The sequence below is a fragment of the Dermacentor variabilis genome, chromosome 11 (assembly GCF_050947875.1).
Source record: "Dermacentor variabilis isolate Ectoservices chromosome 11, ASM5094787v1, whole genome shotgun sequence".
Classification (NCBI taxonomy): domain Eukaryota; kingdom Metazoa; phylum Arthropoda; class Arachnida; order Ixodida; family Ixodidae; genus Dermacentor; species Dermacentor variabilis.
In genome coordinates, this window is record NC_134578.1 from 69,100,527 (window position 1) to 69,172,615 (window position 72,089).

General features: G+C 45.1%; 1 protein-coding gene across 1 annotated transcript; it reads left to right on the forward strand.

Moving 5' to 3' along the window:
• Positions 1–26,590: 26,590 nt before the first annotated feature.
• LOC142564357 (clotting factor B-like) lies at positions 26,591–58,980 on the forward strand. The gene is made up of 5 exons (XM_075675338.1): positions 26,591–26,706; positions 30,576–30,714; positions 39,664–39,778; positions 42,005–42,153; positions 58,689–58,980. The coding sequence occupies exons 1-5, from the start codon at positions 26,594–26,596 to the stop codon at positions 58,866–58,868; spliced, it is 696 nt and encodes a 231-aa protein (XP_075531453.1). The 5' UTR covers positions 26,591–26,593; the 3' UTR covers positions 58,869–58,980.
• The last annotated feature ends 13,109 nt before the right edge of the window (positions 58,981–72,089 follow it).

Consider the following 72,089-nt stretch of genomic DNA (forward strand, 5'->3'; position numbering starts at 1 on the left):
ATGACTAAGAACACATGCACCCTTGTGACTGCGGTTAGTTTTAGAGGCTGTCCGTTCAGCAGACTGCAAAATCGAGTCGATAAATGACAACCCGGCTTTCAGAAACTTAGCTTCCTCGTGCACGTCATCAGCCCTGATGGTGGTTGTCTAGGCCCTGAAAAGACAGCAGCTATTGCGAATTTCTGGACTATTAAAGACAAGGTCAGTACAATTCTTTTTGGGATCGTGCTTGCAACAAACATAATTTGCTGAAGCGTTTACTGTGCGGGCACAGTTTTCGTTTCTTAAGCGCCTTCGGTGCTTCTTCAGCCGTATGAATGCTTCCCAACATAAGAACTAGTGGATTGCACGTATTGATGAAACAGAGGTTCTCGCAGTTGCTTATATCGACCCCTCTGGTGAACATTCGTTTATTCGTTTATGACACCACCACCTCACGTAGGGGGAACTCTGTACGAACTCTTTCGGGTGACGAGAAACAATTCCTCCATGTAACGGGTGAACCTGTTGCTGGCCGGAGTAGATCTTTTGCCCCTTCCTTCAATAGATCTCGAGCAAGCCCAATTCCTTCTGATGTGGCCGATAGAACGCATGAGAACGAAGGAGTTTTGGTGTGAAGAAGCGCAATTGACTATGAGATCAGGACGCTGGCCATAGTACTAGCGATTGTGCGAGACAACGGCTACATGACGACCTTCGTATGACGAGGCTTGAGTGGCGACGACGGTATCACGATAACGACGCGATGATTATTGCGTAATGACGATGGTGTGACGATGAATCCAAGAATTAATTGCCATGATATGACGACGCTGGAGTGATGAAGACGGTATGATGAAGGCGGGATCGTATCAGGATACACATTAAAGGGAGCGTCGACTTAGTCATGACTGTCATAGGTTGTTGTCTTTAGAATGGAAGCTATCGAGGGGAATGCACTGCAGTCAGTTAAGCTAAAATGCAATGTATATTAAATATATGTCGAAGGTTTGTTGGCAAAAAAATAATTAGGCCAAAAGTGACAAAGATATTGAAGAAAAAAACTATCCGACTTGCAACTGCGTGCCTCAGAAATAAAAATGGCTTCACAATAATGTAAACTGCACGTAATATTCGATATAAAGCGGTAAATTGGTGTAGTATACACCCCTATGAACATAGAACATATAAGAGAGTGTAATTTTTTCAAAGCTCTACTAAGCACTTCCCTCCAACTGTAAACTAAAATAGCAACTTGGTTTGCCTTAGATTTTCTAACGTATGGAAATTAGAGTACCGTGATATCTAATTTTTTTGGCAACATAGCTACACAGTAGCAAGCTTCGCAGTTGTACTAATGCTCTGCAATTTATCTAAAACCATATCTAAAGTACGGTGTTTGGTCGGTGGACCAAAAACCATACTTCCTCCTGTCACTCCAATTTAGCTTCCCCTCTAAAATGCAGCAAATTTCACTGAAATTCTTGCAGTCGCTGTTTCATAACCGCATTTATGCATTTTACATGTTTATGAATAGGTGGCCTTGGTTTTGGACGGGCGCTAAATCTTTCTACTTAGATATTTGCTGCGTAGCGGCATTCGTATTGTGAAAAGACACGCATAGGGATCCCACAGCTTCATTTTGTATTGGCTGGTCGTTGACGACATCTTTTTTTGTGATTTATCCTAACCATGCGCTATACTGTAGACTCCGCGAGTACGTCATTGAAATAACATTTTCAAAAAACAACGTTGGGCGACATTCTAGTTCAGTAATCATACTAATTGGATGAATGTCTAATGTTCTGTGCCAGCATAGGGTCAAATAGGCTAGAGAGTTTTTATGTATGTTAAGTTTCACACGCAGCTCTCAGTAATTGCCTTCATTAAACGTGCCTGTAGTATGTTATGCTATTGCTCTAGTAATTGTTCTGCATAACATGTGTATGCGAACTTCGTAAAGTGTATACTTATATGTCCTATACGCACCAGAAATGATTCAGAAATTTATAAGATAGACCTATATAAGAACTCGAATGCACGTGACAACACAAAAACACTTTCCGCGCAAGAAAATTTCAAGCCGCATTCGATCACTGCATTCACGTTTATTTAGGTTTTCCGAAGCCATTAGGCATGAAAACACGTATTGCTAAAATTCTTACCAATTTCTTACACGTGTACTATCACGTTCATCTTGCGTGATTTGCCAGTCTTTCTGCATCAAGCTTCGGATCCCGGGCACGAAGTGTGACACGCGGGTGAATCCAGACGGGTGTTGCTGATTAGTGCATCCGCCCCTCTTGGTGGTGAAAGACGCCACAACGACTTGCAGGTATCTTTGACGATTTCTTTGCCATATGGTCAATGACCCACCCGAATCACCCTGCGGAGATGATGAAATGTTAGTGGGAGCTCACTTCGCGCGTAGTTAGTTCCATTCATCTACGGCAAGCTTAAGTGTGCAAGGGGGTTCACCCTGATTTGGTTACGCGCTGAAACGTTTTCACGTTGGCTTCTGCATGTACACATCTCTAAGATACTGTGTGTTTTGTATTTTAGGATTTAGTATTTTTTTCTGTAGGAAGAGTGCAATGCAATGACGGTGTTGTTGACGCTAGAATAGATAGGTGAGCCGAATTTCAGCGTCATTCTGCTTGGTCGCCAACTGACAGGCACACAGTCCGCATTTTGCTTTCAATGCAGATTGCTTCAATAAGACAAATTTCCAGTTGAAGAAAATGAATGAATAGTGTCACCTGCCTATGAAATATTATGTCCTGAGAATACACATTTTGTAGACATGAAGCAGAAAACTCCAAAGGGTGCGTTTTCTTCCTGTCTCACTTTGCCCTACCTTAGACTTATTAAGCTCTTCCCATACAATCATGATCCTTTATAGAATAACACTGCACGAAAAGTAATAGTAAAATGTTTTAATGTTTAGATAGTTTTCAAGACAGGATTACGAGTACTAATGTCTTGGTCTATATTCATCGAAACTCAAGCATGGATAGCAAACAGAACATCAGCTTTCTCGCTAGTTATAGCTTCTTCAGAGAAACCTACATGCGCCACAAGAAGAGTGTAGATAATTCATATGTATCATTGGAAAAATCTGGGTAATACAGCATGCACTAAATGAAGTAGTACAGTAAATATCAAATTATGCTTGGTGAAGGCCCTTCTCTAAAAAACAAATACTAGCAATAGTAAATGTGATAAAATAATATTTCTTGACGCACAAGCTGAGCACCTTTAATGCAGTGAAATATTTCGTTAAAAAATTTGAACGCGAGGTTTTATTACAGGTACAAGCATGTTTGGAGCAAAAAAAAAACAAGTTTTGATTTTCATCACAAGGGCAGCCTTGCGGAATTAGGACCCGTTTAGTGATTCTTCAATCTGGCAACCTTGCAAGCACTTTAGAAAAGTTGGTTAGTTAGGTCACCTGCACATGTCACATGAACGTGATAATGGAATCAAATGATACCTCTGCAAGCTGAGAACTTGTATCAATTGCAATCCACTATGGCTATAATAAACAGTATATTTAGCCATAAGCCCTCAGCGCGATGGACTGCGTGCTAAGTTACTATTAGCGTCCGCGCGGCATATCCTAGATATTCCTACCAGCCTCACACCTTCGTCGTGCACGTCGAGCTAGCGTGCTTTTCAAGATGACGTCTTGCTTGCTGACATTGGATGGGTTTGACGTATCATGGAATTGGTTATCACCTAACCATTATAGGAAAAAATTATGGTCAGCGAAGTATCCAGCTAAAGACGAAGACAGGAGACGTACTTATGGTTTAAGTACGGCTTAAGTAAGCTACAAAATGAGTGAATAATGAAACGGAAAAGAAAAGACAGAAAAAGACAGAATAGTCACATATATTCCACATTTATTCATCGAATCATCTGAAAAACGATATACGTCAGTTTTGTCTTCTTTGCCGTTTACACTTTGCGAACAATTCGTTTTTTTTTGTGAACCCTGCAATAAAGGAGACGAAACTAAATACAAAAGGTGCTTCTCGTTCTTCTCGGATAAGGGTTTAGCCCACACGCTGATGGCGTTTCTCTTGTAGCTGCCATATGAAAATTTCACACATTCGAAATTTGGAAACTTACTCTTCACTGCGAAGCCTTAAATACAAGATATGTAGTAGAGCGTAAGAGCACTGCCACTTCTGCCACGTAAGAGCACTGCCAGAACGACTTGGCCCAGTCACGCTACTTCAGCCAATTGCACGAATGTGTGTACCTAGCGACTGTTCTTGAGCCGGGTAACTGTGCTTAGGTACAGTCTTGAGTAATTGAAACTCGGCTATCTCCGAGGAGCCAAACACAGTCACCTAGTGCCACAAAGCCTGTCACTGAGTTTATATAGCAATGCAACTGAAAGGTGTGCTTAGTCCATACAATTTGCGCGAAAGGACCCTGAAGCCACACGCTGACAACATTGGGGTTGCGCACTGAGCACAGCGAGTATCAAGCCTAGTTAGTCGCCAAATAATAACGGTGATTCTGAATAATAAACTAGTCCACCGCTTGAGCCCTCATTTTGTTGCAAGCCAAAGTATGTAAAAAAACAAAGAAGTTATAAAGTCTGCCCATATAAAGTCATGTTACTTGGTGCAAAATCATTTTATTCCACTGCTAGGTTTACGACATATGTGTAATAATACTGACGATGGTGCCATGACAACTAGAACGAGAGTAGGGCAACAATAGAAACTGCAGCGGCAACGCTACTGGCTGATATGACGATGAAATTCTTAAATGGCAGTTATTCACTATATACAAAATCACTAATCTGGTTTATCCAATCTACTGTGTGCCCTACTTCAAATTTATCTTATTGATTATTGAACTAGCATTGGAGATACCACGTCATCGCAGGTGAAGGTTTGTACATGGTGGTCTCTGTACAACAAGTTGCTAAGAAATCTGCACGTGTAGAAGCTAACGTGACAAAGTTTCAGCACGGCTCTAACTCAGTGCGGGCTCCCAGCACCCATAACACATAGTATCGGAACTCGCACACCTAAACTTGCAAGAACCAACTATGCGCGCAGCAAGTTCCCACTAAAATTTCTTTATCTCGGCAGGGTGACTCGGGCGGGCCATTGACCATCTGGCAAAGAAATCGTCAAAGATACCTGCAAGTCGGTGTGGCGTCTTTCACCACCAAGAGGGGCGGATGCACTAATCAGCAACACCCGTCTGGATTCACCCGTGTGTCACACTTCGCGCCCTGGATCAGAAGCTTGATGCTGGAAGACTGGTGAGTCACGCAAGATGAACGTGGTAGTACGTGTAAGGAAGTGGTGCGAATCTTGTAAATACGTGTCTTGACGACTAATGGACTCGGAAAGTTTAAATAAACGGGACTGCAGTGATCAAATGCGGCTAGAAATTTTCTTGCGCAGAAGGTGTTTTTGGTATTTTAACGTGCATTCAAGGTCTCAAGAGACTCAACCATGCTCTCCTCGCTCACGTCTAATATCCCGATCGCTGTCTAATAAATGCCTGAATCATTTCTTGTGCTCAGAGAAATTATAAGTATTCACTTTGCGAACTTCCCATACAGATGTCATGCAGAACAATTACTAGAGCAATAGCATACCATACTACAGGCACGTTTACTGAAGGCAATTACTGCCAGCTGCATGTGCAACTTAACATACATAAAAACGCTGCAACGTATCTGACCATCATGCTTGCACATAGCGTTAGACATTCAACAAATTCGTATGATTAGTGTACTAGAATGTCGCCAAAAATTGTTTATAAAAGTGTTATTTCAGTGACGTAATCGCGGAATCCGCCGTATACCGCCTGGTTAGGTGAAATTGGAAAAGAGATGAGGTGAACGACCAGTCAATAAAAATGAAGCTGTGGGACCCCTATGCGTGTCTTTTCACAATACAAATGCCGCTACGCGGCAAATTTCTAAGTAGGAAGTTTTAGCCCATGCACTAAACCGACACCGCCTACCGAGAAACATGTGAAATGCAGAATTGTGCTTATAAAACTACGATGGTACCAACTTCAGCGAAATTTCTTGCATTTGAGAGGGAAACTTAAATTGGAGTGACGGCGGTAAGAGGAAGTACGATTTATGGTACACAACATTTTAGATGCAGAAAATTAGTACAATAGAACTGCCAAGTTTGCAGTTGTGTAGCTATGTCGCCAAAGATTAGATATGACAGTACTCTAACTTCCATCAATTAGAAAATCTAAGGCAAACTAAGTTGTTATTTTAATTTACAGCTTGAGCGAAGTGTTTACAGTGCTTACTAGGGCTTTGAAAACATTTCACTCTATTATAACTGCCATGTTCATTGGAGTGTATACCACATCAATTTGACCAGTTTATGTAGAATTTTACGCGCAGTTTACATTATTGTTCAGTAATTTTTATTGCTGAGGTACACAGTTGTAAGTCGAATTGCTTTTTTCTTCAATATTTTCAAAAATTCAAATATTCAAAAATATAGGACAGTATTAGGTAAGTCGACGGTCACTTTGGTGCGTATTCTGTTACGATCCCGCCTTCATCATGCCGTCTTCATAACTCCAGTGTCGTCATATTATGGCAATTCATGAATTCATCGTCATATCCTCGTTATTACACAATAATCATCGTGCCGTCATCGTCATACCTTCGTCGCCACTCAATCGTCGTCATACAAAGGTCGTCATGTAGTCAGTGTCTCGCAGAATCGCTTTTACTACGGCCACCGTCCTGATATCATAGTGAATTGCGCCTCTTCACAGAAAGACTCCTTCGTTCTTGTGCGTTCTATCGGCCACATCAGAAGGAATTGGGCTTGCTGGAGATCTAATGAAGGAAGGGGCAAAAGATCTACTCAGGCTAGCAAAAGGTTCACCCGTTACATGGAGGAATTGTTTCTCGTCACCCGAAAGAGTTCGTGCAGGGCTCCCCCTACGTGAGGTGATGATGTCATAAACGAATAAACGAATGTTCACCAGAAAGGTCGATATACGCAACTGGGAGAACCTCTGTTTCATCAATACGCGCAGTCCACTAGTATTTATGCTGGGAAGCATTCATGCGGCTGAAGAAGCGCCGGAGAAAGCGCTTAAGAAACGAAAATTGTGCCCACACATTTCGATGGCCTATACCTTTCACAAATGGTTCTCATGACATGCATGATCGTCAGTGATGGTTTGTGCCTTATTTTTCCTTGACATAGGAACCCCAGGGAATACGCCTAATAGCGCCTTCTGTAGGCTAGTTTGAACTTTCGTAGTCGGGTGCTTGATAATCTTGTTTGCATAAGAAAAGCACAAGTATTGACCTAGTGCTGCACTGATTCTAGTAACGTAGGTCAATAATAGATGAAACATTTTCTGGTGAATGTGTGGCTGCTGTCAAGGTATCCATGTCTTGTGCTGACATACGTGTAAAATGTCTGGTCGCATAGCGCAAAGTACCAGTAAAGACTTTGTCTTCTTGTGCTCGAAGTTTCTGTTGTAAATGACACTTCTTCGGAGGCAGAACTAGGATAGCCCTCAGGAAAAAAATACGCAGGCCTTCGTTGCCGAGTAAGTTCAGATGACGTATGAGCTGCGGCAATTCTGGACAGGCTCGCGGCTATTCATCGTCTTAGTCGTCGCCACTGGTCCTTGAGGTTTACCAGGAAGCAAAGGAGTTCGTGGTCCCTGAATTGTCTGGTATGGCATATCGACGTTATTTCAGATGTGGTCAAAATTTATGCATGGATAAAATGACGGCGAGGCATTTTTTTTTCTGCTCACTAGTTTAACTCAGCTTCCGCCGGATGTAAGCTCACGAAATGAATCACTTTTTTCGCTGCCATTCCACTGTACATTTGTGCCGAGGCCAATGTTACTGTCATCGGCGTGAATTTCCGTGTCGGCTGTCTCGGCTAAACGGCCAAGGATAAGTTAATCTTGCAGGTGTTTCCTTAAGTCGTCAAAGGCATTCTGTATTTGGCTTTTCCACACGATGGCTGCATCTTTTTTTGTGAGCTTTGCTAAAAGCTCTGCAAGCGTTGAAAATGTTTCAGTAAATTGTGTTTATTACACGCATGATGCCGAAAAAGAGGTCGTACTGACAGTCCAGACATTCGCAACAGCTGATGCCTTTTTGGCGTCTTGACAAACACCATCAGGGCTGATGACATGCTCGAAGTAGCGAACTTTCTGGAAGCCGAATCGCCACTTTAGCGACTCAGTTTGGCAGTGTGCTGAGCGGATAGACTCTAAAACTAACCGCAGTTACAAGGGCGTATGCGTTCTGTTTAGTCATGCTCTTCAGTTTACCACTGTCGACACAAAAGCGAAATGTGTTATCCATCTCCTTAAATTGCACTAAACGAAGGGCCGATGGGCTGTTGGAATTTTTAAGGAGATGGCCAGCGACCATTTACTGTCTCTGATTCCAAATATGATCTCCATATTTCGCGTGGGACCTGATACGGATGCTGCAATACCGGTCTTAAGGCGCCATTAATTTTAATTTTGTGCTTTTCGATGGAACTGGGTGGCACTTAGGAAGAACACGCGAATAAGTAATGAATACCTTTGCCGGCGATATTTATCCATTTCTTTTGAATGAACCGCAATGAATGCATGGGCATGGCGCGTTGCTGGCACAGAAGCTGACACTGTCAATAGGTGGCCCAATTTGGTCGCTACACAAAGCTATCGAAATGGGCAAGAGTTGTTCCTTGTACCATGTGGTGCGATCGATTTCCGATATCTGTAAGTAGGACATCACCATGCCCATTGCGTCGGTGAACAAGACCCCGAGACATACAGATGCGTTTGTTCCAGATGAGTCTTGTGCTGCCATCCCCTATTCCTTGGCGCTGTAATATGGCTTATTCGATACAGAAACAGTTGCACTGCCGCGTTCCGGCCCAATTACTTCATCATCGATAACTTCCAATGCCGCGAGACGTCCCTCATCTGATTCACTGGCACTTATAGCCTACTTCGTCAAGAATGACAGACTGAATCTACGAAAGTAATTTATAGCGCGGTTCGCTTGCAGAGAATATATTCCTAGTGTAAGCCCTCTGGAAAATTCTGACATTAAAATAAAGTCAGGAACGTAAGTGAAGCATATTATTTAAAGCTTTGTGTTGTATCTGCCGAGTGCCTAATAACATGACCGCTTTCTGTGCATACCCATGGCAAATATTGCATCAAAACGTTCTTTAGTTCATTTGCCATTTCGATGCTTTTCGTGCCAAATACATCGCACCGCTTTTGACAAAGGCACACAGTCGAATGCATTAAGGAGTATTCGCAAATCTGACATAATATTTTTTGCCGTACTTGCTTTGGCAATGTCTTGTCGTCCCTCAATAAGCGCGGTGGAGAATCTCCGCAGCTGTGTTTGTCAGCAGCCTCTCGCTTAGCCAGTATTCAAGATGGACGTAGTCAGGGTATTTAGTAAGGCATATGCGACGGTGATTGTGCTGGCGAAGAGTGCCGTGGCTTTGGCACGTGGACAACTACTTTTTCAATCTGCATTGATGACTCACTGTTTTAAGACACACCACGTTTAGGGAAAACTGCCTTCAGCGAGGTTCACGATAGGACACGAGGTATCCAGATGACCCGAATCAACACAGGCAAATTATAACATCCTGCGCACGTGGTCATGACAGAAATAATTTTTCTGGGGAATTTTCCCCGTCGTAGGGCGCTACAGGGTGTACAGAGCTTGAAGAGATAGGCAGGCATCATTGCCACTGGTGCTTCGTACCACAGCTTGCCCAAGCAACTGGGGGCTGCTTGAATGAATCGTATAGGCTGTGGCTCACACTGCGGATCGCGTATGACATGTCTCATTTCGTCCAGGACGACATCTACGAGGGAGGTCGGCTTGAATTAGCTATAACTTACTGCCGGTTGGTCTAAGGAGTCAGTTCTCAAACTTCCGCAGGGTTTAGATGTCGATTCGAAGCGCAAGAAGAGACATTTACATATGTGGAGCTTACACGATGGTTGTATTGCCAAGCCCACTTCTCTAGCGCCATTTAATCAGTCAGCCTCCTTGATTTGATCTATGCGACTGCGCGCGGTGGGGAGGAAACAAAACTCGAGTATATTGTTTGCTTACCCTAACGCTGTCTTATCTTTACTCCTGTTGGGACTAGCGTGATTGAACAGGTGGGACGTGAGCTCGATGTAACGCTGCCATAATCTCGTTTGTGCGCAGGTTGAATGCTTCAGAAGTCGTTACCGCCTTTTATCTTCCACTGGTGTTGCCGTAGGTAGATAATAGTTGTTCTAATTCCTCCTAAAAAGGCATAGAAGATTCGTTGGTTTCTTATCGCGTTCGGCGTCGTCCTTTAACGTGAGACTTTGAGACTCCCTCAAAGTGACCCATGATGTCCTAGGCGTCTTCGAACGAGTCACCAGCGAATGTTATCGGGCCAGCAAGATGGCCTATGGACAATACCGCTGGTGATACTGCGCAAGTCACACTAACCGTTGTTGCATCAATAATAAGAGTTTCCCTTGGCATGAAGGATAGAGGTCCGAAATGAAACGAATTAGAAGAAAAATACCGGCTAGCCCACTGGTGCACTAGTGTCATTTCGAAAGTATTGACTATCCAGTTGTCGGGGAGACGTTGTCTTGGCTTCGTGGGGCTCCGAATTGTATCCAGTGCCTCCAGCAGAATTGTTGCTACCTTGAGAAACAAGGTCAATAAAAACGAAGGTACTTGTTGAGAGGCGAACCTGTGTCCATAACTTACATTCCCTGTTCGACTTTAATAGAATTCGGTGCTATCGAGCCCCTGTTCAACGCTCCTGCCTTTTCGCCAGTCAAGCGGGATGGCCTCGTGAGCGTCTACTGCTGGAAGGTGCACCCGGCTGCTCTTGCCGCAATGAACACTGCTTGTTCTTGCTGAAGCGCACCATGATAAGATGCTCACGGTGTTAAAAGTGAAATACGAAGCGCGCGCTGCTTCAAAGTGGCCAAATCTTCGCGACTGTACAAATTATACCATATATTATACAATTCAATATGATTTCGTTTCCATAGAACAAGATGTACTAGGCTGTGTGTATAAGCAATCTCTAAGCGCAGTTTGACAGAAGCCCACAGCTTCCTGAGTACAATAGCACTGAAAATATAAGATTGCGCGAGATACTTTACTAAGTGTAACAAATATCAATTCGATCTTGAAAAAAGGTAACAAATTATGTAGATTGACACAACTCGCATGCATAGAAGGAAGTACAAGTAACGTGGCGATTGGTCTCTGCACAAATGCAAACGATTTATTGACATCGATAAAAAGAAATTCGAACGTTTCGTTGTGTAGTTCTCAAGATATCAATAACAGTTCTGCTATGTTCATTCAGAAGTGTAGGTAGTGTATTTTAATTATTTCTTTTGATTAATTAGTTTTTGCGCTAACCACCTTCCACATTGTTATATGTCGAGTGCAATATGTCATTACGTTGTGTTGAAACCTGGCAAGGTGGCTAAAAATATGCGATGTTCCTTTACTTCTTCTTTATAGGGTACAGTTAGCTCCTACTGGTATAAGCTTCGTATACGTAGTACATCTTCCTCTGGGGACAGGTCCGGCATACTACGGGCATTCGAAGCGATAAACAATGTTCTTATCGACTTCTTTTTGAAGAAGAAGAAATATGTTATGCATGTTTACAAATGTCGGCAAACTGAACAGTGAGATGCAGTAATAAAGGTGGCATTTGCATAAAGAACTACGAATAGGAGTTCTGCATGTCAGTAATGTGTTACACCGACGTATAATGATAACAACTTAGGTCAAGTTACGGAGGAAAATTATGGACACCACAATTTCAAGTCATGCCTTACGACGATGTTGTTACTCCCAAATTTTAATGCTAATGACCGGCTTTATAGCTGTCGCTTCTTATAAATGCTGAAAAATATCATATACTTGCTTGATTGTTGATCTCTGCACCAGATATTTTGTTTTCGTGAGGTTAATTTTATAATTATTAACGTCAGAACATTTTCACAGTCTAGAGCCTACTAAAATTCTGAGGGTAGGAACAATCGCCTATCTCACCAGAAGCATATATGTATATGTGCATTAATTTGGTTACTTATTCCTTAAAAATCGTGCCTGTAGCATCATCTCGTTTTCCAGCCTTAGGAGTACTTCTGTTTCGGTGAGTTGGTGCGACATATTTCATGTGCATAAAACACAGTAACATGAGGACAACAATCTGTTTATAAAATAAAAGAATGAAAGAAATAGAAAAAAACTGAAGAAGTAGAGAAGAGCACAAGCGCTGAACTAAAAATTTAACAACTTATTCAACAGTGCAGTTCTCCTGGCTTTGTTTCCTTTCATTTGCTCCTTGTTTAATAAATATCTAGTCAAACTGCCGAACAGCACATCTTCTTTCCTTCCTACGTCTTGTATATTGCTCACGAATATACTATACAATTGGTCGTATTGATGCAGCTGTTTAGCTGCTAACGCATCTGTTTATTTCGTCGCGTCAGCACACAGGGGGAATCAAAATAGGGTTGGCCTTCTCCTACCTCAATCTCAAGCCCCTAAAATCATGTAACCTTGAGGTATGTTCACGTATAAAAGTATTGCCATCACTAGCCCCACTCGATCAGCGTGTAAAATATTACCAAAAGAGATAATGAGTGTGCACGAATTTCGATGCTCAAGATTTCGCCATTCGGCCATATCGCGGTATATGTATTCCTTTTTTCGGAACCTTTTTTTGCATATTTGCTTTCGACTGTCTTACAGGAGAACAGCGTTCAGTGCTGTTTGCCGAATGGAAAGGTTTTTCTTCATTGGCCTACTTTGTGGTCTTCAAATCAAACAAGGAGGACATTCATTGCCGACTGTTTCATTCCGGGGTAGCTAGCTTTTGAAATCGAGAATTAAGTCATCGCCTGAGAACCTCAGTATTTGTGTGTGGTACGTGGCCTGTGCGCAACAAACTGCAGAGTTCACGCGTATAGAAAAAATCAACGTTACTGAAGAGCTGGAAGTTTCTTCTGAGTCATGTAAGTTCTTCGACAACGTTACCTGCCTCGACCACCCAACACAAAGCTCTCTTAGCCTTACAGCCACATGTTCTATCTGTAAAGAAGCCACGAAGGTTACCGATATTTTCTTTACAAACACGAAATTGCGAGATTCAGCTGGCGCTCTTTAATAGTGCGAAGCCAAACAGGGGTACTGAATAGCCGTTTCGCTTGAATGATTGCGCGACGTTTCTGTGAACGTCCGCATACATCTATCAAGGTTTGATAAAGGTGACCGCGAGTCGAACGTGCAAAATGTTGACGTAAATTGTGGCTAACTAGATTTTACCTACTAAGCATTTTTTTTATTAATGTAGACCTCCAGATATACTTTCATATCACCTGAGGCACTTGCATTACTGCGAGAGAACGCACTGAGCATACTTTGATATCACCTTCGGGTACTTATAGCGCCTTCTAAGCCACTCGCAATATCGCGAAAGAACCCACTGATGCATTGGAAATATTGACCTCGAAGTTAACAGTCTCCTTAGGAATCGAGACATATTCGCATAGCTGCAGATCTCGCTGCTTTACCAGTGAAGATGCGGACGCCAGCTTTTCTCATCTTTTTCAGCATAGTCACCTCTCAGGTAATCTCGTTAATTTTTCTAAAGTCATATTTGTGACCACTTTAGCGCAACAGCAGTTACGTTCTCGACACTGGGATTTTCATCGCGCGGCCGTCTGTTCTAGCATACTGATGACAAACATTGCGGCCATCGACGTCTTTTTGTCGTCGCCAAGGTGCCTCGATCGTTATTGACGGCTACCACCGCATAATTTTAAACCCTTGTCATAAGAAAGGTCTTACGTAAGTGATGCACCACAAGACTGAAGATAGCTGGAAAGACACATATGGCTGGAAATGTCTTCGTATATTTACACATTGCGATTCCTACATAATGTCGTGAAACACTTTGGGCAGTAGGCGTTCGCGACTAGAATGATAGAGCAGCGAGAGGTAATACAGCCGATCGAGCACCGAAAAAAGCTTTGTCTCTCTCGTCGTCGTTCTCTCCCTCAAAGCCACAGCCCCACTGCTCCTTAGTTTACAGTACAGTTATCTTCGTTGCAGAAAAGGATGCCGTCCCGGCGACTTACGGGCAGGACAACACAGGCGGGTCATAGTACGGCGTTGACGCTGGACATGCACAATTTCACGTCCTCGACGGCGATGATCCAAAGGTAGCTTGAGGTGTTCCACGATATGGTTGACTGGAGACGTTGGGTTTATCACGCGGTATGGGCCCTGGTACTTCGACGCGAGTTTCAGTGGCAGTCCAGGGGTAGGGGCTGGAACCCATAGCCACGCTAGCGAGCCAGGAGCATAGGATACAGGGGCATTGGATGTTTATCGATGGTGCTTCTGGTGTTGCTGGTCTTTTGCCATAAATATAAGGGATAGCTCGCGACACTCTTCGGCCTGTGCAACATCTTCAGATAACGTAGTGGTTTCCATGGTGTCAGGGCGGTACGGAAGGATGATATCCATAACGGAAAAAGGTTCGCGTCCGTACAGGAGAACGCTCGGTCATGGCCATTTGTCTGCGTATGATATGCAGTAGTGGTACGATAAATGATGCGGCATTCTTTGAGGAGAGCCTCGGTGACGTCGGAGAGGAAACCGCGGCCTCTGTCACTAAGTAACTCCCAGGGAGCTCAGAGGCACAGGATGATGTGGTGCAGGAGAAGCCAGGCGACGTCACGTGCAGAAGTGCTGGAAAAGAGGAAGTTTCCGCATAGCGCGCAAGATGGTAGATGGCCACGATTACCCAGCGATTGCCGTCTGATGTGGTTGGCAGAGATCCATAAATGTCGATGCCTACTCGATCAAAAGCACGTGCTGGGCAAGGCAATGGCTGCAATGGGATGGTTGCACGACGAGGGGGATGTTTGCTGCGTTGGCAAACGAGGCAGGAGCGGACATAATGACGGATAAATCGACACATGCCCCGCCAGTAGTAACGCAAGCGTAGACGCGCGTATGTCTTTAGTTCGCCTGCATGCGCACACTGGAGGTCGTCGTGGAACGCTGCACAAATATCCAAAAGCAGACGCCGAGGGATGACAAGCAACCATTTGCGGCCGTCCGGGAGGTAGTTGCGACGGTACACGAGCCCGTCGCGAATGGAAAAATGATGTGCTTAGTGACGGTGAGGAGTAGTGGGTGGGATCACGGAGTGCACTTTCTTTCGACACGACATGGCCGAGGATGACCAGCTGCCGGGCAGCGAAGCGACACTTCTTCAAGTTAAGCTGGAGGCCAGCATCGGCGATGCGCTTGAGGACGCGTTCAAGTCGAAGTAAGTGGGAAGGTGAGTCCGGTGAAAAGATGACGATGTCGTCCAGATCACACAGGCATATCTGCCATTTGAGGCCACGCAAGATGTTGTCCATCATTCTTTAAAACGTAGCAGGCGCGTTACACAGGCCAAATGGCATCACGGTGAATACAAATAAATCGTCAGGTGTGATGAAGGCCGTTTTTGGACGGTCTGACTAGGCCACTGGCACTTGCCAGTACTCAGATTGTAAGTCTAAAGATGAGAAGAATTCGGCGCGTTGGAGGCAGTCTAGCGCGTCTTCAATACGGGATAGTGGATAAACATCGTTGCGGGTGATCTTATTCAGTTACCGGTAGTCCACGCAACACCGAATTGTGCCACCTTTTTTTTTGACCAGCACTACAGGAGAAGCCCAGGGACTGTGCGAAGGTTGTATGACGCTGCGTTGTAGCATGTCTCCAACTTGCTCAGCGATGACTCTACACTCCGTGGCGGATACGCGATACGGCCTCTGGCGTAAAGGCGCATGGTTGCCGGTGTCGATGCGATGGACAACAGTGGAAGTACGGCCTAAGCGAGATTGTTTTAGGGCGAATGACGTGTGAAAACGGTCAAAGAGATCGACGATCTGGGTTTTTTGACTTGGAGTGAGGTAGGGATCAATACGCCTTTACTAATTCAAGCAGGAAATAAATGAGGTCTTGAGGAGTTCGTTGAGATCGCAGTTCTTGCCTCCGAAACTGCGGTCCTTAGTTTTCCTCTCGGATAGCTTCAGGGCGACGGATAAGTGGCGAGAGAGAACGCTGACGGGGAGATGGAGACCGACGGGTACTGAAGGTTCGGGAAGCAGGAGGCGAGGTTTAGAAGGGCTTAGCAGCAGAAAAGGAACGGGTCGGAGAGTCGAAACCGTTGCCTTGCGCCCTCAGAGAATCCAAAGGATACCATCTGCGCCGGCGGCAAAGCCGTGCTACATGCCTAGGTAGGCCGCACGAATAACAGATAGGCCGGTTGTCATGGGTGCGCTATGGATTGAGAACAGCGGGCGGATAGTGATGTAAATATTGGCGAGGTGGGCGCACAGGCTGCTGTGGCGGCCAGTCGCTGTTTGGAGGGGCATACGTTGCAGCCGCTTGCGGAGGTGAGGGAAAGACGCTGGTAACTCTGGGTTGAATAGTTGCAGACGGAGGCCTTGGATTCACGACAACGGCAGCGTACTTAATTTGAACGGGCGTAGGAGGCGGTGGATGAGTAAGTGGTACGGCCTTAGCGACTTGTTCTTGTATCACCTGACGGAGATCGGAAGACAAAGGTGACTCTGACGCTGGACTGTCTGGCAGAAGAGAGACTTGGCGTGCCAATTCTTCTCGTACAAATTGCTTGATTTGGTCGAACATTGCTGAATTGCAAGGAGTAGCACTGACGCCATAACTGAGAGGTGAAACCGTGACGTCTGGAGCGAGAGTGCGGGGGTAGGAAACCGCTGTTAGTGCAGCTCCTCATAGCTCTGGCAAAGCGTGATGAGGTCGTTGACCGTCTGAGGATTCTTTGCCAAGAGAATTTGGAAGGCGTCATCTTCTATGCCTTTCAAGACCTTGTCATCTTCGGTCATATCTGGGTTGATACGCCAGCAAATGTCAACCACATCTTCAATGCAGCTCGTAAAAGTATCGCCATTTTGTTGGGCACGACAGCGAAGCTGTTGATCAGCCCGAAGTTTGCGCACAGCAGGGCAACCGAAGACTTCTTGAAGTGTCGTTCGAAATGCTGTCCAGGCGGAAAAATCAGCCCCATGTTTGCGGAACCATAGATGGGCGACCCCGGAAAGGTAGAATGGTGCGTAACCAAGCTTGTCAGCTTCAGTACATTTGTTGTGGGCACTCACTCGGTTGTACGATGACAGCCAGTCCTCTACGTCATGATCGTCAGTGCTATTGAATATGGGAGGATCCCGTTGGCGTGGCGCACCAGGAGAGACTACCGGAGGCAGTGCCTGAGGTAGATCAGTAGGACTAGTTTCCTCAGGCACGGGAGATGTGACAGGGATCATCCGGCTTCGGAGTTCCAGGTTTGCCATAGGTCCAGCACCTCCACCAAATGTCGTGAAGCACTTTGGGCAGTAGGCGTTCGCAACTAGAATGATACAGCACCGACAGGGCATACAGCTACAAGCATCAGCATACAAGCTTTCTCTCTCTCGTCGTCGTTCTCTCTCTCAAAGCCCCAATATATATATCGCAGGAACTAAGAGGCATGAGGGGGCCTTTTTTATTAATGAACGATGGCGTAGCCACAGTGTTGAAATTATTGCGCGTCTTGAACTTATCGATTAAGACTTGGTCCCCACATCTAACGGTTACTGTCCCTTTTCTGTAATATTTCTATGGGTTTTGCTCGCGCTTGATGCATTTTTTATTGAGCGCCGGGCGGCAGCAATAATGAAGAATGAGGCATACCTTGGTATGATTACAACCCCGTCGGTGAAATCACAGCTCCCATATTTTAAAGAAGTACCCTGAAGAGCTGCATTATTGAGAACATAACCTCAGTTGTTTACAACACTAGTGTTCAGATATCTTTAGGTTCTTATGGCTCTTCAGGAAGCCTCGTATGTCTGTGACGGGGCCGCATTACCGCGTTGTAAAGTCTGAGGAGCTCATTGTTGGGCAGGGTGAAAGAGCCGAAAGCAGTGCGTCTTACGCTGCCGTTTATTACAGCAAGTCGAAGAACTTCCGTGCCAGCCCCGCACAATCGGCGCATCTCGTTGTTATTTGTTTTACGCGTGCTATTTCTTTGCTGTTCTCAACACATGTCTTGCTGTGGTCACTGATACCTGCAAAAAAAAATGTCGCCCCTTGTATACCGGCAAGCGCCCTTTGCTTGTGCGTTTGCCCATTTGACACTTTTTTCAACGGCAATAAATAATCCTCTCTTCTTTTCAGGGTCTGGCTGATGAAATCAACAGCCCAGGTAATCGTTAAATTTTCATCACAATTACAATATATTAGAGAATATAGTCCGCAGCCAGTGTATAGTTGGTGCGGGTCAATTTGTGTTTAAAGTGAAATGTAATGTGCTTTCTTAGATACACCATATTCTCTTTATTGTCAGCGAAACAAACTTTCACAAGCATTTTTATGAATATTGACCACAAGCAATCTGCAATAGTAAAGCAACAATATGTCCAAACGATGTGAGGTGCCGAGTTATTTATTAGTATACTTACTATCGTCGTTACGCTCTAAATCGGAGGCCTGGTCGCATTTCGTATTGCAATTTTGAGCACTGTTCCCCGACATCAGCCACCTTCTTGAAAGCCAGTGGGTTTACTGTGTGCCGCGTCTTGGGTGAAGTGGGTGAATTTCGGTGATCGCGATGCCCATCTCACCTTTCACAATGGCTGGTGCCGCTGAAATAGAACTATAAAATTACAAGCCAGAGGAGCGACTGGGCATCCTCGCAGTGTATTTGCCCTGGGGTCGCTGGTTATGTACCATATGGTATTTTTTACTAGGACCACTGGGTGTGTACCATTGTGTATTTGCACTGGGTGCGTGCAACGGGGTTAATGGTTATGCGCCATTAGGTTTGTGCCCCTCTCTGAGTGCAGCCTCTTTTCTTTTGGGAGGGGTGGTTGGGGGTGGGGGTGTGGAGAGCGCTGTACCTCGTAGTTTTTTATAGGGCCGATGCCGGTGACATTGCAGTCCAGAATTACGTGCCACTGGGCCTACTGGTTGTTTGCACTAGTTTCACGAGGTCTGTCTCACAGGGTATGTGCCATTCGCCCTCTGGGCATGTGCTACAGCGGCCAAGCATGGTACTAACTTTTATGCCACAAGGTGAATGGGTATGTGCACGATTAAAGACTTATTATAGCAATAAGAATGGGCTGGGGTGCATTTGGCAGGCATTCTCAAATCATGAACAGCAGGTTGCCACTATCCCTCAAGAGGAAAGTGCATAACAGCTGTGTCTTACCAGTACTCACCTACGGGGCAGAAACCTGGAGGCTTACGAAAAGGGTTCTGCTGAAATTGAGGACGACGCAACGAGCTATTGGGTGAGGGAACAAACGCGGGTAAATGACAGCTTAGTTGAAATCAAGAAAAAGAAATGGGCATGGGCCGGACGTGTAATGAGGAGGGAAGATAACCGATGGTCATTAAGGGTTACGGACTGGATTCCAAGGGAAGGGAAGCGTAGTAGGGGGCGGCAGAAAGTTAGGTGGGCGGATGACATTAAGACGTTTGCAGGGGCAACATGGCCACAATTAGTACATGACCGGGGTAGTTGGAAAAGTATGGGAGACGCCTTTGCCCTGCAGTGGGCGTAACTAGGCTGATGATGATGATCGCATTTTTCCAGGTTGCGGTGTCACAAGACCTCTCGGCAGGATATACAATGGCAAAAAAATTGGTCGAAGAGACATGCCTTGGATGGTAAGCTTATTCTCGCCCTTTACCGCAATACAGAATAACGCAGTGACCATTCTTTAAATCTATGAACTTACTCGAGCTTAACACTGTTTTATTAGAAGCTGTACCTTTTCTCTTTAGAACATACATATATAGCAGAATAATATAGAAACAGACTCTACTGCATGATTCTTAAATGGGACTTCTTGAGAATAATTACGTTAAACAAAGGAGTATTATTGGTATACTAACGCTTCTAGTAGCTGCAACTGCTTACTACATCATACTAGCTGAGTGTGTGATTACGCCATTTTGAAAAATCTAATACAAAGAACGGTTGCTTGAGAACACAATACCAATATATTACGCATCTCTAGAGGCAACACTGGAAGAAAAATGGAGACGACACAGGTTTCATATCGACGAGGAGCTAGCTCCACAGCTTTAAAGCAGCAAATCTGATAGCCTGTTGCACATAGTTGCAATGTGTTATGGGCATTAACAAGTTGTAAAGAGCAGAAAATCTTCAATGATTTTCGTTTATTAGGCGATTCCAATGAATAATAACGACATATTAGTTTCTACGATAAGGTAAGGGTAGCGCGAAACGATCGCGGCAGAGACAAATCTCGATCTTGCGTATACTTAGGGTTACATATGTAAAAGAATATAATAGCAAGAATTTATGTGGTAAGATCAACAATGAGTAACAGTAAATCCAGCTTTACTTTTCAATTGAACTGAAGCGTGCATTATGTCAAAAATGTATTGATATGAAGAACCAGGTTTTGTATATGCTGTAGAGGTGCTCACTCACATGGATAACTAAGGCACCATGACCATACGCAGTGCGTGATGCGACTCTGTAAGAGAGATACGTAAAACAAAGAGAGGAAATGCAGGGAGGGTAATGAGGCGAACATCCGCTTTGCTACCCTGTGCTAGGGGTAAGGAAAAAGGGGAATACAAAATGGCAACGAGGGAGAAAGGAAGAGAAAGGAAAAGAGACAGGTCAGCTGCGTGCACGGGGCGCACCGAGCGGGCCCACTGCATTTCGACAATCAGTGATTGAGGCCGAGTTTCTCAAAGCTGCAGTAGCGCCCTGGTGGATTTTTTCACCATCCACAGGTGTAGCTAGGGTTCAACCATTTATAGCGTCACATTATACGCCGAGTCCATTTAAAAATTTCATACGAAGCCAGAAAACCCCTTCCATAATACAGGACGAGAATGCGCAGTTTGAGCCGATTGTATGCGCGCTCAATAGCTGCCATCCTGAGTACAGTAAAAAACGAACAATATCCTGCTGTAAAAATAGCGCACCGGCGCAGAACATTCTACGAGCCCGTTTGCTTTCGCTGTTCCCCATGCACTAAACGTAGAAAGGAATCGTCAAACCTAGGCCATAAATGCCTAAGCCTATACTAAATGGCGTATAGCAATCTGTATGGCACGCGAGGTTTAACACCCTACCAGTCAGGATGGACCGTTGCAAAATGGAACCGAAAACGGGATTATGCGCCACAGGTGCAAGCATTATGCATCACCGTGCAGCCGCTACAGTTCCGCTGCCTGTAAATGCATCAACACGTTCGTTGACCACCCAAAGCATCGCGCGAATAAATTAAACGGAACCTCTCTCATCGAGAACTGTCGAAGGCATGCGTTGCATTTTATGGCTGTCGGCACAGTGCGGAATGTGCATATTCAGCAATGTAAATATGTGGTTTTCTCTGCATGTACTCAACACACGTGAATAAATAATGAATATTAATACAGCTTAACATCCACTCACATCACTGCCATGCGTAAGACATACAGAATAACCACCACCACCATTTATAGGTACACTTACCTTGGACAGTTGCCACTCAGGGAGGAACCACTTAATGCTTTCTTTTCCGTCAGAGAATGCTCTGCTAAAGTCTAGCCTGCTAGTGTGGTATGTAAAGAACAGCACCGGATGTTGTAATGAGCACAATTGCGCAACTGGTGTTTGGGTGTTTCTTCAGAACCGGACGTTTCGCACATTGGTGTGTCGGACAATCCAAGACAGAAAGAACACGAGTTCTTAAACGCCACAGAAAGCCATAGGCGGTAGAACATTGTTGCTTCCCTGAGGTAGACGTGAATTGGCACTTCGAGACGCATCAAGGCATAAAGCGCACGTAGGCTACCAATCAGGTAGGCTTGTAAAGCTCTAGGAAACTTGTGTCGTTGCGGAAGCAACCAAACGAAGTTCTCTAGCAGCACTAGTCCTTGCGCAATGGAATTAAATTAGTATGAGCGCGTCCGTGGGCAGACCGAGGTGCCTTGAGAGCGAGATCGCTGCCGGCAATGCCATAATGACCTAGACGCCACTGAGAGATGGCATCATTCCCTTTTTCCTGAGCCTGATGGTTACTGTCTCATATTTCAAATGTATCATCTCCTAATAAGTATTTTCACGTAGAATTAATCTGATGTGCTGAAGAGTGGCTTCTCAGTCACAAAACACGAGCCATTTCTCTGCTTCCTGGGAAAATACATGGCTCACGTTCACACGGAGGGCAGCAAATTCTGCCTCGGCAGATGTCACGATATGTGGGATCTTGAATTTCATCCTGCTCGTTTTGCTGAAATGACGAAAGCGACTGCCGTGCTGGTAGGCGAGGTTGAAGCTTCAGCATAATAATGCAGGCAGTCTCAGTATATTTTATGCAATAAAATAATTGTCATCTGCATGAATGTCACTGACGATTGATTGGCCTTGTTAGTAATAGGCATGGGCGTTCGAGACTGTGAAAGATACCAAATGAGAGACGAAGGAATGGTTTCACTAGAAGTGTATGAGCTGACGGTATCTCTCGTGGTGAGCTCCGGTTCGTCGCGAAAACGCAGTTTGGGCTTGCTGTGCCGGCAGGCAAGTCATGTGATGGCCGGAGTGAATAGGCTGCTGCATGACTTGAAAGCAGATTTTCTCTAGCAATGGCGATTGTTGCTGATGATGCGATACGTCGAAAGAAACTCAGACACTCAGACACGTGCTTAGAGCTTGAAGCTGTGGTCTCTCCAGACTGCGAATGTTGCTCTTACATGTGTTTGATAAAACTGGCAGACTGTAATGTAGGAGTCCGAAGAACAGTGCTGTGTAAAGGTACAACATAGAATGCATGGGTGTGCCCAAAGTTTCCCACATAGCAATTTAAACACCTCAGCACTACCAGCAAGTTTCTCCTTCAAGTAAGTCAGAAGTCAAAGTTGAGTCAAAATCTGTATTGAGGAGAAAAAATGTATCTCAGTTAAGCAAGTCATGTATTCACCGATACCTGCGACCGCTAATTCCTATGGCATCGGATTCGTTTTGAATGGCTTCATGGGCAAAGCTATCGCATGAACCTTTGGCGTCCAGAAAGAGCCCTATTCGTATGAGCTTCAGGCTTTTTTGTACTTGAATGGAAGAAAATTTATGACATGACCAATAATAGAGCCCCTACGTACGCAGAAAGTTCACCCTCGCCTCAGGAAATATGTTGAAGCGTTCGAGGAAGCATTGCAGGTGGGGAAAAATAGTCCCTTTCATCTATTTGCCTACGCTGCTCGACACTGCGATCGGACGATTGGACGATAAGTCGAGCGGGGACTTTCCAGATTATAGAATGAGATCAAGCGACTCAGTTTCCGTCGTTAAGGATCGGCACCGCCGTACCAAGAATGGATGTACTAAGTGTACTAACTGAGCCGCTCACCACGTGCTGTTGGTTTCGGGTGTTTAAGGGCCGCGTATGTGATGCCATTCTGTTCCGGCTATGAACGCCTGCAGGTTGCCAATGCAGCGTCAAGTTCCCCGCGTGAAAAGGCACGTTAAATTCTGGTACGCGTGCTTCAGGGACAACGCTCAGAGCTGTAGTACTCATGGTGACCATACCGCCAGCAATCGTTGCGCAAAAATTTTCCGCCACCTCAAGGTGCGAGCGACGTTCGGGTAGTCCCAATGCAGAGAAGGAATTCCTTTGACGGAGGAAAGAACGCAGAACCCTCACTGTCCTGCATATATGTATGTGACAGTGGTTTCCGAAGATTGGAGCAAATGGTAGAAAGACTTCCAGCGCTGTGTGGCCGTTTATCCGCGTTACACTGATTTTTCCTTTGTATGCGACGTGCAGCCTTTAAATCCAGAATACACTCGATCGCGAATATTTTCTTTCCACCGGCGGGAGAACTGCACGCGGACTTGGTAGTTTTATATTTCATATATTATATTATATTTCTTTATCTTATTTTATAGTTCGACCGCATGAAAATGTTGATGGGTTCCGAAGTGGTATGTTGTATACTGTGCGAAAGGTGTTTGCATACTTCGTCAATATGTTCCTTATTCGTTGACCAATACATTGCACGCAATACAGCATAGGAGTATTCGACAAATCTACTAATCTTTAAATAGGTCAGCATTTGGTTGCTTCCGTGAGTCTTTGTTTTCGTAAACCATTTAACTCTCGAAATGAAGTGTTACGGTAGCAATGTCAAGTAGAGGCAGCTACTATATGCAAGTCCTGGCGAATATTTTAGGCTACATTCTTTTACAAAGTTCAAATCAAGATCGCAGGTCAAGGATGCCAGTTTTTGCCTGTCACGTCTGTCTTGAGGATTCCCCAAAGTTTCTTATGCTCGTTGAAGTCACCTGTCTCTACGCCAGGACCAGTGGTCTTTGTGAGTTTGTCTTTCAAGCTCTTGCAGCCCAAGTAACCAGTTGGATTAGCATATGCACTGATAAGTGGGAAGCAGACGCTGTTCTTTGCATGGAGGTCCATGGGCCGGTTCTCGTCAGGAGGCTCTGCAACATGTGCGACGTGCGTAAAATTTGTGCGAATGCAGATGACAATTATGCTCTGTTGCTCTGCTAACCGTATGTAGACGAGGCAAAGACTTTGAATCCGGACAGTTTGATCGAAGCTTATCTATTTGGATGGCATACGACAGGTGTGGGGAAGGCATTTGCAAGAACGAATTGACGGACCCCATGGCATTTCATTGGAAGATCCTTGCGCTCCTGACTGCCGTGCGAACAAATCGCATTGGAAGAGCCATGATGTTCACTGAAGGCTTGCAAAAACTGGATTAAGGGCATCCCGCAGTTGCATAGCACTTCTGCCTGACAAAGTGTCCAGCCTACTCAGGAGCATGCATAAGCATGGTGTTCATAATGGGCCGAAGCATGGCTGCTACTTGCCCATCGTACATGTGTTCGACTCTACCGAAGGGTTCGTTCCCCTTTAAATCGCTGTCGCTTCGACTATGGCGTTGGCTATCGCTTTAGCTCTAGCTGTAGATATGGCCTGGGCAGTAGCTTTGGCAGCGCAGGTCAGGCTTCAGCACTCATACTCACAGGAGCGTTCGCGTCCTGCGAGTGGACTCCACTGCGAGCTGCCTAGAGGGCAGTGGAGGAAGCGTGGTGTGATGTGGCGTACTCCTCACAAAGTCATCGGCATTCTTTGAATCTCAACCGTGTCGAGCGCGTCGTTTTCTAACGGCAGCAACTGCTTTCCGATAAGATTAAATGTCTCCTGTCATCTGTGGCATTGAACTGACTTTGAGATAAATGGCCGTACGGGGAGTCTAAAGTGACCCACTATGACGTCTCAGGGAAGACGTTCCCATGTGAATGTTACTTTCACACAGTGGGATGTGCCGATGTGAAACACGTGAGTTATCGTGATGCCATCAACCGCCGGCTTCACCGGAATCCGCAACTCTACTATATATATGCAGACGTCCAGGTCGTAGATTACACTAATACAGGAAATGTTCACAGTGTTACCCGAGCGGACCTTCATACCATCAAGTTCTGCATGTGTGCTCAAGGCACTCAGCACAGTCTCTTGCGCAACATCACTACCCAGGGTAATTTTTCAAGGTTTGACTCTCACGTCTGCCACTTGATTTGGTGTCACGACTTCTAGGAGCACCAAGACAGACGGTCTCTTGAGTTGCTTAGGCTTCTCGGTAGAGAGCTTTGGTACAATAACATTCTTACTGATTGCACTAATTTGAGTAGGGAACAGGCGTCGTGCTTGAAGACAAGCAGAGCGTTGTGTTTTTGGCTTCACTTTACGGCTCCGCAGAAGCTCAAAATCATATCCCGAAATACTTGATTTTTTGGCGAGTAGACGCTGGTGTCGTCACTGTCCGCGACGTTATGGAGGCCAGTATGCTTCCAGGGGGCTGCCGCTGCACACCCCGCCGTTATTAACGGATGATCAGGGATGTCTACTTGCATCAGTGCCAGAAAAAAGGCAGAGATCGAGTGATGTAAGCCGACATTAAGAGAAAACAGCGGAGCTGAAGTCGAAAGCATTCTGCAGAATAGACACTTTATATTGTCTACTGTGCGAGATAGCATAGTGTAGCGTAACTAGAGCGGGAAGAGTGAAATAAAAGCGAGTTTTCAGCGTATCTTGATGACATAAGTGGCCTTTTCGTGTGATGGCGTGTATAAGTTCCAAAGCTGCAATGAAATGTTCCAGTTGCCATGAGTACCTACATTACCATTGTATGAAATACATAATCAACATACTCAAGAAGTGCACCTCCGTAAATGAGTAAATAGGAAACCCACTGGATAGCAAACCCCTGCAGAAACGCATCGCGACTGTTACTTATTTGAGGAAAATATTAAATCGTAGATTTCAGTGTTCACCAAATGGCAGTCAGACCAATAGCACGGAAGCAAGAAGGGTCAAAGAGAAACAAACCACCAATCATGATTCGACGTATAATATTTACATTTGTGTTTAGTGGTTCAGCTGATAATTATTTACCAGTCCTTGTTCTGCTTTGCAGCTTCACATCAAGGCAATGTTCATGACTATCCTTAGTCCTAGCAGTTCTAAACTCGAAACGGTCAAGTGTGGTGGAAGCATCTTATCCCCCCGGTTCATACTAACTGCAGCGCAATGCGTCGGTACAGGGTAAGTAGGCCGATGCAGAATTTGGCAGCGCATTACCCAAAAATCTAGGCAATTTGAAAAACACTCCTTTTGTTAACTGAGTGCCAACAGGCAAAGGACGGCCGAGTGGCGCCGATGTTAGCCTCTTTAGGACCAAGGCTTTCTTGGGGCGTTAACACGACTATTCCGACAATTCCTCTCACGTGCGCCGATATCTGAGATTGCATGCTCTAACTACAGACTGAATATAGATCTAGTAGCGATAACCCTGAGTCCACCGCGCAGTACGGTTGCTTCCTGTGGTATCACTACTGGAGGTTTCAGTGGTATTGCTACGGGTGGTAGCCCTTGCAATACCAGCGCCTGGTGGCGGCTCCGACATCCGGTGTTACGATGGAGAATTATGATCTTTATTGAAGGTACGAATAATTACGTGGTGTCAGTTCAACACCAAGTCATACCCATTGTCAGCCAGTAGAAATACTGCTGCGTATATATATATATATATATATATATATATATATATATATATATATATATATATATATATATGAAGGAAAGACTTACTGAAGGTCTCACAGAAACAATGAGAAAAAGGGGGGAAGTGCAATACTGCAGGTATCTGGAAAAATAAATGGTCCCAGCATTAACGTTCTTAAATGTCGTGATGCGCTTTAGATGGGACATCTTATCGGGAATGGAAATTCGGTAGGGCGGTTGGCTTTGGGAGCGCACGGTAAAACCACATATAAGCCATTGCACAGTGATATGGGTTGGGCCGCTTTTCAAGTCAGAGAATCGCAGCGCGAAATTAGTTTTGAAGAAAGACTCAGAAACATACATCGAAATAAATTGGTGGCTAAAGTGCATAAGTATCATTACCTGAAAAACGTGGACGCAGGATGTAGCAAAAGAACGGGAAAGCTGGCAACCAAGTGCAGAGTAATCGAATGCTTAAATAGTCAACCAAGCGTTCTGAAATATGAAGCGAAAGGAACCGATAGAGTGAAATGGATACAAAGTGTGAAAACGAATAGAAGATGGATATTGATGGGAATGAAAAGAAAGGAATCAGAAGGGAATGTCTGCACAAGATGACAAAGGGCAGTGCCTTGCTATTTGCGGCTCGAGCAGGTTACCTAAAGACAAAGTTATACCTGAACAAATATTCAGAACAAGATGAGGCATATGTATTGGTGTGCGAAAATCCAGACACCACTCTGACCCGTATGTAACGCACCATTTCCAGAAGCGCTTGGATTTAAGGTGGATGGAAGCATGCACTGTCACCACTCGAGAGAAGCGAGATACATTTAGAGTATTTGCAAAAAAAAGAAAGAAGCCGGGAATAAATAGATGTGACCGGATCTGTTACAGGCATAGACACTGGTACATGAGAGAGCAGCTTTGAGGAAGAGAAAAAAGCTTCAGATGTCTATAAGAATGCTAGAATGAACAGCATGTATAACGTACCTGGTTAACTCAAGCTGGCTAGACGACAATTTGTCATCTCCCCTTTCATAAAGGGTGCCACTCAGTTATCATCAGCAGCACCCTCATTCTCATCATTGGTACCGATGGTAAGAGGAGCGGTCGCACATTCTTCCCTCGCGACTGCTTGCGTTTTGGGACGGTGCCGTTCCCAAACCGCGCGTCTCGCTGAATACGCAGACGCTGTAGATTGAGACGCTACGCGCCTCGCCGAATAAAGTACATGGTTTAGGCAACCTGTTCTCACCTCCAACTTTGTAACGGAGAATTTCCCTTTCATCGACTTGAACTGTCGGCAGAGCCGCCTACCAAGGAGTCTTGGGGATCATGCCTTGTTCATGGACACTTGGTTATCACGATGAATGTAGCATTAGCCTTAGTGTCGCCTCGACCTCCGTTGCGGAAGTTGCAACTGCAGCGGGACGGTCGCCCTAAAACTGATGGGTATTCAGCAATGAATTTGCCTGTAGATCCGCCTTCTCTGTTCGAACGGCTGTTTTTAATTCACCATTCGTCATTAAAACAAAGATATAATATTACATAAACGTAGCAGTGCGACACAGAGGTTATTCATGCGTGCGTTAATCGAACGCATTCTTGAGCTGAAAAAAGTACTCCTTGCGTAATTAAGGAAAAGAAGCGTCGCTAAGTAATGCCGCAGGAAGCCAAAAACACTAACAATAGGCTAACAAAATGTAGCACCAATCCTTTGTGCGGTACTCATCCTGAACAGTATAGGTGTCAGAAATCTCTCAAGTGCTTTTCGAAAGCAACTACGGCATGGGCTTCCTGTAGAAATCGTAGAGGAGGATGGTGTATACTTTGCGATACATTTCCGTTGATCCAAAATAAGTAAAGAAACAGCAAACGTATGTCAAGGTCATATGTTTTTGTGAGAAACGCAAATGAATTATATAGCAGTTTCGGTAACAAGGTATACAATGCACAGCGTATAAGCCGCTTCTCTATGACAAAAATATATTTATTCTCAAAAAGCTAGTGCTGTGGAATTATACGTGCCAAACCACAATTTGATTATGAGGCATGGCGTAGTGTAGGACTCCGAATTAATTTTGACGACCTGGGGTTATTTAACGTCCACCTAAAACGAAGTACACCAGTATTGTTGCATTTCGCCCCCATCAAAATGTGGCCGCCGGGGCCGGGGTGTGACACCGGGACCACGTACACCGCAGCGCAACAGCAGCAACCACGGCGCGGGTAGATTTATGATTACTGCACTGAAGAAGAATGAGCAGTAGCACCTTCGGTATATTCCCTCTTCTCCGGCACCCTATGCCCCTGACTCACTAGTCTGGCTTTGGGTTCCCGCTACCAGTCCTGGACTTTCACCCAAGCTTGTGTCCAAGTACCTTGGTCCCTACCGTGTCATCAGTCAAACGTCTCCTGTGAACTATATGGTAGAACCCCCTGAGCCGCCTTCCGATAAGCGCCGCCGAGGGCGCGAAATCGTGCACGTTCAGCGACTCAAGCCTTACTTTGACCCACCTGTGCTATCTTGCCCGTAGGTCGCCGAGACGGCTCCTTTCCCCCGGGGAGGCAATTGTACTGAAGAAGAATGAGCAGTAGACGCTGCTTAGAGAAAGACGACGACGACGAGTGCTTGGAAGGCTTGCGCCTGTGTCGCCGAAGCTCTGTGTCCTCTCGCTGCGGTGCTCTGCTATCTGAGCGTTTTAGCAATCGAACTATAACGCCTCTTGACATTACTTATTTTTTAAATGTTTTGGAACCGTCGAAAGGAAAAGATTTGCCACCTATCGTCAGGCAATCACGTCTGGATGTACATTTGAACACCCGCCACGCTCGCTCTTCGTGGGAGCGCCACTAAGCTTGCTGTGTGTCCACAGGGAAGCGCCAGTGAGACGCCCGGTGGCCTACGCGTTATATACGTGACGCATTTCGCCGGCGATAATACAGTGTGTTGCCATATTTTATCAAGGCTAATCGCATTGCCGTCATCATTATTCACCTAATGGGCTGTGGAGGAGTTTTCATGCATACCGCTTCAAGTTTACTATTGAAGAAATACCAATGGAGGCTCTTTTCATACCTCTTCGGTTCTGATATCTATGTTCTTATAGCTATGTTCTTATATCTTAATAATAACAATATAGGAATTAGGCGCCACCGTTACTTGAACATATGCCGCTAGTATCTTGCATTCATAGTGCTTTTCTTGGCTCCTTCACATTACTTGAAGAAGAGTTAAGGCAGCCTGCAACGACATCGCCGGAAGGCGATATCAAAACAATCTCGAAATGTATCAGGTGCTATTAACACAAGTGTCACTCTTGAGGTAATATCATTATGCCACCATGCTAAAATTGAAAGAGCGTACACGCATGATCTCTGCATATTACTTTTTCGTTATTTGGCAGAACTCACCGAGCGGTCGATGTTTCCGTCTATTACAATACCACACACCCGGGCAAAGGAGCCTTCGCTCCAGTGGAAGACTTCAAAGCGCACCCCGACTACGGCAAACGTCCGATGGGATACGACATAGCGCTTATAAAGGTGGAGTATTTTCGCACTCTCAACTGAAAATTATTTATTTTATTGGCTTCTTGTACACGGGTTGAAGCATACAGGTATTCTTTAGCAGCTTCCTTCATTTGTGTTAGCAAATAAAAACGTAGGCTGTTAGCATAGGCTAAATCGTTACTACCAAACAGGAGTTAAGTTTCATGTGTAGCTCATAAAGCTTTTAATATGTATTCTTAAGTACCCCGACCACGACGAATTTTTGGTCAACTGCGAAGCGTTCTTTCTGAGAAACCCATGTGGCTTTCTCTTTGCAGTTTCGTGCTACCTACGGGTGGATGACAATTCTTCCCATTCATTCTTAAGTTCTGCAAGCCACGTGGGAAACCGCGCACATTGTCACACTGTAGTAGAACAGTTATATCTCAACGCTGGATATGTTGGAGCATCCTGCGAGATTGCATTAACCACTCGGGAAATCTTTTTTTTTTTCTCTGTGAGCGTCCTATATATGTCGGGAACCTTTCTGCATCACTGGGGCTAGCTGAGTCAGTTATGTTTTGCGATACAATAAGTGAAATCTCATGCAAGGTCATATTTTATTTTATTTATGCAATCCTGTCAATCCCGTCATGGATCATAACAGAAAGGGTATTCAAAAAAAGTACACTGACATACAAACATGACAATGATAACTAGTTCAGAAATGCTCTAACTACATTGAATGCACTTATACATCAGCAGGAGTAAAATAACATGCCATGAAGTTCATGCTGCAAGATTTGGGCTGGGGGGATAAATGTGCCACAATATGCAAAACAAAGGTAGTGACAAAGTTATACTGCCAATAAAAAATTATTACTAATATGTAAGTAGATCGTTTTCAACAAGTGTGATAAAGGCAGTTAGTGATGAACTATTAACAGAGCTCACGTGCAAAGCGTTCCAATCGCTTATAGTCTGCGGAAAGAATAAATACCTGAAATTGTCGGTACGGAATGCAAACACATTTAGTGGGCGTGGAGAGTTATGACGTATTTTCCTCGTTTGAGATTTCTTTATGTATCTTGAGGTATCCAGATTTATTTGTTGATTATGAGTCGGGGTAAATGGTTTTAAGGCGCGCTAGTTTTGCAGTGTTTTGAAGGGTTAGCATCCCGGCTTGTTTGAGTAGTTCTGTCGGTGAGTCTGCTAGCCTGTTTGTTAAAAATGTATCTCACTGCCTTTCTTTGAACACCTTCAAGTTTGTAATAAGCTTGTTAGTAAAAGGAGACCAAACCACATATTCATACTCTACTACCGCTCTGACAAATCTTTTATGTTCTTGTAGCGTTATATCAGATAGTGCTAGTCTGAGGCTTTTAATGAAAAATAACTGTTTTAATGCGGTTGCAGTGAATTTGTTAACCTGAACATTCCATCTGAGGTCAGAGGTTAATTATCAGTATTCGCAGACCGAAGCGAGAGGAATGCTGTTTAGCGTGTACTGAAAGAGTGATCTGTGTTTCTTCCTGGTTACAGATAATAGAACAGAGTTAACGTTAATAATCATCCGCCAAGCTTCAAAGCACTTGGTTACTGCTACTATGACGTTATTGAAATGTATATGATCGAGGACAGAGTTTATATCCTGATATAGTACGCCGTCATCCGCAAAAAGTCTAATGTTAAAATGCTAGCAGGAAGGTCGTTTATAAAAATTAGGAATAACACTGGGGCTATGGCACTTCCTTGTGGTACACCTGATGTGACATCAGCTGTTACGCATTTCTTGTTGTTAATTTCGACAGACTAAGTACGGTTAGTGAGGTAATCAATAATCCAGTCTAAAATTGGGCCAGTTCGTAAAGTTAGTTCACACCCGCCGTGGTTGCTCAGTGGCTATGGTGTTGGGCTGCTGAGCACGAGGTCGCGGGATCGAATCCTGGCAGCGGCGGCCGCATTTCGATGGGGGCGAAATGCGAAAACACCCGTGTACTTAGATTTAGGTGCACGTTAAAGAACCCCAGGTGGTCGAAATTTCCGGAGTCCCCCACTACGGCGTGCCTCATAATCAGAAAGTGGTTTTGGCACGTAAAACCCCATAATATAATTTTAAAGTTAGTTCAAGGTTTCTAATAAGTTTTAGGTGTGACACACGGTGGAAGGCTTTCGAAAAGTCTAAGAAAATGAGGTCAACTTGTTTCTGGTTATCAATAGAGGTCCTTCCGTCATGCACGAGTTCAATTAGTTTAGCAACGGTAGAAAGTCCCTTACGAAAGCCAGGCTGGAAAGGTGTTAGAATTTGGTTATCTGCTAGATAGGTTGTTATGGTCTTTAAGGTGATGTGCTCAAGTTGCTTGCACATTGTGCTGTTTAGTGAGAATGGTCTAAAGTTTGAGTGATCTGATTTGCTGGGTGATTTATGTATTGGTGTTATTTTAGCAGTGTTCCATTATTTAGGAAGGGTGCAGGATGACAGGGATTTGTTAATAAGTATTACTAAAAACTTCGCAATCCACTCAGCATATCTGCGCAGAAACGTGTTCGAAATGTTATCAGGGCCCAGTCCTTTCTTAGTGTCTCAATTTAGTAGAAGGTTTAAAACTCCAGCTTTGGTCACAGTAAGGGCCCCTGTTGCTTGCCGGTGCAGGTACATTTCAATCGTCTCTATTGAAAATGGAACAAAAGGAGTTATTCAGTGTGGTTGCAGTATTTCAGTTTTCCTTCGAGGACGGATGACTTTCATTATGTACTTCGGGATTTAAGTAATGCCAGAACGTTTGGGGAGAATCTTTTGGGAACTTTGTTAGCGTACTTGAAAAATAGAAAGTTTTAGCTATTTTGATTTTAGATTTTATTTTAGTCTTGGTAGGAACGAAATTTGTAATGCAATACGATATTTTAAAGTCTACGCCATAGGGTTTCCATATCGGTATTAGTGTCATATGAGAGTTGACGGAACAATTATAGCACTTCAGATAATGTGTCAAGTATGCTAGTGTCGTTATCTCGGCTATAGTCAGGATATGTTATTGTTGATCGGAAAGAGGGTGTAGCGCAATGAAACGGGACAGAACATTAGTTGGTGGTTAGACAGGCCGTCTAGTACTACGTTCGCGTCATGACACGGGAAACGATTGCACAGGAACACTAAATCTAAAATGTTAGAGCTAGTTCGTTGTACGTGGTTAGGTTCTGTTACGGTCTGCGTGAGGTGGAAAGAAAGCATTATATCGAAAACAACTTCTGCGCAAGGTGACTGATGTTGCAGTGTACTCCAGTCGATGTCAGGAAGATTGAAGTCCCCTAGCAGTATTAGTAAGGCGCCCTTAACATGGCGTTGCCTGTAAGTACACAATGATTGAAATATGTCTGAATATACCTAAGTATACATAAGTTAGGTTCTAATAACACTTAACGACATTTTTACTGTTGCTGTTGAGTTTTACACATTCATGCGCTTGCATCGGTGATTTCATCTGACGTGTACTTGAAGCTATTTATCCGTTCCTTGAAATCTATCTGTAATTTTAGTTTTCTTAGTCGTTTGCACGGCTGCCCTGATGAACATTATAGCTGTTGTGCATCATCGTTTGCATGATTTATGTGTTCTGCAAATAGCTTAATATTATGTAATAACCTCATGTATTTAGGTATGCCATATCCATAGCTATGATTAGTTTTTATGCTGCCTTCTTAGACATTTCGATGGCACATGTCAGATAGAGGTATGTTTACATCGCACCTGTTTCAGATTTCTGAAATATAGTTGGAACTCTGCGGCCATCCTGTTTGAGTATACCTATTTTGTTCCTGCATTTTCGCGTTGTCCTGTTATTACTGAATTAAGCTTTCATATCTCCTCATCTTGGTGACTTCTAAACATATTTAACACAATATACGCTCTTACGTGATGGGAAGGCCGTACTGCTAGTAAAAATAGAAAATACGTTCGTTTGTTGAGATTGGGTATTTGATACAGGGGTACTACTTCATGTGGGTACAGCAGTACAGATTTATATTCGCAAGTAAAGGTGCCAGAAACATGGCTATAATTACGCTTTCCCAAGTAGACCAATATATAGAGTGTCCTAGCTAGCGTTACCTAAGCTGGGCCGACAACAGGGCCGATAACTGGGCCGACGACAACAAAATTTTCTGACATTTCTGAAATTTTCTGACCATGACATTGAGATCAGCAAGGAGCGCAACGCCATAGCCACTCAGCGACTATAACTACAGAGCTTTCGCAAAGCATGCTGTGCGCTTACTAACATGCTGATGCAAAACCTTTGCGGTACCATGTTCCTGTCTCTTCTCCACGGAATTGCTTGTTAGACTTCGAAATTAGACTTCTGGAATCTTTTCTTGTAGACGTTGGAATGCGATGATAGCGTTTTTGCTGTGGAGGCGATCGCTGTGAGTGCAGAAATTAAGTAGAATTTAATAATGTATATCACTGTGCAGTATTCTACAGTCTGCAAAGTACCAACTACAGCCACCGTCCACAGTGAAACCATTTAATTTGGATCTGCATTTATTCTAATTACATAAATTTTACGTATTATTGGCAGCGTTGTTAGAACAGCCCACTCAAGCTGCCGCTTCGTTGAGAGGATGTCACCTTGGCTTGCTTTCAAAACAAATGGCACTGACTACCTTGAGCAGGTGTTCTTATCTAATTGGCTGAGAAAACATGACGACCCCTAAGAGGTCGGAAGGGTATGGTTCAGGCCAAGTTAGCGCAGTGAAAGCGGATGATCGAGTGAGAAGTGTAGTGCCGTCGTCTGCGATTGGTCCGCTTACCTTTTCTCATTTCGCAGTAGTTGGCGGAAAATCACGGCGACGTGCACAGGGAACCTAAGAATGCCGCTAAAACAGGTCCCCATCGAATAAGACTTGGCTCAGTGGTGTTGTATACATGCCGAAAGGGCTCGACACGTTATACCGCCACGAATTATTTTTTTATTATAGGCAAAAAAAGTTCGCTATCGCCGGCAACTACAAGTAGCCAGTGTCAGAGAAATCGAGTGACAGCCGTCTTCTATTCCTTTCAAGACGTGACACACTTCGGCTATTTTAGGGAAAATAATGACTTCTGCTCAGCGCATCGACGCATCATTAACTCGTAAATGGCGTTGCTACGCGGATAGTCTTTGTGGTATTATGACGTCACGTAACAGAGAGGCGAAGTAGGCGTCGCAAGGGAAAAAAATTGAGCAATAGTGGAAGGAATAATGGTGAAAAACGGCGAATAGTTGAAGAGAACTTGTTCACTTTTGTTCTGCGCAATCTTACTTACTCAGTGTGCGCACTTCATATCAGGTTTCTTGAGTTTCGTGACGTCGTGATACAGAGAGGCCAAACGAACTGGTCGGCATTTTTTTATCAGTCGTGGTGGGCTGAAGGCACAAATGGAAAAGAAACAGATTGCAATATCTTTACGTTATAACGCCCCATATGATATATGGTGCGACTTTCTTGCGAGTAGGGCTGCCACAGTCTGCCGAGGCTCAATTCGCACACAGAATATCGAAGGACAGCATAAGGGAACATCGACCTAAATTTAAACGTCGCCATATGAGCTCAACGACTAAAGTTAGAAAGCGTCGCAGTAGTCAACATTTCTCTATACGCTGATGATTGGACCATGCGGACAAAAACGGACTCGGCCGGATAACAGCAGGATGCGCTCCAAAAATCTATCAATACGACTGAGTTTACGAAAGGGGTCTATCCTGCTCTCCATGGAAATTGGCACTCTTCGACTTGCGCCAACACGAAGAAGACCGGATAAAGTACCTCCTGATCCTGGAGTCAGGCTGAGCAGAGAGACGATCAAGAACGGGCCCACTTTCAGCATCCCCAGGTTTATCCTACAGTAATATGGAGCCGGTTGATCAATCTAGAAACTTCAAGAGACCATCATGCGAATCATGCAATTCCTGGAGAGTGGCTACTCGAACGCAGGGCTTCAAGTAACACCACATACTCCACCTAACGCAGGCACTCGTCATCGGTAGCGCCTCGTCTGGCACGCCTTTCCTCGGCTTAGGGGGCAGCCAAAGAGCGAAGCTAAAAATACTCTTACGCAAGACACACAAGCTCTCCTGGGGCCTTCCCTCTACCAGGTCCAAGCAGACACGCCTCCAATTGGGCCTACACAACACGCGGGTGGGGCTCGTCGAAGCCAAATGACCAGCCAAATAGAAGGCCTCAAACTTGCGATAAAGGGTCGGGCTACCATACTCCGGTTTGGATACAACTTTTATGTCTTATCCCCACCGGAACCAAGCTGTAAGCAACGAATTATCGATGAAATGAGGAATCAAATAGAAGTTTCTGCTATTCCATGAAACATGCACACGTAACGCCATGCAGCGAGAGGAGAGGCCTTAGCGCACGCAATGCAGGGTTCCTACGAGTAAGAGGAAACGGCAAGATACACTGACGCAGTCCAGTACAAAGGCACGCAGACATCTCCTTTTAGCCAAGTAAGCAAAAATCAAGAACTTGCAGTTGCCACGGGGTATGCAGTGCACTGGGACACTGCGGAAGATGTTCCAATCACCCTAGCAGCCACGATGGATGTTTAACACGCTACGCCGTAATCCTGGTAGACTCGCAAATAGCGTGCCACAATTACACGATAGGTTGTAAAATCCGCAGCTGCTTTGCGCATCCTCGAGCCCACCAGTTTCTCCCCAGAATCATACGTAGTCTGGAAGCCGGGACAGTGTTCCCGAGCAGGCAACGAAGCAAGCCACACTGCATTTACCCTCTTGGCCGCCTCAAAAGGCGACAAAGTAACGGCCCCTTCAGAAGAAACCGTACCACAAAGGCACATGAATATACTCGCACGCGAGCTTCCGCAGAGCAGAACCTATACCCTACCACACCCGAAGCCTTAGAAAGACAACGCGACAACTTAATATACTACTGCAAACCACACTAAGGGGCAGCTACACTTTAACACACAGTACAGGATTTGACCGTATTTTGGTTAGAATTTACGAATACCACTGGAATTTCGGGCACGCGCCAAACACTTACTAGCACATGGTTAGCGATTGTGAACAAAATACTGTTTTCGCCTCTATCCCTCCCCCCCCCCCCCCGACCAGAGTCGTGGGAAAGCGCGAAAGCTCGCGATGGCATTAATCAGCCGGTGAACAGGGCAAAAGAGGCGCTAGGTCACATGGCGTCCTGGACTGAACAGGCAACTCGCAAGGACGGCGACCATACTTCCTTCAATACATTTCAATATTACACATTATATGGTGTAGTGACCGTCATCTTAAAATACCACCGCCGGCAATTCATAACAATGCGATCACATTCTTAGGATACGTCATGCACTGTGCGGTGTCCGTACGTCCGTCTGTCCGTCCGACCGTTCGTCGCCCTGTCTGTCTGTCTGTCTGTCTGTCTGTCTGTCTGTCCGTCCGTCCGTCCGTCCGTCCGTTTGACCGTTTGACGCTCTGTCTGTTTGTCCGTCCGTCTGTCTGTCTGTCTGTCTGTCTGTCTGTCTGTCTGTCTGTCTGTCTGTCTGTCTGTCTGTCTGTCTGTCTGTCTGTCTGTCTGTCTGTCTGTCTGCCTGCCTGTCTGCCTGCCTGCCTGTCTGTCCGTCCATCCGCCCGTCCGTCCGTTGTCTGTCAGTCAGTCGGTAGGTCAGTCGGTCGGTCGTTCGGTCGGTCGGTCCGTCCGTCCGTCAGTCCATTCGACCGTTTGTCGCTCTGTCTGTATGTCTGTCCGTCTGTCCATCCGTCTGTGTCTGTGCATCCGTCCGCCCGTCCATCCGTTGTCTGTCATTCAGTCGGTCGGTCACTGCACTCCAATCAGTCAGTCAGTTAATCAGTCAGTCAGTCAGTCAGTCAGTCAGTCAGTCAGTCGGTTGGTCGGTCGGTCGGTCGGTCCTTCCGTCCGTCCGTCCGTCCGTCCGTCCGTCCGTCCGTCCGTCCGTCCATCCGTCCGTCTATCTGTTTGTCTGTCTGTCTGTCAGTGCGTCCGTCTGTCCGCCCGCCCGCCCGTCCATCTGTCTGTCTGTCTGTCTGTCTGTCTGTCTGTCTGTCTGTCTGTCTGTCTGTCTGTCTGTCCGTCTGCCTGTCGGGCTATCTATTTTACATCGAAGTGGTAAGCCTGTAGTTGGTTGGCATTTTTTTGTCCGCGTCCGTCAGCAAAACCTTGCGCCGATCCCGGCGTCAGTACAGGGTCAGGAGCAGTGGCTGGTATCCCCGCAAGGAAGAGGCTTCAAATATTCAGCAAAGTGAAGAGGTTGTGGTGGTGGTTATGAACAGCTTCGCTGGAAAGCCACTTTCGCAGGGCCAGAATGGAGAGTCCGTTAGATTTTTTTGTTTACTTGGCAATTGAAGTTACTGGATTGTCCGTGGCCTAACGCATATAACTTTGGGCTGCTGTGATGAGGGAACCTGCTTAGAATCCAACCATTGGACAAACAGGGGTCAATGGTTACATGCCTATGTGTGTGTGCCGGTGTTCACTATCAGAAAGCTACATTATAGTTGTTACGGCCCCGGCCGTCACCAAGCCCGGACCATATATGTTGAGGTAGTCTTGTGTGAACCTATATTAACAGTCTATAGACAAGGGTAGTTGGAAAAGTATGGGAGAGGCCTTTGCCGTGCAGTTCGCGTAATGAGGCTGATGATGATAGTAACACGTTTGCCAGGTTCATATTTCGCGGCAGTTCCGCTATTGGCGCAGTCTGTACGCTAGAAATCGCGAGAGAAAAGCCCGGCTGTCTACAAGACTTAAACATGACAAGTTGAGGCGTTCTGCATATAGGTGAGTCACTACCTTTCATAAATGCGAACGCCATTAACCTAGACACCCCTCGTGAGATAGGGTCTGCCTGAACTGCTATCGCTATCTATATCAATGTCTACGCGTGAACTACAATTACTTGAATGCTGATTAGAACTTGTAATTTTTACTGAATCCCTTTCCGTACCACCTAATGTGCTCTTGTTTCAATTGCAGCTGAAGGACCCACTTGACTTCGACCAGTCTGTCAGACCTATATGCTTGCCCACACGGCAAGTGCATCTGACCAACAAGGATGCGTTCGTTGCTGGATGGGGATTGACAAACGACTGTACGCGGTAAAAAATATATAAGACGATGGTGCTAGAGTTAGCATTGTGTGGATTTGTGAACACGTAAAAAGCTGATGTGAGGTATTCGCGTTAGGCATTGCAGCGAGACCTTTGACACTATTAGCAACTTCAGTTCACTGTTAACGCTAGCAATGCCTACATCACGTCGATGCCTCCGGCTCCATCGAACGCCAAGGGAGGCTGAGCCACATAAATTCTTACTTATACAGTGGTCGGCTGTGCACTACAATATTTTGCTGAAGATAGTGAGGTAATTATGGTTGGCGGCTGGAAATCTTTGAGGACGCTTTGTGATAACGATAATAATAAGAAATTCTTGATTTGTGGTCCTAAATATGGGTCTGCCAAGGCGAACAAATGGCTTTTGAGCAGTGCCGCGCAGCAAGCAAAAGTCAGAGCTTATACGACTACCGATTCACATGATGAAAATAATTGGAATAGGCAGGAAGAAAAGGAAAGAAATCAAGCATATGAAACAAAAATAACAGACTTAACGTCTTTCCGGCTGCCTGAACAAGGTCATCCAGAAGACTTGGCACATAGAAAGCTCGAAGACCTTCTCCATATCTAGTCAGGACTCCCGGCAAATCGAAATGATTTCGTGGACCCAATATTTAAGCAGGTATATATGGGAGGCAAAGTTCATTATTCCACAGGTACGTAGGAAAAACACTTTCAATAAATAACAACCTGAACGAAGGCATAAGTGCGCGAAAAGAAAAGCCAGACTAGAATTAGCGGGAATTGGAACACCATAGATTACGGTACGAATTATGCATTTGTAGTAAGCAATCAACCCTATTGCGCCATAACACTGAACAAAATTAGGAAAGGACAAGTTCAATAGCGCAGCACACTGTCCCCTAATGCATGAGCCATCAAGTAAATTGGGCGTAATGTTTTGATGGAATATAGCAGGTTCCTTTGGCTTGCGCAGCCGTTCACCATCTTTAGCCAAATGACTGTCTCAATACAAACTAGAATACAAATGAACATCAGATATTTGACACTCGAAAAGTAGGGATTGGGAGCGCAGACACAATTATTACACTGATAAGAATGAAGAAACAATGCAGTGATTGCAGCAATACGCTTCACGGGACTGTGGTAACACACGAGTTTAGTTATACTTTGATTGATAGAAATTTAAATGTTACAGTACCAACTCATGACATTTACAGCATCAATTTGTAATTCTGGCGCGGCCTGATCATAATTGGCATGACGGGATACTAGAAGCGTGTCATCAGCGTAGTGAAAAACACAGCAAAGAAGAATGGCGTGAGATTGTCAACATACAAGTAAAACATATATATAATAGGGGTGCTAAAATATGTCCCTGAGGACCTCCACTGGCCAACTTTGATATTTCTGATTACTACAACTTGAGATCGATCACGCTAATAATTCTCAAGGAAAGATAGGAAAGGCCCTTGGAAGCCATAGCTATGAAGTTGACAAAGTAGAACATCATGTTTCAAGGAATCAAAAGTTGTTCATACGTATAAAATAATGCATAAACAAATTAACTGTTTTCAAGAATGTTATAAATGAACCAATTTATTTAACGCTAAATTTGATGTAACACTAGGCGATAAGGTGCGTAATAAACTTGTAATGAAAAAGTCTTTTTAGTACATTGGCTAATGAAATAATTTTTTGGGATAACTGAGAAAGTTGTCTTTATCATTCCCTAGAAATCATTCTTGTAGGTGGTGCATTTTGGTGGCGTTTCAACTATACTTTCATTACATACGTTATTTTGAACCCACTCCCAGGCATCAAGCTCAACAAACTATCAGACCACTTAGAATACAATTGAGCGCGCAATAATCCCTGTAGTCCGACGAGTGGTATAGGTAGCAGCAGAAAAGATCTGTTGCATCCATTCAGCCTCTTCCAACGAATATTTTCATTCGAATAGAATGACGGGTAACGCTTTGGCAGAGACGTAGTCCCCAATATCTTCCCTTAGCAATGAAGCCCAATAGGTATACAGTGCTCAGCAATTGATACGCGATATCCCAAACAGCTTGGCAGCTGACGCGATTTGAGTCGCCCGTGAGCGCTCAGCGACCTCTTAATGGGGAGATGCCATCGCATTGCATCGCACAAACATGCGATTTTTAATCATGACAATTTAATCGCTGAGCAATTTACTTCCGTGCCACTTTCTTAAATCCGTGCACTTCCGTTCACTGCAGGGACAATAACACCCTGGCTCCACTACTTCAAAACGAAAGTTGTGCCATTTGATAACTGCCGGAAGTGGTATACTGCCTTGCTCAAGCAGGACGCTGCTGGAAGTGCGGAGCTCGTTTGCACACAAGCGAAAGGCAAATCCGCATGTGAGGTAAGCGTCACATTTGTGTTTCATTTTTATTTATTGATACTGTGGGTCCCGTTAGAGGGTTTCTAACAATTTCGCGTGCATCTTTAGGAGCTAACGTTGTCTTACATAGGTAACAAAGCTGGCAGTGCAAAATAGTTTCACTGATGGCATTTCACGTCTGACATAGCTGACAGAAAATGTCAACAAAAGTGTGTCCGATTCGAATGCAAACGCCTAACAATTTCTATTACAAGTGGTAATGTAGGTCATTGAATGGGTCCGGATTGAAATCTATAAACTCATTATGATATGTTTGATCTGCCAACTGTTCGCGTGCTCACTTTTATGCGGTGCCCTCCAGTCGCGTGGCGCAAGGGTTGTACGAGCCAATTCGAAGCAAGGAATTTTCGACATTGTGAAGAAAGACAAAAGTAAACCCTCCTCACATCGTCCATGTGTTGACACTGGCACGTTGATTTCATTACAGCAAAGGCATGCAAAGTGTTAGGATGTCTTCGGCGTGATACAAGACTATTTCCCCAGCAGGCTCGTGATCTTCTGTACAAAAGCTGTATTAGACCCATTTTAGAATATGGATGCACTGTATGGGACATTCCTACGCGTATCGACAGAGATAAACTGAGAGAGTTCAGAATATAACAGCACGGGTACTTAATCGGCAAGTATGACAGAAATGTTAGCATAACTACCGCAAAACCAACATTAAAATGGGACACTTTAGAAATGAGAAGGCAGACATTACACTTGAAATTTTTTCACAATATATTTTATGGCGAAGTCGGAATTGACCGCAATAAGTATATTCTTCAGCTGCATGATATAGCCAGACAAGCAGATCACGAGCTGAAGGTTAGGAAATACAGTTGTAGAACTAAACTTTTCGAAAGCACTTTTTTCCTCAAAAACATTTTAGAATGGTATCTAATGCATGCTGCCGTAGTTACTTAATGACGGAAATTTTGCAACTGCTCTTTGAAATTTCGTACCTTATTGTACAGTATATTGCCATTTGCGTTTATTTCGGCTTCTAGCGGCGCGACCGGCGTCGCTGCGACGCAAGCGCCGTCGCTTGACGCGTTTCTATTATGGACGCGAAATGTATAAATACGGGACCACCGCCTGCGCTGGCTCAGTCCGACGAACGCCCCAGACGCGCTTGCTGCTTTCGCCGCCACCGCGTTGTTCGCTTGATTTAGGGCACAAGTTCGCCCATGAAACTCTAACGGCGACGCAGTGTCCCTTTCTGTCTGCCTGCGTGCCAGGTAGCTCACAGTCACCTACGTGACATTTTGGTGGAGGTGCTTATGCTTCGGACACCCCCTCAAAGCCGTGACACCAGCCCCAGTGCATCTGGAGCTGGCGACGCGGAAGACAGCTCCAGAGAAGACAAGAAGGAGGAAACCCGGAGCAGCCGCCTACTACAAGGACTGCCTGCTGAATTGGGACCACTACCTGCCCCTGGTCGCCGTGTGCACCACCGCTCGACGTCACCAAAGCAAGCCGCCACCACACCTGCGCCGCTCGTCTTCCAGCAACCGCCAGTACCTCCGCTTTTTAGCGGCTCCACTTGCGAAGATGTGCAAGATTGGCTGGAACGTTACGAAAGAGTTGCAACCTTGAACAAGTGGTCTGACGAAGACAAACTTCGGAAAGTCTTCTCTCTCGAAGACTCTGCTAGAACCTAGTAAGAGAACCAGGAGCTGTCCTTGACAACGTAGGAGGCTTTCAAAAGGCACTTATCTGCAACTTTCGCAAGTATTCTGCGCAAAGAACGAGCTGAGGCCTTTCGTCAAACTCGCCAGCAGCATCCAAACGAGTCCGTAACCGTCTTTGCGGAAGAAATGCAAGAGCTCTTCCGCCACGCGGACGCCAACATGACTGAAGACAAGAAGCTTCAGTACCTTATGAGGGCCGTCGAGGAGCAACTTTTCGTCGCTCTCATTCGCAACCCGCCGAGGACCATCGCCGAATGGATTAGCGAAGCGGCCACTATCGAGAAGACGCTCGTGCTTCGCGCAAAGCAATACGACCGCAATTTACGTGCTCCTCCGTTAGGCTGCGACGACTCCCGAAGTGCTTCCGCTGTGGCCCTTCGAGATACCATCCGTGCCATCGTGCGCGACGAGCTGCGCAAGTTGCTACCGGGTGCGCAACCACAATTATCCTCGCTCGCCGACGTTGTAAGGGACGAGGTACAGCATACGCTCGGCACACTCGATCCTGCTGAAACGGCACCAACCCTATCGCCACCTTGCCAGGAGCCAGGCGTTTCAACTTACGCCGCCGCTCTGCAAAGCCAAGCGAGGCCAACCAGCTGGCGACGGGAAACGTACGCGCCACCTCAACGCAGCCAAGCCTACCCGCCACCGCCGCAAACGCAGCAGGCCGTCTGCTCAAACACGTCCCGGCAAACCACCACGAGGAAGACTGACATCTGGAGAACCCCAGATCGACGACCGCTTTGTTTTCACTGTGGTGAAGCCGGCCACCTCCTACGGGAGTGCCCGTACCGTCAGATGGGCCTCCGCGGCTACAACATCGACGCCCCGCGACCCCTGCCTGGCCAACGGCCTCGAGAAATCGAAGCCTATCTTCGAGCGACCGAAGATACCACCCCATGTCACTTAAGGTCCCCGTCACCCTACCCACGCCGTTCGTCTTCGCAGTACCCAGGGTACGCGAGGGAGAGGTTATCGAGCCGTCGTAGGGTAAACTAAAGCCAGCGACGTCGGGAGGTGACGCCGCTCTCGAGCGAAGACCGAAAAACTCTCCTGCAACCACGACGCATTCCGCCGCCTCGACGCATTCGGACGCCTCGTTGCATTCCGACAACACGACGCGACCCGATGAAGCGACGCCACAAAACACGAAGCCGCGACCCGACACCACAAATTTGATGGCGCGGCTGAATGCCACAACAGCACCTTGCCACGAGGCTTCCAGCCGACGCAGCCGCGACCGTGCGAAGCGACAGACCGCACAGTCGGTGACCGATCGACATCGAATGCGAACACCAAGTGCCCACTTACAAGGTACCCTAGATGGACATCCTGTGGTTGCACTCGTCGACACCGGGCCCGACTAGTCCGTCATTAGTGGACGATTTTTGTCACAACTCAAGAAAGTCAAAACAGCATGGGAAGGTCCTCAATTACGCACAGCAGGAGGCCGCCTCATAACCCCGACGGGACGATGCACTGCGCGAGTGGCTGTTCACGGTCACACCTACCCTGTGAACTTCATAACCCTACAGCACTGCTCTCGCGACGTAATCCTCGGGATGGACTTCCTGAACGAAAACGGTGCGCTGATCAACCTGCAGACGAAAACCATAACACTGAGAACGAGACAGTCAGAAACAATGCAAATCAGTCATTATCATCGCGCCACGTTCACCATCCTCGACGATCAAGTGAGCCTCCCACCAAGTGCTGGCGTCATGGCACTCGTCGAAACAGACGCGTTCTCAAGCGGCGATGCGATTGTCGAAGCGAACTTGCAGCTCCTTCTGGATCGCCAAATTTTCGTCGTACGCGGTGTCGTCCACCTGCGTGAAGGCAGAGCGGCTGTGCTAATAACCAATTTCAGCACGGAATACAAGCACCTTAACAGGGGTACTACGGTCGCTTTCTTGGAAGAGTTCGCCGAAACAAGCGACGCACTAGCGCTCTCCGAGTAGTACCATGAGGCGTCGTCGACGGTGGCTGATGAGGTGAACTTCGACATTAACCCCGCCCTGCCTCAACAAAAGCAAGAAAACCTACGTCGCCTTCTTCTGCGATATTCCGAAAGTTTTTCTAAGTCGTCGAGGATCCGGCGAACGCACATAGCGAAGCATCGCATTATAACCGATGAATCGACTCGTCCCGTCCGCAGAAGTCGCTACCGCGTTGCAGCTCCAGAACGTGAAACAATCAAGACACAAGTTCAAGAAATGCTTCCCAACTACGTCATTCAGCCGTCCAACAGCCCGTGGTCTTCACCCGTGGTGCTTGTAAAGAAGAAAGACGGTACCCTATGATTTTGCGTCGATTATAGGCGTCTCAACAGCGTCACGAAAAAAAGACGTCTACCCGCTTCCCAGAATCGACGACACGTTAGATCGAATGTGCGGTGCCAAGTATTTTTCGTCGATGGACCTCCGGAGCGGCTACTGGCAGATTGAGATCGACGAGAGGGACCGTGAGAAGACTGCCTTCATCAAGCCGGACGGTGTTTACGAAATTAAAGTCATGCCATTCGGACTATGCTCAGCGCCGGTGACATTTCAGCGTGTCATGGACACCGTGTTCCCTGGGCTGAAATGGCAGATATGCCTCGTATATCTCGACGACGTAGTGGTTTTCGCATCAACCTTCGACGAGCACCTTAATAGGCTGGAGACCGTGCTAGAGGCAATTAGGGTGTCGGGACTCACTCTGAAACCAGAGAAATGTCGTTTCGCCTACGAAGAGCTCCTGTTCCTCGGTTACGTAGTTAATCGCGAAGGCGTGCGTCCGGACCGCAAGAAGACGGCAGCCATGGAAAGTTTCCCGATACCCAGTGAAAAGAAAGCTGTCCGTAGATTTTGAGGCTCTGTGCGTATTACAGGCGTTTTGTCCGAGATTTCTCTCGAGTCGCAGAGCCTCTCACTCGCCTTACGAAAGCCGACGCGCAGTTCACATGCAAGAAGCCCCAAGAAGACGCTTTTCGCGAACTTCAAAGACGCTTGCAGTCACCGCCAGTACTCGGCCATGTCGACGAGAGCGCTGACACCGCGATCCACACGGATGCAAGGGGCATAGGACTCGGTGCTGTGTTGATTCAAAAGAAGAACGGCCTGGAGCGAGCCATCGCCTACGCGAGCAAATCACTCGAAAGCCGAATTAAACTATTCGATGACCAAAAAGGAATGCCTCGCTGTCGTTTGGGTGGTCACAAAATTTCGGCCGTATCTTTACGGGAAGCACTTCAAGGTCGTCAGTGACGACCACGCTCTGTGCTAGCTCGCTAACCTGAAAGATCCGTCAGGTCGCCTCGCTCGTTGGAGCCTGCGACTACAGGAGTTTGACGTCACCGTCGTGTATAAGTCAGGCCGAAAGCACACAGACGCCGACTGCCTTTCGAGGGCCCCTGTTGATTCCGCCCCACCCTGCGACGATGAAGACGATGCCTTCCTTGGGCCCATAAGCTCTAACACCTTCGCAGAAGAGAAGATCAACGTGCTGATCCTGATCAACACTGTGTGGTTCAATATCTCGAAGGAAAGACCGACTCAGTCCCAAATGCATTGAGACGCACGCTTTCATCGCTATGCCTGCGCGACAATGTGCTTGTGAAAAAGAACTTCACGCCGTACAAAGCGGCATATCTACTCGTCGTGCCAGTCAAGCTAAGGCAAGGGATTTTAGAAGCGTCTCACGATGAGCCGACAGCAGGGCATCTGGGATTCACTCGAACTCTCGGAAGAATTCAAGAAAAGTACTACTGACCGGGCCTGAACGCAGACGTCGCACGCTACGTGAAAACCTGCCGATATTGCCAACGTCGGAAAACACCGCCTACAAGGCCAGCCGGCCTCCTGCAACCGATCGAGCCACCATGGAAACCATTCCAGCAGACAAGCATGGATCTGCTTGGCCCCTTCCCGACGTCTACTTGCGGGAACATGGTAGCAACGGACTATCTGACGCGCTATGCCGAGACAGCGGCGTTAGCATCGGGAAATGCAATCGAGGTCACCAAATTCTTCATAAAGAACGTCGTTCTCCTTCATGGTGCACAGGAGGTCCTTATTACGGACAGACGTGCGGCGTCACAGCTGAACTTACGCAATAGATTCTGCACTTGAGCCACACGAGCCATCGGCGCACTACAGTGTATCACCCGCAGACAAACGGCCTCACGGAGCGTTTAATTAAAACCTTCGCAGACATGCTCGCCATGTATGTCGACGCCGGGCACAAGGCTTGGGACGAAGTCCTTCCGTACGTCATAGAGAAAGAAATTTCAAAAAGAGCGGGCACTCCCATAGAGCCCAGCGGCCGAATTGACTGTAGCACACCAAGCGGATGTTGTTTGCTCCTTCCGGTTTCGGTTTTGGGAGCGTGCGTTTTGAACACCAGTTGGTACACGCCGCGCCGGCTCCGCTGCTCGGCGCGGCATTCATTTTTTTTCCGCTTGTGCTGAACCTCGCGTGGCCTTGGCGTGGAATCGTTTCAATATTAAGTAGAAATGATTGCGATTGACCTTTACAAGACTGCGCCGGATCTGTCGGGTGCAATTTCATAAAGAATACGAAAGACGTCTTCTGAACTGATTAAATCTTTATTTTGCTCGTTCCGGGCTTCTTCTGCATTCATCCAAAGTTGTGGCACCAGGTAAGCAGCAGTCGTTGCCGTACGATGCTCCACCGGATGCCATCAGCTGAAAGAAAGTAAATTACAAGCAAGCAAGTATCATTTCGGTATATTGACCCAACAGGAGTATTGCGTGTAGAGGCGAAACGTGCGCAAGTGGTGAATGAGCGGCATTACAGGTAAATTCACTATTACGTACATTTCGCAGCAAAGACTCCTCCCAAACAATGCCATTAAATCTGAACATCCGATTTTCAAGCACCCCTCCTTTCCCAGGCATTATTTGCTGCACTTTAAGTGCACAAATACACGGGTGACTGCGCATTTCCAAAACAACTTGGCCTCAGTCGACACGATGGTACACCAAGTACACAAAGGTGGCTACAACACAGGCTCAGCCAGACCATGTTACAGGCTCGCAGAATGCCTTCTAATCGCACTCAAGTCAAACTCGTGGGTGCAAAGCCTGTTTTCAGTTGCTCAGAATACATAAATGTCATGTTCTCGAGCTCCTCCGTGTTATCTTTTACGCGTCCTGCCGGCGCATGCAACACTCCCATGTTATCACTCTCGGCAATCGCTCGTCGCATTTTCGAGAAGCGTGAGTACCGAAATAAGGTATATGTTGTTGCAGGGTTATAAAATGCGTCACAAACTTGTCCCTCTAAAATTCAGCACACGCAAAACTAATTCACTATGGCCGGCTTGCTTTTTTGCTAACAGCTTCACAACGCCAGGCGCGGCGAGCAAGCCTCAAGGTATCACAAAAAGTTAAATTACAATACTTTTTCGGGTCAGAGAATGCGTCACGAACTTCTACCAGTAAGATTCAGTACACGCGAAACTAACTGCGGCACACAGCCGAGCTGCTTTTCGCTAACTGCGTCAATAAGCCGGGCGCGGCAACCGTGCTTCTAAACTACCCCAAGCATAATGACGTTAGTTATAATAATGTTGGGGGCCAGAGAATGCGCGAAAACTTGTCTTTCTTAGGCGCTACGACGTAGTACACGCATGTGCTCGCGCAAATGCGTCACATGGCCGAGCCGGTTTTCGCTTAGTGCGTCAATAAGCCGGGTGCGGCAAGCGTGCCCAAAAACTACCGAAATAAGTTACAGGAATGTTGGGGCTCATAGAAGGCGTCGCAAACATCTCCCAGGACGAGGCATTAACTCAAGTTAACTGCGCCAGGACGGCGGAGCTGTTTTTCACTAACTGCGCCACTCGAGCTAAGCCTAAATGTGCTTAAGATGCCCCGCACACTGTCAAACATAATTTCTCACCTTGCCGTAGTCCAGTAGTGCAGTGGTGCCGTGTCGAAATGCAGACGATACGCAAGAGAAGCATAGAGAAGGCCTGGAGCCCCCAAAAAATGGGCTATATCCAAAACAGACGGGTCGCCGAGCACGCGAGCTTCGCACGTACGTCCGGCCTCGCTCACTCCTGCGGCTTCTCTGGCGCATGACGTATGCACGCGCGTCTGGCGTGCCGCTAGCTTGTTGCTAGGCAACGCAACAAAAAGTTGCAAAGTGTAAGTTCATTTACACGCAAAACTTTTTCACCTTTAGTGGGAACGAATAAAAAAAATAAAACGTTGTCTGGAAGTTTATTTCACATTCTTTTTTTCTGATGCTCGCGTCAACTAACGGATGGTGTTGAAACTAGGCGTGACGTGTTTCCTGTTGCCAGTTGTTGAAGAGTAGTGTCCCCTCTTGTTGAATTTCTTTCTCTATGCGTACGTGACCATCGCCTACAACACCGCGTCACAGGAGACAACGCAGATGACGCCATTCGAGCTTGTCTTCAGTCGCCAAGTCGCCACGATGCTTGATGCGATGTTGCCTCACGTTGAAGACGACAACATCCATGCAGACGTTGCCGGCTTCCTTCAACGTGCCGAGGAAGCTCGCGAGCTAGCCCGAATGCGTATTAAAGAGCAGCAAAACGTCGACGCCTGACTCTTCAACCTACGACGACGAGACCAAGAATACGCCCTTGGTGACCGCGTTATGGTGTGGACACCGATTCGTCGCCGCTGGCTTAGTGAGAAGCTCCTGCGCCGTTACTTCAGGCCCTACAAGATAACTCGACCACTTGGACCGCTGGTCTACGAGGTTGTGCCCGATGGAGTGACGCAGTCACAGCGACGTCGCGCACGGCCTGAAATGGTGCGCGTCGCGCGCCTCAGATAGTTTTTTGAGCGTTAGCGGACTAACAGACATTCTTTTTTTCCGTTATCCATGGTTGATTGCATGCTTACAAGTTCCTTGTTTTCTTTAGCATCGGGGCGATGATTTTTCACGGTAGGTGGAGGGGGGGGTAATGCCACGTGCGTTTATTTCGGCTTCTAGCGACGCGAGCTACGCAGCTCGCGTCGCTGCGACGCGACCGGCGTCGCTGCAACGCAAGCGCCGTCGCTTAATAACGTGTTTCGATCATGGACGCGAAACATAAATTAGGGACCACCGCCTGCGCTGGCTCTCCGACGAACGCCCCAGACGCGCTTGCTGCTTTCGCCGTCACCGCGTTGTTCACTTGATTTAGGTCATAAGTTCGCCCATTAAACTCTCTTTAAGTCTACCGTCGACGCAGTGTCCCTTTCAGTCTGCCTGCGTGCCAGGTAGCTTACAGTCACCTACGTGACAATATTGTTAATGTGAAGTTCGCTATCATTACATAGTGCTTTGTTACTTAGTTGTATGTTGCCGTTTCTTACCTAAGAAATTGTTTTGTCGTTGTTCGCACTGTACATGGATGTCCTGATGCACAACTTTTGCTCCCTAACGTCTTTTTTGTATTGTATAGTATACTGCTGCTTATTGTATGCCATAACCTCTTTATATTGCTGTATGTAATCCCCCACCTCACTGTAATGTCTAAATCTCTACAGGTGTGAATACTTCCCCGATCAGAAAAAGCTGTGTAAGCTGCGACTACTTCTAATTGAATGAGTACACCAAAAACATGAAGCACACATATTTCTGAAACATTTCTGGGCAGACACATAAAAATGCGGTAAGCCAACTGAGCCTTCTTTTTACTGCGAGCGCCACGCATATTCAAAAACAAATGAAAGCAAAGCAAAAATACCTGTCCGAGATGACTTTGCCATATTGAGCCGAAATCAACTACGCCAGCCTGTAGCCTTTATCAAAGCTCTTCATTTCAAGCCACGTATTTTTTCATCAAGCGCTAAGCTCGCGACTTGTATGCGCTACCAAAGGCTACGGTACGACTACAATAATAATTAGCAGGACAGCGATACAAGCGCCATTCAAAGTCACATTGTGATATGGGGGGTCTGATTTGGCATTTGAGAGGTACTCACAATTATCTATTGTAGCGTTCCTAACTAGAATGGCAGCAGAAATGACATAATCTCAGTGAGGCGGTTGTCGTCCGCGATTTTATTCCAACTTCTTCGTCATCATTTCTCCCCTAGCCCACTTCTTCGTCTCCTTTCATTCGTCCAGCGTAGACCGCTTCACTCTTCTGGACTTCTTTTACTTACACCTGCTGGGGTAAAACTAGAATATGTTTCCAATAGAGGCGTACTCCGTTTGACCCGAGGCTCTGTTGTACCAAACGTTATCCAATATTCCATGCTGGGATGGAGTCCTAATCACTTGAAGTGGTCCGTATTATTTAAAATTTGAAGGTACTGCTCCTTTACATACAAGGACATGGTCTCCAGTTTGTATGTCCGGTATCTCGCTACTGTGCCTTTTATCAAAGTTTCTCATCATGCGGCCCTTGTAGACCTTCTGTTCTTTGGTAGTTTTCCTTAATTTAGCGAGTTCGAGGTTCTCTAGGAGGCCTAGCTAACGATCTGCAGGAAGTATGGGCGCTGTGCCCGAAGTTGAAAAATAAGGACTGCAGCCTAAACCAGTCGTGTACGATCTGTTGTGATGTGTCATAGCGGCCTCGAGACAGCACTTCCAGCCACCGGCGAAATCTGGATACATCTTCAGATACTGTTTGACATTTCGTATGGCATGTGCCGCCAGGCGGTTTGCTGCCGGGTGGTAGGGAGAAGAATACTTGATCGTTATGCCGTGCTCCTGTGCCCACTTTGATAATTTGGCAGTCCGGAAAGCCGGCCCGTTGTCGCAGACGAGCGTCTTAATCTGCTCAAGACGTTCAGCTTTGAGCAGATCTATTACGCTGTTTGCGTCTTCTTTGCCAGCTTTGGCCGCAATCGTCCTTGTGCACCATCTATGGAGAGCAAGGAAGATTGCGTTCGCTTGACTCCTTCCCCCTTCTTTTTGAGCACCGCGAAGTCCAAGTGAATTACTTCGAACGGGACGCTTGAATATTCAGGGTTTGCCATAACACCTGTAGATTGCTTGAATTTAACTTTGTTGACCTGGTAGAGATGGCATGTGCGGATGTAATGGCTGTTGCCGTTTTTCATACCCGGCCATGTGAATCACCTGAGCAATTTCTTATGAGTGCGCCAGAAGCCATCATGTCCGCCCGATCCAGGATTGTCGTGGTATAGATGAAGAACCCTTGGAATCATAGTTGGTGGCACGTGCTACTTTCCATTGATAAGCTGGAGCTCTTCTGTACCTTGCCAAAGCTTAATATGATTGATTGCCTCTGGATTCTTGCTTGATTCGTCTACAAGTAATCTTAATAGTGCGAAAGCGTCAGTGAGGAGTGGGCAAGGATGGTGCGAAATTACGAAATCAAATTGTTGCAGATAGTTCAGCCACTAGCAATGCGGCCTCTTGGCTGGGCCATGCTCAGAAGTTGAGTCAGTGCTTGATGATAAGTGAAAAATATGAATGTGGCACCTCTCAGGTAAGTACGAAAGTATTGCACAGCTTTTAATACGGCCAGAGCTTCCTTTTTTGTGGTAGAGTAATTAGGCACATTGCTAATGTTGACTACTATGCACATACGGGTGAATTATTTAAGTGGTTTAACATTATCCCAATTCATCAGCTTTACGAGTATTACCTAGCAATAAGATATAAAAAATCCGTGCTCAATAGCAATCGAGCTTTTTTGGATATTTTTCAACTTGAACCGTACACTATCCCATACCCTACTCATTACCAACAACACTGGATTATTCCATTGTGCAGAACACACTTTGGCCGACAAATGCTCCGCTTCACTGTTCCTGTTTTATTAAACAAATTAATTAAAAAAAAGATAATAATTGAAGAATGTGGCATACGTGTTATTAGGGAAGCCCTTTTATCATGAAATCAATGCAATATTGTTTATCACCAACTAAACTTTCAGTGTATATTGGAATTTGTCTTCATGTATTATACTGTATAATTTAACCGTAAAGGAATCTGTATATCTATATTTTCAGTTCATGACGAATCTATGTGTATTACGAGTTGTAAATGTTGACCCCTTCTTGCTATGAACGAATTTTGTTCGTCTGTCCTCAATGCATTCCATGTATCAGGGAGGCTCGGGTTCCCCTCAAGTGACTGATGTCACTTTTATCCCGAGCCTGCCCTCATCCTTGAGATGAAAAATAAACTGATTTGATTTGATTTGATTTCGGCGGGTTTCAGGGCATAGCTGTAGTACCCCACAACGTAGTGTTTGGTTTGACCAGCTTGTTTCGAGGGTTTCTGGTATATAACTGCACCGGTAGCGTCATGTGATGCGTCCCTGTTCAACGCAACAGGCAGAGAAAAATCCGGTATTCGCAAGATGGGGCCCAACGATATTAGCTTACAAGATCACAGTAGACAGCCTCGCACTTCTCGTCCCATTGAAAAGGGACGTCTTTCTTAGTTAAACGTGTGAGGCACCTTTTTCTCAGTGCATAGTCTTTGACAAACGCCCGGAAGTGTCCTGCTAGGCCATGGAAAACGCGCAGGGAGTGCACGTCGTAAGGCTTTACCAGCTTGGAGATTCTCTCTACCGATTCCTGCTTAGTGATTTTATTGTGTCCATCAAACACCCTACCAAGAAATACTACGGTGTCTTGAAAGAACGCACTTTCCTTGAAGTTGACTTTGAGCTGGGCAAGACTTAGCGGGAAAAACATTTGAAAGGGGACTACGGTGTTCCTCTTTTTTCTTTGAGTAGATGATGATGTCATCGATATAAGCATTGCAAATATGCCCAGGTAAGGTTTAAGAATGTCCGTCATAATCTTCTGAAACCACGCGGGGGAATTTTTCAACCAAATGGTAGGCGGTTGTACTCAAACAAGTCAACTGGGGTTATAAATATGGCGTACTTTTTCGTTTCTTCACTTAGTGGAATCTGCCAAAAGCCCTTGCAGAAATCTATTCGTGAAGACAATGACAACCACCAATTTCGTTACTGATGTCATCCACTCTCGGCATTGGTTAAGGTATCAACTCAGTTTGGCGATTGAGAGCTTGGTAGTCTGTGCAGAGGCGGAATGTCCGGTCTTCTTTTGGTGCAATAGTTATAGGAGAAGCAAATGGGGATACAAAAGGCCAGATGATACCTGCGTCCAACATTTCGTGCAACTTCTTTTTCAGTAACACTTTTTTATCTCTAGACATATTATAGCGGGTCCAACGAACCACCGTTTTATCTGCGAGCTCGAAAGGAACGGCATGTCATTTCATTGCTGGAGAGTATCTACCTATGCATGTAAGCTCTGGGTACTTAGTCTCGAAGTCTTCCTGGTGAAAAATTAGCCTTGATACATCAGGTTCTTCAGCAGGGTCTTTTGTTCTTATCGTGTCTTCGGCCATTACTTTGTCGTCCCAATAGAGGTTTATCTTAAGTTTTTCCATGTCTGGACGGGACAAAAGAAAATCGTACGGGACATTTGGAATTGCCAATACGTCACTGGTAATAGCATGCCCTTGAAATTCAATAGCCAAGGTTATCCATTCACTATGCATGGTCACTGACCCATCGTAGGATTGGACACGCAAGGCTCTACCAGCGTACAGACGACCGGCATTGACTCGAGTCTTGTTCATAATTGATACCGAAGCTCCACTGTCAACGAGAGCCTTCGCTTCAGGCCATCTAGCTTATTGGAGGCATACAATAAGCTTGACCACACCAAATGCACTGTCTCACTGAAGTTCTTTTTCTTGGGTTTGTGATCCACGCTAGTCAGATCATGTGGAATTGGGAAGCAGATTATGTGGAACTGCGGTGATTCGTTCTTCACCATCCTCACAGTCATGATAGACGCATCCCAGGGATTTGTTTATGAAGCTATCTTTACATTCAGATGAGGCAACGACTCTAGATGCTAACTCAGCCTAAGAGAATCAAGTTACTCTGTTCTATCACCTGACTGTCCTCTCAATGTAGTTTTTGGCACTGAGGTCTGTAGAAAGGTCAGATGGTCATCAAATGTTCTTGGACCTTTGAGCCGGACATTACTACGGATCTCGATACACAACCCTTGCGCTATCAAAGCTACAACAGCAGGAGATAACAGCTTTGGTTCTGGAGAATACAATAGGTGACGCTTCTCAAGACAGTACTCAAGCAGAGAGACACCTGTATATCACAAACACATTGCGAAAATCCCATCTTTCTACTGCGTTGCCTTCAAAAGCCGATAAAAAGGTGCGTATCCACAGTTCCGAACATGTTGTTCAATGATTCATCAGTTGCAAATCATACAATTTTTTGGCTATACCGTCCAAATGGGCGCGGATATTCAAAATCTTTGTGTCGTTGGAGTGCCACATATTCTTGTCACAGGCATACTCGAAAAACCACAGCCTATAGTGCGCACTTTGCGAGTTTCCTTCAAGAAAATCAGGTTCAACAATGCCTCGTTCTGATTGATCTCGATTAAGCGCTTGGACGAAAGTTCTCATTATTGCCTTCTGTTGCATAATGTGCCTTTGCAGTTCCATAACAGTCAAGTCTACGCTCACCTTCTAGGCACGCGTTTCCTTTTTGAGGGTGCCATGTCGTATGGGTTCCAGAACGAGTTCGCTCAGTGTCTGCAGCTGTAGTTTCACCGTCAATGATACTGTATGCACGAGGGCTTGGAGGCTGATTGCAGCTTGTTGCAGCACCAGGTTCATCAGCACGGTAGAACTAACTTCGAGAGGTAGATCGGTGACTGGCCCACCGTGCACTTGTTGTCGGGTAAATACAACAAACTCCGAAGACGCCTGGTCTTCGAAAACTGTCGGCTGCGCCAAAATGCAGCGTTATTAACTAGAACGGCAGCACAAATGGCATACCCTTAGTGAGATGGGTGTCCTCCGCCGTTGTTGTTGTTGTTGTTGTTGTTGTCCTGAGTGGCCGTGGCACATACCCACAGTGGGGGATTGGCCAAGAATCGGGCGGTTTAATTAGGTGCCTAAATAATAATGATAACAAGGGAGTTAACAATTTGGGCGTGTGAGTTTAAAAGTGAACGTTTTGTGTTTGGAGAAAAAGGAAATAATCAGATGAAAACCGGGTATAAGATAATAATAATATTAACAATAATAGTTAATAAAAGATAAGAAATAAAAGAAAGCTATGGTTGGGAGGGAGAACGATCAATCTAACATGGAAATCGCTTGGTTTCAATTAGGCGCATTTTCTTCGAACTTCTTCGTCTTCACTTCTCCCCTAGCCCACTTCTTCGTCTTCTTTCATTCGTCCAGCGCAGACCCCTTCATCTATACATATACAGGTTGTCCTCGCTAATTTTAGCCAAAGGTTAAAATATGCGAATTTCTCGCAGCTGGACAGAACCAAGGTAATGTTATTTGCCGTCACTTAGAGACACCCAAGATTATTTTTTTTTCACTCGACCTAACTACACATTTGGTCCTACTCACTTAGCCAACTTCACACATATTATAATTATTTGAAAAGTGTGAATGATAAAATTTTAGAGAGTCATGAAAAACTCCCCATACAGATTTCTGTTGCTCAATACGTGTTTTCCAAGTGTGAAAGAAACCCGCAAATGCACCCAAAGTCGCGCGCGACTGGCCGCTCGAAGCACTTTGCGTGTATTCGTGGGCTTTAACGCTCGGGAAGACCCTTTTATGTAGCACATATTGAGCAACAGAAAGCTTTATCGGGAGTTGTTCAGGTTACTCTACAATTCTCTCATTGACACTTTTCATCGAATAAAAATATTTGAGAAATTGACTATATAATGCAGACTAATTATATAACTATAGGGGGATAGAAAAACATTATTCGAGTATCGCCTAGCTGTGGCAAACATAATTACCTTGGTTCTGGCCAGCTGTGCGACAATCTCATATCGTTTAACTCTAAGTAAATTAGCAATATATATATATATATATATATATATATATATATATATATATATATATATATATATATATATATATATATATATATATATATATATATATAGTGGACCGTCTCCTGTACTTCAAAACTCGAGCTGCCTATTGCGGCAGCGTTGAAGAGCTCACAATCTCATGGGTGAACTTTTGTACTAGGTCGTCTCCACACGATGAACGAGCGAAACACGTGTTCATGTAGGAGCAGATACGGCACATCTCTTGCGCGTAACCGAAAGAGGGCGTACACCTAATAAGACACCTACAGACTTTGCCACTGTACCCACTTGATGTTCGCTTAGGCAGCTGTGCCGACACATGTGTAGCAGATCATGGTCGAGCGGGCGCAAACAAGGGCAAAGTGAGGAACACACAACACAAGCGCTTACTTCCAACTGATCGTGTATTTACAAAATTGCATCAAATGAACACTTTCCTTCATGACTTGAAAAGACCGAAATACCGGCGTCAGGTGGCTATGCTCAGAAACTTTCTTTGAAGGACAGAAAAACAGAAGGTGCGCTGCCGCAGGTCACACGCGCCTTTCTAATGCAATCTGCTTCAATTATCTCTCTAAAATCGTGGCTCTTATTTTTGACTCCAATCTCACACATGTTGAACAAGGGTTTACGCGGATTCTTGTTCTTTATTCCACAGTCAGCTCAATGTACAGAAATATTCTTATCGAGGTAATTTCCCCCTTTCCTCCTGCGTTCTAGAAGTATTTAATTCAGACACCTTTTGGTCTGACCAATATAGCTGGAACCATACGGTAAGTGTCAGTTGGAAGTAAGCCCTTGTGTTATCTACTCCTCATATTGTCCTTGTTTGAGCGCGCTTGACCGTGATCTGCTGTGTGTAACGAACTATCCCCGAATGTCGGTGCTATAGAGCGACATACGTGTGCTGGAACTAATGCCCCGCACACATTTCTATCTCTCGGTAGGGCGACGCGGGTGGGCCGTTGACGATCTGGGAAGGAAATGGCCAAAGATACCTGCAAGTCGGTGTAGCGTCCTTCGGCTCCAAGACGGGTGGATGCTCTAATCAGCAAAGCCCGAATGTGTTCACCCGCGTGTCACACTTCGTGCCCTGGATCCGCAAGATGGTACAGGAAGAATGGTGAACCTCGCAGGATGGAGTGTAGTATTGACTACAAATAAGGATGTGATGCGGAATTTCGTGATACGTGTCTTGACGCCTTGTGTATTCGGAAAACTTAAATAAACGTGACTGCAGTGATCGAAGGCGGCTTGAAATTTTCTTGCGCAGAAGAGTTCGTTTTCGTGTTTCCACGTGTGTGCTAGGTCGCAAGAGATTCAGTCATGTTTTAGTTGCTAACATCTCCTATCCCGATTTCTCTCTGATATATTGCCTGGATCATTTCTTGGGTGCATAGAAAAAGTTCGCACACAACAATTATTAAGCCAATGGCATACCATACTAGAGGCACTTTAATGAAAGCAAGTATTGGCAGCTGCATGGGCTACAATACTCATATAAAAGCTCCGTAACGTATGTGACCATTGTTCTTGTACAGAATATTACAAATTCATAAAATTCGTATAAGTAGTGTACTACGAAGGTCGCCAAACATCATTTACGGAAATAATTAGTAGTGTAATCGAGTGGTCGAGTCGACGGCATACAGTCTGTTAAGGTGAGATTACTAGTAAACAAAAGCAGGCCACTGACCACAGTCAAAACAAAATGGAGTTTTGGAATTCCTTTGCATGTCTTTTCTGAATATAAATGCCAGCTAGCAGCGTATTTTAAGAAACACGCTTTAGCTCGGCTTCAAAACCGATGCCGCCTAATCATATACCTGAAGAAAGCGCAGGTGTTCTTATGCAACAACGACATAACAAATTTATTGAATTTGAGGCGTAAAAGTAAATTGGAATGACGGAACGAAGTCGAAGTTCGATTTAGGGTCGAAAATTATTTGGATAAAGCACCGAAAATCAGTATGTTTCAAAACAATAAAAGCTCAAAGTTTGCAATCCGTAGTTTTCCCCAAAAATATTTATTTATTTATTTATTTATTGATACTGTCGATTCCACCAGGGACCATAACAGGAAGGGCATATATAGTTATCTGGCAATGTAACAATAATAATTAGCGAAATATTAAGATTACACATAATAGACATGCAATTAGCAGAGGCAAACATCACAGTTGGCAGAAAAATAACGCAATACATTGTAATAATGTTACGAAAAAATCAAGAGGTAATCTAAAAGGTAGAAAATTTACAAAGGTGAACAAAATGCTAGGCATAAATTACACAATAACACATAGCATTAAATTGAAGAATAACAAGGGGTAATGAGGCAGTCTGTCAAATAACAATGGTGGTAAGCAATAAATACAACAGGAAAAGAAGTAAACAATTTGCATAAATAAACAATAGTACTCAGTAATGGCAAGTAATACAAGTTATGAGAGTGGGGTATAGACAAGAGGTAGTAATACATAAGATACGTTAAGGTGTCGTTAAAGAAATTGTGATTACGTACACAATCTAATGAAGTAAAATGGCACAAAAATAGATGGTGACACAAGTACATCATAATTGTGAAGCACGCCATTCATTTTCGGCTAATGTCAAAATAGTAGTTAACGATGGGCTGTTTGTAATAGTAGGGTACAGCTTATTCCATTGACGTGTCATGAAAGGGAAAAAACAAATGCTTATGGCTTTCAGTATGAAATGGTTGTTCGCTTAATGATAGTGAATGTTTATGTCGGGTGAGTCGTGTTTGTGCAAAAGATAGGTGTTTGGAACTGTCTATTCATTATGAATAAGTTGAGACATAATTTTTAATCGTGCAAGCTTGGCTCGATTTTGTAAGGTCAGTAAACCGGCCTGTTTTAGCAATTATGTGGGTGAGTCTGTTAACCTATGTTTGTTGTAAATATATCTTAGTGCCTTCCTTTGAATTGCTTCTAGTTTGTTAACGAATTCTTTGGGGAAAGGAAACCGTTACACCATTTGTATACACCATTCGTTACACCATTTGTATACAAGTGACAAAGCGTCGTTAAACGCCACATGTCCATTATAAGAATTGATTACCTGATACAGAACACAATCGTCAGCAAAAAGTCTAACATTGACTGGAATATTAGAAAGCAGATCATTAATGTATATGAGAAATCAACCTGGAGCCAGAACACTTCCTTGTGGAACTCCGGATCTTACGCTAGATTTACTGGAATATTGCTGGTTAACTTTTACAAACTGAGTGCGGTTGGTAAGGTAGTCTTTGATCCAGTTGAGAATAGGGCCCGTTCCCAAGGTAAGTTCAAGTTTATATATTAATTTCTAATGTGTTACGCGATCGAAGGCTTTTGAAAAAATTGGAAAAAATTAGATCGATTTGTTTCTGTAGGTCAATACTTAACGATACATCGTGGACAAGCTCAATTAGTTGTGTGACTGTGGAAACTCCTTTGCGAAAACCATGCTGACAATCTGTTAGTATTTCTTCCGGTTCGAGGTGTTTGGTTATGTGCTTTAAGATAATGTATTCTAGTAGTTTACAGACAGTGCATGTTAGTGAGATTGGCCTGTAGTTAGTAGGTTCTGTTATAATTCCCGATTTATTAATTGGTTTCACTTTAGCTGTTTTCCAATCCTTCGCACTTCTGTAACTTCCGTCAGTTAGCAACTTCATTTGCCTTGGAATTTCTATTTTAATATACAGCTTAAGGTTAATCTTCTACAATGTTTACGTGGACTCTAGAAAAGTCCTACTCACATATTAATGCTAAGTTCACAGGGATGAATAGAGACATCAATTTTTAGCATTTAGGATATCTTATTACTAGCAGTGTACATAGTGCGATATAATATTAATTTCTGGGCTACATATTTATAAACGTGAGAGTTATTTTTCTCAAAATGTTGTGATTTTTTGCATAAATCGAAATTTCGTTTATCAAGCACTGGAAACGTACCTTACAAAACAGATTGGGTAAGAGCTTCAATGACTACAGTGCCTTCGCGTCGATAGGTTGCATTGTAATGTTTCAAGGGTTGAGAGGAATCGAGGTTCCCTTTGGTGTGCACCATGGTAGTTCCATATTAACCGCACTAGCAATATATACATATATATATATATATATATATATATATATATATATATATATATATATATATATATATATATATATATATAGATAACCGGACAGAAAGAGGTTTACCCGAGGGGCCCAATTTATATTAGCCGTATCATAAGAAACCAACAAAGACTGACACCAAGGACAACACCGGGGAAAATGCTTGTGTTTAATAAACGAAATAAAGAAGCAATAAACTAATGAAACCCACAACCTTCGAATTTCGTGTGCGATGCTCTACCAATTAATCTACAGCGGCGCCATTTCTCCATCCACTTTTCTGGGTACTTTTCCCAGGGTTTCCTAGTAGAACCCTGGGAGTGCTAGCCAGCGCCACCACTCACAGTCCTTGGTGGCCGATGTGGAACATCCTTTCTGCCGAGAGCGTCACGAGAACGTGATCTTTTTGGGTGAAGGCAACCGGCCAATAAACCCACACATGCTACGTGAAGGCATCAATGTTGCCGGATTCGAGATCCTCGTTATGTAATAAACGAGAAGAAAACGCGTTAACCAAGGGGCCCGGTTTTTTACTAGTCACGCCATAAGAAGGCAACAAACACTGACACCAAGGACATCATAGGGGAAATTACTTTTGTTTAATAAACGTAATAAAGAAACCATAAATGAATGGAAATGAAAGTGGATAAAAACAACTTGCCGCAGGTTGGGAACGATCCCACAACCTTCGCATCAAGTTCTCGTGAAGCCTGCGGCAGGAAGGATGTTCCACATACATCGCCAAGGTCTGTGAGTGGTGGTGTTGGCTAACACTCCCATAGGAAAGATAAATACCCAAGAAAGTGGGCAGGGAAACGGCGCCGCGGTAGCTCAATGGGTAGAGCGTCGCACGCGAATAGTGGGATCGTTCGCCGCCTCCGGCACGTTGTTTTTTCATCCACTTTTGTTTCCATTATTTATCTCTTCTTTATTTCGTTTATTAGGGTCAAATAATTTCCCCTATGTTGTAGTTGGTGTTATTGTTGGCTGGTGGCATGTGGCTATATATATATATATATATATATATATATATATATATATATATATATATATATATATATATATATATATATATATATATATATATATATATATATATTGTAGTGAAGAGGAATGCCCAGCGCTGCAGCCACATTGCCAGTTGTCCGGGTGGCGTGAGCGCGAGATTGCCTGAGCAGCTCTGGTTGAGACATGCTGCCTGCTGCTTACTTGCACTGTATTCATATTAGATTCTGGTGGAGGTGCTGCGGTTTTCCCTCAACCTAGAATTACGCACCCGAACTCTGCCATCCGACGTACCTGACGACCGCAGCCCGACATCCCCACCGGTTACTCCGGCCATCATATGTGCCGGTGCCCAGCGTCTGCGGGACCCTGATATCTTTAGGGGCACCGATGAGAAAGACGTTGAAGATTGGCTGTAATCGTATGAACGCGCCAGCAACACCAACAAATGGGACGATCCCCTCAAGCTCGGAAACGTGATCTTCTATTTACTGGGCATCGCCAAGCTCTGGTACAAAAACCACGAAGCCGATCTCCGCAGGTGGGCTAGCTTCAAAACCATCATCGCAGAAGTTTTCGGCCGCCTTGGTGTGCGCAGACTTCGCGTTGAACAACGCCTCCGTAGCTGATCCCAGCAAACTGGTTAAACGTTCACCAGCTACACAGAGGACGTCGTCGACTTCTGCCGGCGTGTCCATCCGGCGATGGTGGAGGCGGACAAGCTACGTCACATCATGAAGGGCATTTCCAGTAATGCCTTTCATATGCTGCTGTCCAAAAACCCAGGCACTGTTTATCTGGTCATTGAGCTTTGCCAGAGTTCGGACAAGCTCTGCAGACCGCGTCTTCTCACGCGGCGCCCCGCTGCCTCCGACGAAAGCCTCGCAAGCATGACCGCTGCTCCTGAGATGGACTCCCTGCTTTGCCAGATAAAAGAGTTCGTCAATGCTGAGGTCACTCTTCAGCTTTCGCTGCTGTCCTCAGCCACGCCACAACCTTCGCCTTTGCCGGCCAACCTTCGCCAGGTCATCCACGAGCAAGTTGGCACAGCTCTCCTTTCTGCCCACGAGAGTCCGCCGGTGCAGAATGCCGTTGCTGTTACCGAGGTGAATGCCCCTCGCAGCTACGCCGAGGCTCTCGCGCTGCCACGACCCCCTACTTTTGCGCCATTTCCATCAGTCGTGCCACTGCGTCCAGCTCCTCACTTCGTTCAGCCGCGGTACATATACGGCAGTGGACAATGGTGCACTCCTGACAACCGGCCAATATGTTTTTCGTGTGGCCTACCTGGCCACGTTGCACGATTTTGTCGTCGCCACGCAACATCCTACCGTCATAGCTTCGACACCGAGCCATAAGTTTCCCCATACCCATCATCCTCCGCGTCTCAGAACACTGGCCAGATGTCTTCCTACACGGACCGCCGTCCTCTTGTTGACCGCCATTCGCCATCGCCTCGACGCCGCTCGCTTTCGCCGATGTGTCGTCGTCCTTCTACACCGGAACGGGAAAAATAATCGTCGCAGTACCAGAGGCAAGACCGGCACCACCCACGAACAGACCAAGGCCTCTCACATCTCCGACTAATATTATTGATGCATATGTGGACGGCGTCGCTGCACTCGCCCTCGTTGACACTGGTGCCGCAGTTTCAGTTATTAGTGCCAAACTGCCATTCGCTTATAAAAGTTACGACGCCACTGTCAAACGTGTCTCTTCGTACTATTCTCCTTTTACTTTGATTGTTACAATTTCTTTTTCCTTCATCTAGGAGGGACACGACCGCGAGTACGCGGCGTGATCCTCGTCACAGTATACACGGTGGAGAGCGTTCACACAAGCTTCAGAGGTGTATTCTTGGGCACTGCATTTCGCACAAGTTTGGCGTCCTCGGCAGCTGTGCGAGCTGTGGCCGAAGCGCTGGCATTTGAAACAACGGAGTGGATTTGGTACGTATGGCCTAACACGGAGCTTGATGTACCCGGCCTCGATTGACTCGGGCAAGACACTTACATATATATATAGATATGCTCGTGATATAGGAATAAAGAATGTTTAAAGGGTTCCAGTAACACGGGAGTTATTAGCGCTGATATGACTTGCAGTTTATATGTAAAATCTAGTATTCTGCGAGCTGTGTCCATTTTCATAAATTTTTAACACTATACTAAGTTGCACTATTACTCGTGAAGAAACTACTGTTACTGTCATATTTCGGCGTTAGTGGGGGCGTTTTGCACATTTCTACTAACTTTGCTATTTCTTTTTCTGTGTTGTGTAACACGGCGAATCGAGCCTCACAGTACGCAATTCCACACCACTGATTCATGGTGATCGGAGTGCTCAACGTGTATTGGTTCCGCTTTCGCAGACAGACGCAGCGGCTGGGCGGCGATTTATGTCCCGTGAATGCAGTTTGCCCCTCTGGGACTCGAACGCTTTTACCATGCATTCATTGTCTCCGGACATGCGGATGCACCTAGCGCCTCGGTTACCCTGATGCCAACAGACCACGCTATACCGTCTGTGGCTAGGCGTTGCATTTACGAACTCGTATGCTCTTCGCATTGGAATGTCCAGCAGCCCCACGTGCGACACAGGCAACAGTAATGAGACGCTCGCACATATTATCTGTGTCTTCCCGCGATATAGTGCTCAGAGATAAGTGCTGCACAGAGTACTGGACCAGTTGGACAATCGTCCACTATCAGAAATCAAAGCTTAGGTCAGTGCTCCCAAAAAAACATCCGCGCTGAAGGCCTAACATGGTCTTACAATAATGTTCCTGAGGTCTACGGGGCTGCACGATACACTTTAAGAACGCCACCCTCTTCCGCTTTATAGTGTACGCGGTTTTATTCTTGCTCGTCTCTCTTTCTCTTTAATCCCCCTTCCACTCTTTCTCTTTTTATCGCCTTTAACTCTTCCCTGCGTGCAGGGTAGTTAACCGGAATTGTTTTTGGTGAACCTCCCTGCCTTTCTATGCATACTTTCTCTCTCTCTCTTTTATGTGAATGATCAACTATCTCCCGAGAGCAACAGATTGTTTGCGAAGGCCCTTGCACTTAAAAACGCACAAATGGCAATATCTATTGAGCGACAATTGCAATATAAGGACCCGCAAATCTAGTGACAGCAGGGTATGTCGTATTGTCAAAGAAAGTGACCTAAGTGTCTTAGCCGCTAGGCCCTTCGTGCATTTTTGTCCCAACGCTGTCTTCGTTTAAATCCTTTTATTATGCCCCGGCTATCGCCTTAAGAGGCGAAGCACTTGTTAGCTGAAAGTAATCCTTCCCTGACTCATTAAAACTAGCGAAGCTCACGCGAAAGTTCAGATAATATCAATAACTTTATAAGTTCAGTTGCTCATTCCTTGTCAATTGTTTGTGTCTCTGAAACTCGGCTCTACATGTACAGCGGGAACCTTTTCGGCCTGTCATAGTTAAACTATGGGGTTTTACGTGCCAAACTTTTTTTTCATTATGAGGCACGCTGTAGTGGAGTTCTGCGAAAATTTTGACCACCTGGGGTTCTTTACCGTGCACCTAAATCTACGTACACGGGTGTTTTTGCATATCGCCTCCATCAAAATGCGGGCTTCTCATGTTACGACGCTGAGTACTGCCACCATTCGTCAGGTAGTTTTGGTGGCTCTGCAATCTTTATTGCTCCGATATACCCTACACCCGCCGAGAAGAACTTTCTTTAGACGTCATGAATTGTGAATCCGCATGTATCTTGTTATATAATTATTTTTAATAATAATAACAATGTTATTCTGGGGTTCATTTACCGCTCTCCTTCCTCGAACGTGAAGGATTTCATTTCTGGTCTCGACACCATTTTGCATAATTTATCGTCTGAAAGCAAACGTGTTCGCTTGGTTGGAGACCTCAACATTAACTTGCTGAATATTGAAAACATCCTGTGCACAGATTATTTCGATTGTTTCAGTAGCTATGGTCCTGAGTGTCTCATCTCATCTCCAACTAGATGTCGTCTTTCTGGCAGTGCTTCATGCATGAATCATGCGCTTTGTAAACTTTCGCCTTCTCCCTATGCTTGAGTAATTCACGTGAGCGTTACTGATTATACCATATTTCTTGCATTCAACGTGATGAAGCCCTTCAGAACAATTACTCGTGTTACTTCCATATTCGACCAGGAATCATTCTCTTATTACATAACTACAACTGAATGGTCTAGCGTTACATCGTTATGTGATGCAGATCAGGCCTTCAACAAGTTTACTTTTTCTCAAAGCCGTGGTCGAGTGCACAACAACACTAAAACGTAAAAAGAGATACAAATATCCCATGAATCCGTGGTTATCGCAGGGATTCCTAAAAAGCATAAGGAAGAAAGATAACCTCTGCAGAAAAGTTAAAATGCTACCATTTGACGCTGCTTTTACTTCGCGCTATAACAAATATTCGAACACTCTTTCATGTCCGACAACAATTATAACAAAACATGTTATGAAAATCAATGATCTGATGTCTCAAACAGTTCTAAGAGACAATGGTAGCTCTTAAATGATTTCTTAAATCGATCACCATAGGGCTCATCTTCAATATATAAAGGCATTACACATGATAGCCCTGCCAGTGTTGCCGACGCATTTAGTGACTGCATTTCCGAAATATTCAGGCAAAGACATAGCACGTCACATTATAACCTAAATCGTTCTAATAACTCCTTTTTTTCTTTTTGCCGTGTCCCCTGCTGATGTGTCAACAGAAATAAAAAATCTTAAAGAGACAAGCCACGATACAGATAAAATTTCGTTAAGGCACTTAAAACCTGTAGTCGATGTCATTTGTGAACCCCTGTCTGTAATTATAGATCTTGCGTTCAAGGCGGGTCATGTTTCCTAATTCTATAAAAGTAGCTAAAGTTCTTCGTGTATATATAAAGAGCAATAGACTGTCAGTCTCCAACTACCGTCCCATCTGTATTCTCTATTCCCTTAGTAAAGTTATCAAAAAATTATAATTCGCCTCAACAAATACCTGCAAAATGAAACTATGTAAATTTTATTTTGGAGCTAGAAATTCCACTAACCTTGCCCTGCTTTTCCTAACTGACTATGTCAAACGCTCTCTTGATTCTGGATGTGTAGTTGGTTCGTTCTTTTTTTTGGACTTCACAAGAACATTTGACACCATTAATCATCTCGGCTTGTCTAACTAACTCGAACCATACTGTAGTTCAGGTCAGCCCTCAAGTTCCTAAAGGTTACCTGCTGAAGAGAAAACACACAGTATACGTTTTAGGCTGTTTTTCCGCTACTAAAACAACTTAGCAAGGGCTGCCTCAAGGCTCCATTACTTGGTCCATTACTTTTCTTTTTTAGTTCACATCGATGATCATCCGGACAGCATAAACATGGCTCACTGTATTTTATATGCCGAAAATACTATTTCCTTTGCTGATACATGTACTACCAGTGTCACTACCAAATGAATACTGTTCGTTGTAGCGTGTCCAAGTGGTGATACGAAAATTACTTGTTACTCCAAATAAATGTCAATATACGGTTTTTAATTCACCTGAACGTATGTTACCCTCGTTACCAGGCATCACAAGTGATCGGCATTTATTTGTGTCAGTGATAGTGTATCTTTCCTCGGCGTTCATCTCGACCCCAAACTTGTTTGTTAACGATAAGGCTCATATTACAAAGATGGCACCATTCAGCATTGGTGCGTTGCTTAAAGCACGCTCATATTTTTCTTCAGTGAACGTGCTTGCACTGTGTTATGCTGTTAGTCGAGCAATTGTTCTGTATGACATGTGTATACAAACTACGCAATGCGTATACTTATATTTTCTATAAGCACAAGAAATGGTTCAGGCATTTATAAGACAGCGATCCGGATATTAGACGTGAGCGAGGAGAGATTGGTTGAGTCTCTTGTGACCTTTAATGCACGTGAAAGCCCCAAAAACACCTTCTGAGCAAGAAAATTTGATGCCGCATTCGATCACCGCAGTCACGTTTATTTAGGCTTTCCGAATTCATTAGTCGTCAAGACATGTATTGGGAAAATCCGCACCACTTTCTTACACGTACGACCACTGTCATCTTGCGTGATTCACCAGTCTTCCTGCATCAAACTTCGGATCCAGGGCACGAAGTGTGACACACGGGTGAATCCAGACGGGTGTTGCTGATTAGTGCATCCGCCCCTCTTGGTGCTGAAGGACGCTATACCGACTTGCAGGTATCTTTGACGATTTCTTTGCCAGATGGTCAATGGCCCGCCCGAGTCACCCTGCCGAGATAATGAAATGTTAGCCGGAACCTACAGCGCGCCTAGTTGGTGCTGACAATCTACGGCAAGCTCACGTGTGCAAGGTACGATACTATGTGTGATGAATGCTGGGGGTGCGCCCTGATTTGGTTACGTGCTGAAACTTTGTCGCACTAGCTTCTTGCAGATGTCTTAGATACTGGTTGTACAGAGACAACCATGTACAAACCTTCTCCTGCGATAGTGTGGTATCTCCAATGCTAGTTAAATAATCGACAAGATAATCTTGAAGTAGGCCACACAGTAGATTAGAGAAACCAAAGAAGCACTTTTGTATATTGTGAATAACTGCCATTTAAGAACGTCATCGTCATAGCAGCCCCTAGCGGTTCCGCTTGAGTTTCTATCGTTGCCCTACTCTCGTTCTACTTGTCATCGTACCAGCGCAGGTGTTATTACACATATGTCGAAAACTTAGCAGTAGATTACGATAATTTGACACGAAGTAACATGGCTTGAAATGGGCAGTGTTCTTTGCATCTTTTTGACATACTTTGGCTTGCAACAAAAAGAGGGCTCAAATTAAGTGGTTTACAAGTTTATTATTCACAATCACCGTTAGTTGCTGTCGACTAACTGGGTTTGATGCTCGCAGTGCTCAATGTTCAAACCCTGTGTTCGGAGCGTGTGGTTTCAGATGCAGTTCGTGCCATTTGTATGGTCTAACAATACCTTTGCGATACTATGCGATACTATGCGACTGTGTTTGGCTGCTAGGTCATAAGCCTGCGCTCGCCCTGGGGGCGCGAAAATCTCTGGTCAGCATGCGCTCCAAGTATCGAGTTTCAATCGGTCAACACTCTACCTGACCTCAGTTAGCCCACTCAAGAACAGTCACTAGGTGCAGACATTCGTGTAATTGGCTGAAGTAGCGTGAATGGGGCAAGTCGTTGTATCCCCTTCTTCTACATAACGCTCCAACCAAGAAAGAAGTGGTAGTGCTCTTACGCTCTACTACATATCTTGTATTTAAGGCTTCGCTGTGAAGAGTAAGTTTGCGTATTTTGAAAGTGTGAAAATTTCCTATGGCAGCTACAAGGGAAACCCCATGAGCGTGTGGGCTAACCTCTTAGCCGAGAAGAACGAGAAGCACCTTTTGTGTGGAGTTTCGTGTCCTTTAATGCAGGGATCACAAGAAAACGAATGGTTGACAAAGTCTAAACGGCAAAGAAGACTGAGGTATATCGTGGTCCAGATGATTCCACGAATAAATGAGGAATATATCTGGCTATTATGTCTCTTCTGTAATTTATTTTCATTTTCCTTAGCTCCACGTGCACGACCGAAGTGTGAGGCGAGTAGGAATACCCAGGATCACCCGCATTGTCAGCTATGCCAGCGCGTTTTTGGCGGATGTCGCTAACAGCAACTTAGCACTCAATGCATTGACCTGAGGGCTTAGGCTAAATATACTTCTCTTTATTATATGCGCAGTTGATTGCAATTGATACATGTTCTCAGCTTGCAGAGGTATTGGACTCCATTCTCACGTTCATGTGACACGTGAAAGTGACCTAACGAACCATTTTTTTCTACAGTGATTACAAGATAACCAGATTGAAGAATCGCCAAACCGGTGGTAATTGCGTAACGCTGCACTTATAATGAAAATCAAAACTTGTTTTTTGCTCCAAGCATGCTTTTACCTGTAATGAAACCACGTATCCAAGTTTTTTTTTTTTGTGAACGAAAAGTATGCTGCTGCATTAAAGATGCTCAGCTTGTGCGCCAACAACTATTATTTTATCGCATTTACTATTTCCAGTATTTGTTTTTTAGATAACCGCCTTAACCAAGCATAATTTTATACTTACGGTACTGCTTCATTTAGCGAATGCTGTATTACCCAAAATTTTCCAATTATATACGTATATTCATTATTCAGACTCTTCTTGTGGCGAATGTAGATATTTTTGAAAAAAACTACGACTACTGAAAAAGCCGTTGTTCTTTTTGCTTTCCATGCTTTAGTTTCAATGAATTTAGGCCATGACACTTGTATTGCTTTCTTGAAAATTGTGTATGCATTAAAACGTTTTACTATTACCTCTCGCGCACGGGTATTCTATATAGGATCATAATTATATGGGACGAGCTTATTAAGTCTAAAGCAGGGCAAACTGAGACATGAAGAAAACGCATTCTTAGGAGCTGCTTCTTATCTACAAAATGTATATTCTTAGTGCCTAATATTTCACTGGCAGGTGATACTATTCATTCATTGTCTTCGACTGGAAAATTGTGTTGATGAAACAATGTGCATTGCAGGCAAAATGCAGTCTGAGTGCCTGTCAATTGGCGACCCAACAAGAAGACGCAGAAATTCAGCTCACCTATCTATTCTGGCGTGTACAACACCGTCATATTATTGTACTCTACCTACAAAAAAACTATTTCATCCTCTTACTAGCTACACTTGCACAAAGTCTCAGCACCGTACGTCTGAATTTTAAGTTTAGTAAAATTATGTGATTGTTACTCGAAGGCTATAAGGGTATTCTCATATTCTATTGTAAAGCGGCTTTAAAATATTTTTACTCAGCCTATCATTTGTTACCGCGCTTTAGAATTTGTATGGTAATGTCTAAATTAAATGACCCCCGATGTAGGAAAAAGAAAATTCGGTGCTGCGTTGGCAGAAAAATATATACAAAAAGTGCTGATGCTTTTCATAATCTGAACCGCCTAATTCTGGCCGAATCGCAAATTTTGGTACTTCAAAAAAAGAAAACTCTGCAGAACCCTTGCATGCAAGGTTTCTGCAAAGACCTTGTAAGAAGTTTCCCCAGGGCCCAGAAGAATGAAAGCAAAGAATGAAGGCATAAAGCACAGAGCTCATCTAGTCGCAAGACCAAGTTGTTGGGAAAAGCTGCTTTAAGGCTCGCAGTCTCGCCCGAAA

Excerpts from the sequence above, each read along its gene's own strand:
- LOC142564357 (XM_075675338.1), top strand. The coding sequence starts at position 26,594 with ATGTTCATGACTATCCTTAGTCCTAGCAGTTCTAAACTCGAAACGGTC. Across the intron at positions 30,715-39,663 it reads ACGACATAGCGCTTATAAAG|CTGAAGGACCCACTTGACTT; the intron begins GTGGAGTATTTT and ends TTTCAATTGCAG. Across the intron at positions 39,779-42,004 it reads ATGGGGATTGACAAACGACT|GGACAATAACACCCTGGCTC; the intron begins GTACGCGGTAAA and ends CGTTCACTGCAG.